Genomic DNA, 72,089 nt, shown 5'->3' with positions numbered 1-72,089 from the left:
GAAGTTGACGCTGTCCCAGATGGACAAGAAAGAGGACGAGAAAGGGAAGCTCCAGCAAGCTGTCATCGTCGCCTTGGAGAAATATCACAGGTTCCAGCAAAGCCTCATCGACGAGCAAAAGTTTTGGAAGGAGGTTGAGGCACATCTAAAGGATGCGCGAGAGGGCATCTCCAAAGAGCATATGAAGAGGGCTCATGTTGAGAATCTCCTCTCCGAGGCTGAGCGGCGTGCTAAGCAGGACGAGGTGGAAGCTATTGAGGTGAAGAAGCAGGTTGCCGAGGTGGAGAGGAAGGCCAAGGATGCAATGAAGCGGGTTGCGAAGACTGGGCAGAGGGTTGTCGACGCCGAGAAGAAGGCCCAAGAGACCAAGAAGCAGGCCAAGGAGCTGGCTGATCTCTCTTCCAGGGCTTACTTGGACGGGATTGAGGATACCAAGAAGACGCTCGCAGTGGCTCTACCTGACTTCGACGCTGAATCTTTGAAGGTGATCCCCGATTCTCTTGAGGAGGCTGCTAACTCCTCTCTTCCCCCTCCCGATGAGGCCTAGGCTAGGTTTTTGTTTTCTTTTGTTTTCTTTTGTTTTTGGTACTGTACAAGTGTCCAGCCTTGGAGGCCATGAATGAATTTTTATAAAGCCCTTTTTTCTAATATAATGGAAATCAGTGGCATTTTGAATCTCCTCTCGAGTACTTGTTTTTTGTTTGCTTCGTTGTCTTATTTTTTCGCCAAGGGGCCCTTGCCCCCCCCCCCCCCCCCCAAGTAGAAAGATCACAACATAAAATAGTTCACTCAGAGGGAAGTTAACCTACACTTTGCCTAGGTTAACTTCCCTCTGAGTGTTCACTTAGGTAAGGCCGAGGTGGTTTGCGATGGGGGGGAGGAGGCTGAGGCGAAGTGGGAGCTTGCCTAGCTCTCTTCCTCCTACGGGTATTTAGGCAAAGGTAAGCTGACCTGTCGAGCTGTGGGCGGGGCTAAGGCTCGCCTGGCTCCCATTTCCCCAAGTGTTGGCTTTGGCGTGGCTAAGGTAGAACTGAGGCTCGCCTAGCTCCCATCTCCCCAAGTGCTCCTTTCAACAAGGTCTCGTTTAACATTCAGAGGGTGTTGTCACCTTTGCTAATAGCACTAAGTGAAAAAGTCCAAGAGGCTAGCCGTTGCCGAGGTGGGGCATTGAGGGATGTAAGGCCTCGACCGTCCTGGTATACTCTGACGCGTCACTTAGCTAAGGTATTTGCTACTTAGTTGTTTATGTCTTAGCATTGGTCTGACGAGAGGGCATGGTCCTCTAGGAGGTCATGCACCCCTGCCAGTCGCGAAGCCGAAGAGTTGTAAGAACTTAGTAGGTATATGCACTGAGCACTGAGCTGAAGGGGAACTTTGCTTCATTCATTCAATCATCCCCAAAAGATATTACAACTACTTGTAGTACATCCGGAGATTCTCCAAGTTCCATGTTTGAGGGATGGGTCTTCCGTCTAGATGCTCCAAGTGAAAGGTGGCGGGGCCGACGACTTCTTAATCTTGTAGGGGCCTTCCTAGTTGGGACCCAGCTTTCCCACTCCAGGTTCAGCTAGGTCGTTGGTTTGGGGGTAGCCTACCAAGGTGTACTGTTGCTTGATGCCGAGGGAGGCACACCACTCCCATAACTTGGTGTCATCAAACTACTTCCTGTTGTCGGTGACCAACATGTAGGGTAGGCCGAAGCAGCAGATAATTTTTTCCAAAAGAAGTTCTAGATTGTTCGGGCTGTGATGGTGACCAGGGGCTCGACTTCTACCCACTTGGTGAAATAGTCTACAACGAAGTATTTTCTGCCCCCCATGGCCTATGGGAAAGGGCCAAGGAGGTCCATCCCCCACTTAGCGAAGGGCCAAGGGCTGCTGAGGACCGAGAGAGTGGTGGCCGGTTGGTGGCATAAGTTGGCGTGCCTTTGGCATGGGTCGCACTTTCGCACTAGCTCGGCGGCGTCCTTGTGGAGGGTCTGCCAAAAGTACCTATGCCTTAGTGTTTTTTGGGCTAGGGCCCTTCCACCGAGGTGATTGCCGCAGATACCTTCGTGAATTTCCCGCAATACATACTCGCCCTCCTCTGGACGGAGGCATCAGAGGTAGGGCAGGGTGAAGGATCTTCGGTACAGTTTTCCCTCTAACATGGCATAGTGGGCTGCCTGACATCTGAGTCGCTTTGCCCCATTCATGTCTTCGGGCAGCTGTCCTATCATCTTGGGAACCCAGTGTCTATGAGTAATCTCTTCAGATCCCTCGTTCGTACTTGGTTCCCCTCTTCGTACCCTCGTACTAACTTGACCGTTGGAGTCTTTGCCTTGGGCTTCCACTCGGGGCCTCTGACATCCCCTGTCTTATAGCACTTCGGCTACTAACCTTCGGCTTCTACGGAACTCAACGTACGATCTACCTCGACATACCATATCTGAACCCCCGAAGCCTTCGGCCCGCCTTCAGAGCTCAGGGGCGAAATTACTTTGTTATCCTCGGCCAATCCAAGCACTAACAAGTGCCAATAAGCAAAACATCGAATATTGGAACTGATCTACTACAGATACGGGTTCGCCGGGTTTGGTTGCTTGTTCCCTGAGGCTGTTAGTCAGTATTTGCGGGACTCATTTACGAGCATATCCGTAGGACTTGAGACGACAAGGATTGAGGATCTCGGAGGTGAGATTCCGACGGAAGAGACGCCAGAGTGGGCCATACGTGGCAGAGCTGATGTTGTATTGGTTGCTGGGGATGGAACGGTTGGGATCTAGGGCTAGTGGACGATCAGCAAAGATGGAGACGTGCTGGATGAGAGCTTTATGGGCAAGTTCGTGGTCGGTTATGAAAATGGCTGGGCGAAAGCCGAAGTGGAGCTTGATGATGGAACCATATATACTTAGTGTGTAAATAGCGAAGAATGCATTCAATTCCGGAAAAAGACTTCCGAATCCAGAACAAGTTGTGTATGACGGGCACTGTAAAGGGTCCTGGTGGGAGATTTATTTTATGCTTAACTGAGTTGAGTGGAAGGAGACGCGGAAGGAATAATTTCAGACCTCCACAGATACAGAGAGAAGCCAACAGAATGAACCAGTAGACTTCCAACTCCATTATGGAATGGTGACCAGTACGTACTGATTCTAATTTCTAAGAGTTGGATTAAGGTTAAGGAGGATCTTGTGTTATACATTTGGACAGAACGTTTGCTCCATTTATAGGAAATATGTTGGAGCAACGGAAGTGTGGTGGTAAAAAATCAAAGGAAGAACCAAAAAATCTGTTGTAACACGTTGCCTTTACACACCCGAATTTGAAACTGACGGAAGAAAACCCGCCCCCATCACCCTCACCGATACCAATAGCATGAGAAACCCCTTCACCACTGCCATCTTGCCGTAAAAAACCTGCAACCATCTGTCGTTTTGCCGTTGAAACTTGTCAACTGAGTTGGGTCCCAGAGTAAAAGACGACCCTATAACCCGAGCTCCATCGCCGCTGCCATCTTGCCGTTGAAACTTGTCAACTGAGCCGGGTCCCGGAGTAAAAGACGACCCTACAAATCGAGCTCCATTGTCGCTTCCATATTGCCGATGAAACTTGTAAACTGAGTCGGGTCCCAGAGTAAAAGACGACCCTGCAAACCGAGCTCCACCGCCACTGCCATGAAACTTGTCAACTGAGCCAAGTACCGGAGTAAAAGAAGACCCTGCAACCCGAGCTCCATTGCCTTTGCCATCTTGCCGTTGAAACCCTGCAACTGAGCCGTGCCGCATGCCATAGTTAAAGACAACCCTACAACCGAGCTCCATCGCCTTTGCCATCTTGCCGTTGAGCTACAACTGAGCCTGTTCCCATAGTGAAGCATGACCCTGAAGTTAGTGGAGGTGTTATATGAATCGTTGGTGTGGTGTGGTGCAGTTCAACAAGATAGTTTATTTTGGTTTGGTGTATATGGAGTGGACTTAGTTTTGTCTTCATCCTCTAGAGGTTTTATTCATGTTAATAGTTTATTTAGGTCTTATTTTGATTTGATTATATTGAAACAAGAAACTTGGATAATCAATGAAATCATTCAGTTCAAAACTTGGATTTGACTTTCATTTTCCCATCATCAAACATGTTGCTTGCAGCACCCGGAGGAATGGACAATGAACATGATCTATTGCCTTGAATAATTGGACTAGTCAATTGCCTTGAGTATTTGAATACCGTAATTTCGGATCAGTTAGAAGCCTGATATGTGGGAAATTTGACGAATAGAAATTTTGGATCATTCAATTGTTCAATCAGCTTCTAGATCATTCAATCGTTCAATCTTACTCAAGTAGTAGTAATTCACAACCCATTATATAGTAACAGTAACAAAATAAAGAGACGAAGAGAGGAGTGAGGTAGCTCCATCTCGTACGTTAAGGTCATATTTGGACATCCAAAGGTCAATGACTCCGAGCCTTTACGATGTTAAATTTGTTCGGAGAAGCAGTGACGGAGAAACCTCATACACGGGAATTGTTCAAAGTGAGGATAACCTCATACTGTCATAGAAGGGAATTGTTCAAAGTGAGGATAGCGCTCATGGTTTTTTGCTCTAAATGATGTGCTTCATCATCATCATCGTCATCATGACCAAGATGCACTAGATAAATTAGAGCTGATGAAATTTTCCAAAGTTTTGAAGGAGTCCAACAGTACCAGTCATAATAATAAAGTCAATAGAACATTTATAAAGTCTCAAAAAAGAGTGAAATCCCTTAAAAGAAGAGAACACGGTCTGAGCCAATCATAAATCTTTGTAACTAAATTATACAATGATGCAAGAAAAGCATGATTTCCCTAAATTCAAGTAACTAAACCGTTAGTAGTTTTCAAAATAATGGTTCAGTTACTTGAATTTTTAGGATTTTGGAATAAACATAGTTCATGGCCTCATGTTCCAAATCTTGTAAAAAAAGTAGCTGCTTTGGTAGGCATTAACAATGGAGCTTTTAGTTAGGTAGCTTAAAAATTGAATCCGTTGAGTTTCAAATCACAGATATACCAGTTCAAATTTCAGCTTTAATATATTAAAAGTAATGGAGTCCGGAGTCTTTAACTACGGCATGCGGTTTAGTTACAGGGTTTCAACGGCAATATGGCAGCGATAATGGAGCTTGGTTTGCAGGGTCGTCTTTTACTCCGAGACTCGGCTCAGTTGACAAGTTTCAACGGCAAGATGACAGCGGCGATGGAGCTCAGTTTGCAGTGTCGTCTTTTACTCTGGGACTCGACTCAGTTGACAAGTTTCAACGGCAAGATGGCAGCGGCGGTGAAGCTCAGGTTACAGGGTTCTTTTACTCTGGGACCCAGCTCAGTTGAAAAGTTCCAACCGCAATATGGCAGATGGTTGTAGGGTTTTTACGGCAAGATGGCAGTGGTGAAGGGGTTTCTCATGCTATTGATGCCGGTGAGGGTGTTCGGGGGCGGTGGGAGGGAGGGGAAGAGAATAGGAGGGAGGGAAAGAGAGCACCTCGCAGTGGAGAGGATATTGGCTTTACATTGCCGTTAGAGGGTTTTCTTCCATTAGTTTCAAATTTGGGCGGTAAAGGCGATGTGTTCCAATTAGATTGGTCGGGACAGAAAATTTTCTGTTCCTAGGGGACACGATGTGAGTTCTTCAGCTACCAACTCCCAAGACAACTACCAACTAGACCTGTTCATGGGTCGGGCCGGGCCGGGCTCGGGTCGGGCATTTACTCTTCATTAATGAAAATTTGTTAGGCCCGAGCCTGGCCCGATCAACGGGCCTACAACTTGGGCCCGAGACCAACCCTAATAAAAAGCCCGAAGCCCGATTGTGTTTGCCGATGAATGTGTTCGCCGGAACTGAGTTCGCGGTGACTGTGGTCTATGAGCTAGGAGCCTGCGACCTGCGATTTTAAGTTTAACAGTGATCAGTTCGCGTCTGAGAAAAAGAGAGAGAGAGAGAGAGAGAGAGAGAAAGAGAGAGAGAACTCTCCGCCGCAGCCGGTGCCTATATTCGCCACCTCGTCGTCGCTAGTGTCTGAGATTTGAAAGAGAAGTGAGATTTGAGAAGAGGAATGAGAGTCAGAGAGAAAAAGAAAGAGAGAGAGAGAGAGAGAGAGAGAGAGAGAGAGAGAAGGAGAGGAGTGAGGACTCACCGCCGGAGTTGTTGCGCCGGTGAACGTTCGCCGCCTCGCCGGTTGTGTGGCTGCCTGAGAGTGTGAGGCTGAGAAGTTGAGAACTGTGGAGGATGTGGAGACTGGAGAAGAATAGTTCGGCTGGAAAAAGAAAGGAAAGAGGCAAAGAGGTGAAAAAAAGAGGGGGTCTTCAACTCGGGTTTTTAGGTTTAGTTATAGGTCGGGCCGGGCCGGGCTATTTTGGCAAATCTCGAGCCTGACTTGAATTTATTGCGGGCCGGGCTTTTTGGCCCGAGGTTAAGCCCGCGGGCCCACATGCGTGTTCAAGCCCGTCTAGGGGCCGGGCCAGGCCAGCCCATCGGGCCACCCGGCCCATGAACAGGACTACTACCAACTCTCAATACAACCCATTTAATATAAAAGACAAAACATAAAGTAAAATTACAAAATTACCACTCTTACTTTTCAGCACCCCCTCTTAATTTGTAATTTTCATTAGAGATCTAAAATGCATAAACTTTTCAGAAGCTAGAAGCTTGGTAAAGACATCAGCAAGTTGAACTTCAGTCTTGATGAACTTCAGTCTTGATGAACTTCAATTCGATCTCTCCTTTCTCAGTTGACTCTCTGATGAAATGGTGTTTCAGCTCAATGTGCTTTGTTCTTCCATGAAAAACTAGATTTTTAGTAATTGCAATAGCTGAAGTGTCATCACACTAGATTGTAGTTGGGCCATCTTGCACACATTGAAGGTCTTTCAAAAGTCTTCTAAGCCAAATTGCTTCACAAGATGCACTAGTGGCTGAAATGTATTCTGCTTCAACTGAAGATAGTGCCACAGTATTTTGCTTCTTTGATGACAAAGAGATCATTTTACTTCTCAAAGAGAAAACATATCCAATTGTGCTTTTTCGGTCATCTATGGAACCAACCCAAACACTATCTGAAAATCCAACCAGCTTGCAATCATTTTCACTTTCATATTTTAACCCAAAATTCTTGATTCCTTTCACATATCTAAGTATTCTCTTTACTGCTCCAAAATGAACTTTACTTGGCTTATTCATGTATCTTGAAATAATGCTGACAGCATGAACAATATTTGGCCTTGTGTTGATGAGATAAATCAAGGAACCAACAAGGCTTCTGTAAGTTGATGCATCTACCAATTATGCTTCATCTTCCTTTGATAGCTTTTCATTGACAATAATTGGAGTAGCTAGGGGTTTACATGTTGACATATGAAACCTTTTTAAAAAATCATCAGCATACTTATCTTGGGACATAAAAATTTTACATTTTCTTTGTTTCACTTGAATCCCAAGAAAGTATCTCATTAATCCCAAATTAGTCATCTTATATTTGTTGGTCATTGCTAATATGAACTCATTCAACAATTTTGGGTTGTTACTTGTATAAATCAAATCATCAACATAAAGACAAACAAGGATAAAATCATGCATACCTTCCTTCTTGACATAGAGTGATGGCTCATTTGGACTTTTTTCAAATCCGTTTTTATAGAAATATTTATCAATCTTGATATTCCACATCCGAGGTGCTTGCTTTACGCCATAAAAAGCTTTTCGAAGCTTGTAAACATTCTCTTTGTTTCCTTCTATCACATATCCTTGTGGTTGTTCAACATAAACCTCTTCTAAATCTGCATTTAGGAAGGCTGATTTCATATCAAATTGAAACACTTGCAGTTTTAGTTGAGCAGCAAGTGCAAGCACATTTTTGATTGTTTCCATTCTTGCAATTGGTGCAAAAGTCTCACGGAAATCTACCCCCGATTGTTGGGCATAGCCTTTAGCCACTAACCTTGCTTTGTGTTTTTGGATTGACCCATCTTCATTGAACTTTGTTTTGTAAATCCATTTCAATCCAATCACTTCTTTTTCTTTGGGTTTATTTACCAACTCCCATGTCTTGTTCTTCTCTATCATTTCAATTTCTTCATCCATATCTTTCACCCAAACTTCTTCTTTTGAAGCTTCTTCAAACTTTTGTGGTTCTAATGCAAGAAATACAATATCACAAGAATCAAAGATTTCTTTAAGTGAGTGTACCTTTCTTGGTGGAGTATCCGAATCTACATCACTTGGGCTTATTTTCCATGGATCTAGGTTTCTTGAACTTGAGGGATCCATTCTTGGACTAAAACTTGTTGAACTTGATCTTCTTGAGTTTGTTGGTCTTGCATTTGATGTAGTTGCAACATGCTCATGGTCATTGGGCATCACTTATTCTTCCTCTTCTACAACATGTTTCTTTGTTTGTAGAGAATTTTTTTCAAAGTCCCATGCCCCCTCTTTATCAAATATTATATTTCTTGAAATTACCAACTCATTTGTAGTTGGATTAAGCAATATGTAACCTTTGGATTCATCACTGTAACCAAGGAAGATACATTTCTCACCTTTGCCATCAAACTTCTCTCTCTTCTTTGAGGAAGTGTGAGCATAAGCAATGTAGCCAAACACTTTAAATGAGTTAACAACAGACTTCTTTTTTGTGCCATGCTTCAAAAGGTGTTTTATTTTGCACGGATTTGGTGGGAAAATAATTTAATATGTGAACAGCCGTATAAACTGCTTCAGCCCAAAAATTTTTGGGAAGATTTTTACCTTGCATCATGCTTCTTGCCATTTCTACAATGGTTCTATTTATTCCTTCAACTACCCCATTTTGTCGTGGGGTATGCCTTACTATCAACTCTCTTTTGATGCCTTGTTCTTCACAAAACTTCCCAAATTCTCTCCATGTAAACTCTTTTCCTCTATCAGTCTTCAAAGCTTTTAATTTGTGATCACTTTGCTTCTTAACTAAAACATTGAATTGAATAAAAATAGGCAATGCTTGTGATTTTGCATCTAAGAAATATACACACATCATTCTAGTAAAATCATTAACAAAGAGAAGAAAGTACCTCTTGTTGTTGAAGGAAGGTGTCCTCATGGGGCCACAAATGTCAGCATGAACTAGCTCCAATGGTGCCTTTGAATGCCATGATCTCTCTGAAAATGAAAGCCTATGATGCTTCCCAAAAACGCAGCCTTCACATACTTTATGTTCTCTATCAATTTGAGGAAGTCCAATCACCATACTCTTATGATTTAACAAAGAGAGACTTCTGAAATTCAAGTGTCCATATCTCAAGTGCCATAACATGGACTCATCCAGCTTCTCACTCTTCATCCCATAGTTCACATCATAGGACATGGTTAATGGAAATACTTTGTTTGCAGCATTTTTTACTCTAGCAATGATTTGACCTTTCTTCTTATCAGTTATTACACATTCATCATTGTCAAAATGCATCTCATAACCTTTTTGTATAAGTTGTCTAGCACTAAGAAAATTTTGAGTCAAACCGGGAACATAAAGAACATTTGAGATGAGTTTAGAGTTACCTTGCTTAGTTTGGACTACAACAACTCCCTTTCCTTCAACACTTTGGAGTTTGCCATTTCCAAGCTTCAATTGAGAATTGACATGTTCATTCAGCTCAAGAAAACATTCTTTGTTTCCTTTCATGTGGTTACTACAATCACTATCCAAATACCAAACTTCTTTTAGCTCTTGTTTGATATTCATACAAGAGTAAAATAGATGATTTTCTGAATCATCATTTTCAATATAGTGGGCTTGTTCTTTCTCCTTAAATCTGCAATCTTTTGGGGCATGAACATCATTTTTGCATTTTTTACATATGAAAAAACAATCTCGGGAAAAATGTTTGTCTTTCTTGCAAATAAAACAACCATTGTTTTGTTTTCACCTCTTCCTCTTCCATATGATCTACCTCATCCTCGTCCTCTTCCATTATTTTGGCATTCTCTTACTTTGCCTTCATATGACTATTCTCTTGGAGTTTCTTTTTCACCATCATTCTTTTTTTTTTTTTTTTTTGCAATGGTGAGTTTGGACTAAAAAGCTTGCTCTAGTGAAGAAGATGAGAAGTTTTTTCATTCTATCCTCATGAATTTCAAGTGAGCTCATTAACTCATGCATGGATAGTTTAGTCAAATTTTTGGCTTCTTCAATGGAAGCCACCACATGGTCAAATTTAACTAGTAAACTCCTCAGAACTTTTTTCACAATTTTTTCATCTGAGATAACATCTCCATATGTCCTAATTTGATTTACAATACCAACAACTCTAGAAAAGAACTCTTGAACAAATTCACTTTCTTTTATCATAATATTATCAAAATATCTCCAAAGAGTTTGAAGTTTTATGGATATTACATTTTCGGTGCCCCGAAACTCTTTCTTGAGAATATTGCATGCTTCTTTTGAACTTTTGGCAGCCATGATTCTTGGAAATATTGTTTTACTTACTGCTTGTTGAATATAGTGCAGGGCTCTACCATCATCTTTCTTATTTTCTTTGTATTCCTTTTTGTCTTCAGTCCATGTTGCAAGTTGCTCATGATTTTCTAGTTCTTCGTATCCTTCTTCTACTGGCTCCCAAATCTCCTTGGAGATGAAAAATGTTTTCATTTGTATGCTCCAATAATCATAATTTTCTTCATCAAAAATAGGAAGTGGAAATTTTTTAAAATGATCTAAAACAGAGCTGTTGGAACTTGATGTCATGAAAGGTTTTAGTTTTAGATTTGAATGGCTGAATGGATCTTTGATCTAATACCAAAAGTTTGTTGGAGCAACGGAAGTGTGGTGGTAAAAAATCAAAGGAAGAACCAAAAAAATCTGAAAAAGAGAAGAGTAATATGAAATGGAGAGAATAAGAGAAGATGAAAAAGCTCACATAGAGTTCTGCGTTTACTTGCTCTTAGCTTCTTGAACTATCTTACAAAATGTTTCAGATTACAAGAAATATAAAGGAGTTTTACTTTTAAACTCAAGACCTTTCAACTAACAACTCTCAAGACAACCCAATTAATACAAAAGACAAAATATAAAGGAAAATTATAAAATTACCACTCTTACTTTTCAACAAAATAGTGTATGCATGATGTGTTTCGTTAGCATGAACCATGAAAAGGACTAGCCCATCATGCAAAGTTGTAATGACCGCAGCCTAATAACGTCATACAGTGATATTAGCTTCAGGAAGCTAAATTTTCCATTTATTTATTCATTTGGTTAATTGGATCTCCGTGCCCATTAATTAGTAGGTCGGCAAGATATATTTCAGCCTTATAGATGGAGACTTGTCTTACAAATAGGGTTTGATCAGAATCTTTTACTTTGTGAGTATCGAGAGAAGGCAAATTTCGTATAAAGACCCTCACATGAATGAAAATTTATTAGACATCAGATCCAAATATACACATCATACACTTAGGTGGTGTTTGGAGAGGTTTTTTTGGCAGATATTTCAATCATTTAGTAGACTAGAAAAGATATTAAGCTTTTGGGGTCTTGTATTTAAAGACCAAGAATGTTTGACAAATAGCATGTTGGTCTGTTAAGAACAGTGGTAGAGGTTATTTTCAGCATGGAAACATCAAAAGCCCTAAAGCTTTCCGATTTTCAGCTTTTTCAGTCTTTCCTTGTGCTTGTCTTGAGGTCTATGCAATACCAAAGGCTGCGTTTGTTTGGGGTGGAAAACCAAACGAGGGTAAACTTTACATCCCAGTTTGATTTTTACACATGTTTAGTAAGCATGTAACCACTTCAATTTTTCTTTACACCGATAATCATATAAATTATACATCGAAATTATTGATGTAAAACTCATCGGTTCTATCATCGAGGTAAACTCCTCTCACTCTACCCTAGCTGTCTCATGTGTCTCTCTCCTCCGTTCTTTGTCTACTCCATTAGCTCTCTCGCCAGCACTGCTGCTTCTCTGCCGAACATCCGGTAATCTTACTCACACACTCTCTCTCTCTCTTTAACCCCTCTCAGTTCTCCCTCTCACTCACATTCTCTTGCTCTCTCACCCCCTCTCGGATCTCCCTCTCATTGATCCGCTCTCTGTATTGCAGATCCCAGCCTATATTCAAAGGAAATTGATGTTGCACGATCTATTTGTTCCCTGCTGGAGGTGATCTGGCTTCCAGGCGGACGGCGAACAGTTGATCTACAAGAGGATCAGAGAACCCGGGGTTGCTAGCCCGGTGAAGTCGCTCCGATGCTTAAGTCAGTATACTGGTTGTGAGCTAAAAATAGCTTAAGAATGCAGAGAGCTAGAGAGCATATAAATCACGCGTATCTTGAACCACCGGGGGTGGAGCCTTTATATAATGGAGTCCTCGCGGGTTTTACGGATCGGTTCCGGGATCATCGTCAAGATAGGATCCGTTTCCGTGTAAGTTGGAAGATAATGTTGCCAACTGATAAGGTTCATCAATTCCGCCCTAATCGGGCGGGGAGATAATGCTAGTTGTTACACGGCGTGATCTCATGAGACCCGTGATCCGTTGGAGAGGTTTTCGGGATCACCACGTAGTGACGTGTCGGTATCCCCGAACTAACGTCTTTAAGTCCCGAACTGGGTTGAATGCCGAAGTGCCTTGGCATAAGGTGTTCTTGTTGCGATCTGATGCCGAATCGATCTCGTCTCGAGGTGAGCTTGTCCCGAGGTCAATTTAGCTCGGGATAGTTGGGTACCCGAGCTCGATCTACTACAGACTGATTATGTTAAGCTGAATTATCATCTTTTGGTCAAATCGTATCCACGTATCCCCTCTTTACTAGGTCGGGCCAAATCACCATTGATCAGAAATCAATCCCAACTCTCTCACCCCCTCTCCTACATCTTGCAGTGCAGGTATTGTCTTCATTGGAAGAACCAAAAAGATATTAATATTAATATTATTTTATTTTCTTCTCCCTCCCTGTTGATTTCTATGTTCTATCATTCCTAGGGTGGATCTGATGCTCGATCTGCGTGTAATCTTTGTTGGATTTGTAGTGTGTTATTATTGTTGTTGTTGTATTATTTTTATCGTTGTTGTTATTGTTTATTCATTTTATTATTTTGTATGTATATAGCGCTACTCTGCAGGTTTTCCTAGTTCTGGAGTGAAGTTTATTTAATATGTTGGGGAGTTGAATGATGTTGCATAGTTTGGATATATAGATTTCTGCACTAGCTCCGTAGATTCCATTTTAATATGTTGGATTTTTTATTCCAAGGCTTCGGGAGAATAGGGTTGTTCTTGAGTGACAGGACTTAGTAGAAAATAGACCTAATTTCTCCTTCAACTAGAGCCTACCAAACTCACTTCCTAATTGTTCAATTTCTGCCTGAATCTGGGCTACTCACACCAGCTGTGTGATTAAGGGGTTTTTGCAACAAATGCTTAGGGGCTAGAGTTCTTTTGATTCTTGGTTGGTGAAGTCATCTAGTGGCATGTGAACATCTCTTGTTTCTTCTTGTTTTGCATTTTTTTTTTCATTTTCTACTCAATCGTATCATCCTTTACAGGACCTTTTAGCTATTTATAGCACTATGGATTCATTATATACACAGAGAATAGCAAAATCAACCTTTAAACAAATGAATTACATCACATCAACAGATATTGTTTACAGCCTTTTGAAGTATATAAATTTCTTAATTCGTTGTAGGTTTACATAATGCATGTTAATGGATTGAATTGAATGTTTGAATGATAGGGCTGTTTACCCTCCCTTTTGAAGGAGATTCACTTGCCTCTTGGCTAGACTAATTGAATGTTGGATAGATGCTATTTAAATCATCCTTAATGCCAATCTTCATCACCTTTTGGTCAAAATGTGAATTGAAATGGGGTATTAAGTAATTGTAGGAATCTTGAAATATATTGATTGTGTTTGCAAATAAAGCTAATGTTATTGGTGAAAATTTCATAAAAAATTATTATATTGATTTAGGTTAAGACTTATGGTACATTTGATTGGTGGTTGGCTTCTTTTTCTGTTTGGCTTTGGAACATGAAGCCACAATTTGGAATTATTTGACATGGGTTTATGGATTTGGAACCACAAATCTCATTGTTGTAGGGCCATAGATAAGGGTTCTTTGAACACTAGGAATTCTACTTTTCTTACACTACAAGAAAATGGATTTATAGTTACTGCAATGTAGCTATGGACACAATAAACCGTAGCTAAAACATAGGATCTTGCCACGGATGTGAAATGTCCGTAGCTAAAAGTTGACTTGTAGCTACAGTCATTTTATTCGTGACTATATATCATCTTGTCCGTTGCTAAAAACTATTTATAGCCACGGACTGTAGTTATCGGTAGTTATAAGTTGTATATAAATAAAATTAACATTTTAGCTTTGAACATATTATCCATGGCTAAAAGTTATTTATAGTTATGGCTAAAGACTTTAGTTGTCCGTGGCTATGGCTATAGATTTTAGTTATCCGCTTATTGTCTAGCGCTTTTCATCTTAAATCGGTCATGATCCGAGCTTAAACCAACTAAAGGAAATGAAACCATTTCCAATGGACAATCTGTTCAAAATGAGGGAAACACTCTTTAGTTTCATTTTTTACACGAACACCTTGTTCCCCACCTTTTCTAGAGCACCGAGCTTTATTCAATCGATTGGAGCTGAAGGGATGAAAAATCTATCATATGGATGGCCGAACCCTGCAGGAAGATTAGGCGAAATTTCAAAATTTTCTCTCTCTCCCATGTGGGAATCACATTCCCTATTTTGGAAAACTGCATTTTCAAGGATCAATCTTGAATCTAAACCATACCAAATCTAAAACCAAAAGGGAGTGGAGGGATATACCTGCTACGAAGTAGTAATAACCTCCAATGAAGGTGTTCACGCCCAAGGATGGATCCAAAAATTGCTTCCACCGAAGATGGCACAGTGTAGGATGAAGCAGAATCAGCAAGATAGTTCTTTAGCAAAAACCGAATTCTTCAACAAGAATCTGATGGAGGGCTAGTGAGCACGATTTCAGATTACCTTTTCTGCCAAAAGGTAATATCAAGAACTCTTCTTGATCGCTCCCACAAGTGGAGATCGAACTGGTATGGCGGTAAGAGCATGAGAGAAGGAGACAGTGCAGTCAAATTGTCTCTCTCTGGAAATCAGTAGTCACTTAGATGATTTCTGTTGTGTTCTGAGGGTTCGCCCTGCTCTCCTATTTATAGCCTTAAAGAGAGGTTCTCCTAATCCCATTAGGAGTTTCCTAATCCAAATCTTGTATTTGGATCTAGACTCTCTTTAACAGATAAGGATAATCCCTTATCTTATCTGCAGATAAAGATCAGCCCTTCTAATCTAAGTTGGAGTTTCCTGATCTAGATTCTTAACACCATAACGGAGCACAAGATACCATTTGAAGGAATGGGATGCACATCAACCTGAGCACCCTAAAGAGTTATTCAACCTCTGTCATGTTTCACTGCAAAATGCAGTTGAGCGAATTTTTGGGGTTCTCAAGAAGCGGTTTCCACTATTGGTTTCTGAGTAGCATTACCCATTCAAAACACAAGTGAAGATTGTCTTTGCATGTTGCAAATTACATAATCATGTCATGGGTGTGGATCTGTATGACCGAATCATGTCTCAATACGATCATGATGTTGCTAAAGGTGCAGAGGTTGATGCAAATGACGGAGAAGTGGTAGATGATGTGGTTGATGATATTCAGGTATCTCAATCATCTCAACACATTAGTAGAAATGAGTCTGTTAGAGAAGGATACCGTCTTAGAGAGGAGATAGCAAATCAAATATGGGTAGACTATCAATTGGCTTGGTCCAAGCATCGGCGTTAAATTTCTTTGATTAATCTTCACATGTATTTCTATGTTTGACTTCACAATGTACATGTACTTCTTATTTAACTATTAGCATTTTTTATTATCTTTCCTTTGATTGGTTTATGTTAAGGACACAACTATCTTGTGTTGGACATTATTGTTTTTAGTTGTACTATGTGTGTGTGTGTGTGTTTTATTATGGATGATTGGAATGATGGAACTTGGTGTAAATTTGGTTGATACTGGTTGAAATACCGATATGAACTAGTTGGGGTGGCACGCTAGATGTATGAATTTTATTATGTTCACTGTATAACTTGACTTATTGTTACTTGGTTAGAGTTAGACATGGATACTCGGTCCAACAAAACTGATAGTAGAGCTAATAAGTTGAACATGAGCTAGACAAGTGAGATGGATAACACACTGATTGAAACTCTAGTGGAGCAAGTCACCCTTGAACATAAGGTTGGCAAGAGCTTTAAGACTCTAGCATACACTACAGCTACAAGAGCCATAAGTCTGAAATATGAAGTGGAGTGCACACAGAACCACATTAGGAATCGAATGAAGACAATAAAGAAGAACCTCTCTACGATAACGAACATCATCAAATCTAGTGGTTTTTCCTAGAATGACATGACTAAAACCATTGATTAGAGCCCCGTGTGTGGAATGAATACATCCAAGTAAACTTCAATATGATATTCATCCTAAATATTACAATGCACAAGTAAGATATGAACTTGTAGCAATTGATCTATTACAACTGAACAGGGACAGCCAGAAGCAAAGAAATTTAGGAGAAAATCCATCCACAACTATGACCAACTGGCTATAGTATGTGGAAATGATCAAGTAACTAGCGCTGGTGCATTCACTGCTAGGGAACTAAACAGGCGTGAGGCAGCATCAGTGAATGAAACCACTAGCATGCCGACAATGCAGGAGCCTGTATTGGATGAGGTTGAAGGAGACAATGTTGGTGACTCAACTCTTCAAGCTAGGCCACCTGAGGAGGGTAACTCAGCTGAGTGGAGAGGTCTTGGGAAGAGAAAGTTGTATGCAACTGTAGTTGCTGAAGAAGTACATGAGATTGCATCTAGCATTAAGTCATTAGCTTCTGGAGTTGAGAAGGGAATCGGGTTGCTGAAGAAGGAAAAGATTTATGATGATGTGCTAAACTTAGGGGATCACAACCCCTCCTTCCTCATAAGGGCCATTGATTATCTGACTGAATCTAAAAATCGAGCAATAGCATTTTATGCCTGGACTCCGAATTGAGGAAGGTATGGTTAAATTTGAAGTTGGGCCCACTTAACTGAAGTTACTTTGGTAACACCCCTTTTTTGGAGACACTAATGAATATGGTTCACTAACACCCCACTTTTTTGTTATGCTTTATGGGTTGTTTCTTGGCTACATATTTATGTTTTGGAAAACTTGAACATTACTTAGATTGATATATGAATCAAGCATGTCTTGACTAGTCCATAGAGAATCCTTTTTTGTGAAAGACTTAACATTACCCAAGTGGATGATTAAATGAAGATACTGATGGTTCATGAATGATGGTTGAATATTTAGTTTGAATATGTACTAATCTATTTGTTAAATACAAGTCTTCACTCAATATATGGGATTCGCAAGTTCTCATGGGAATGATGATTTGGCATAATTGGGTTGATGAATTTATACAGGGTTTTCCAACTTAAGATGAATGCATATTCTGACTCTTTGTTTGATAGGTTTTAATTGAATACATGGGATTCAGAGGTTCCCATATAATTGATTTCATTGAATTGATGACATTAAACAGGTTCATTACTTGAGTTTATGAACTTAAATAGGTTGCTCGACTATTTGATTGAATGATTACTCAAATAGGTTTTCTTCGTTGAAATTAGCATGGATGGATCTCTTCAAATTAGTACAAATGGAACTTAAATATGTTTGATTTCATATTGGATTTGGTGGTTGATTTATTTGCAAGTTCAATTATAGGTTAATAATATAGGGTTTGATGGAATACGTGCTTATGTGGTTATAGGTCTAAAATGGCAAAATATTATGTTGTGTTCAAAGGGCGCCAACCAGGAATTCATTTCACATGGGCAGAGTGCACAAATTTAGCATAGCAATTTTTTGTCCGTATATCACATATGAAGAGGCCATATATCAATTGCAGCGATACCAACGTAATATGCATCCACCACCCAAACAACCTACAATTGGTAACACCTCTAGGACCTACATAGAGGATACTGACATGGAGGGGAGGCGTTGAAAGAACCCCATTCACAATTAATAGTCGTTTTTGTTTTGATAGTCAATTTGGTGGTTATGACAATTTTATATTTGCTTAAATGATGCCATAGGTATTTGCTAGCTTTGAAATGATCTTGGGAGTTACTTTTAATAGTACGGTATGTTGTATTAAAAATACACATGTTTTCAATATATCCATGTCAGCTTGCCATGTGGCAAGATACAAACAATATTAGGCCATGTCATCCTGTAAATAGGATAGGGCTGTGTTGTGGAATTGGATATCATTTCAAACATCTGCAAAATTTTCACATCAACCAAATATTGGAAAGCAAATTCTATGGGATAATAGGTTTTGGCAAACAAACACAGGCACCCTAATTGAAAAAATAAAATTTTCCTTTCTCATCACATCCCTTCTCGGCAATCAAACGGACCATAAATTAATCAGCCATTGAGTGAGATATTAAAAGACACAAAAGTCCTTCGGATGCGCGGTTATGCTTTTTGACAATTCTTCCATCTGCAATGGATAATGCACGATGTGAAATTGGCAATTGCTGAGTGATGAATTGGTCTCCAGCACTTGCCAAGAGTATCTTGGCACTAAGGACAAGTCAGAACGCTGACAATGTTTATGTTTGAACTCCTCAGGCTTTATAGTTCAGTTACAAAAACAAGTTTTATAAGGAACGACTAATTTTAGCTAGATTGTAGATCGTGTAGCATTCTTCATGTATTAGAAGTTAGAACGAAACCCTTAAAAAACCAAATATCTCTACCAAATGAATTCTTCAATAATCAGAGGACCAAATCGGCATAGATCACAGAATGGGCCGAGATACTCATGAAAATTAAAAAAAAAAGAAATGAATTACATTCACCGCAAACTAATAAGAAGAAAGGGAGAAAGATGGTTCAGTCCAGGGTCAGAATTTATAAGCTCAAAGTACTGTTGGGATAGGTGCCAACTCGGAATTGATATAAATTTACGGGCAGGCCTTGATGCATAATATGTGAGTTGTTGACATTTTACATGTTGTAGTAGAAATCAAATCTAAGAAGTAGCAATATGCCCTTCCTTTCTGGTTTCAAAAAGTAGGAAAAAAAGAAGACGGAGAAGACGTATTCTAATGGTTCTACATTTCCGCTCTGTATTATGCTTTAATCGAGTGTACACTGAAAAGGGTTGTTTTGTCAATTGCAGTGGCTACGGCTTCCTCTGTCCACTGTTTCGCTCAATTCGAACAGTCAGGGGTCTCGACCCGAACGATCAGCCTATTCTGATAAAAAAATTATAAACTAAAAAAAAATTAAAATTTTGAAAAAGGTCAAAACCGTTCAAACAGTTCGAATGGTTAATCAGCCTATTCAATGATTTGTTGATCAAAATCAACGGTTTTGGAAAAAAAAAAACGGTTTTAGGGGAAAACGGGACCGGTTCCCGGTTTTTCCAATCTGACTGTCCAATTCAGTCCGGTTTTGAAAACCATGCCAAAAAGGATAGTCACTTCTCCAACACTGAATTGATGACTGAATTGATGAAGGATCTTTAGAGCCTGAGGGTATTAGAGACCCATTTTGACATGGATCACCATCATCTTGAGGAATAAGATGATGAATAGTATTTTATTTGAAGGATAATTTTGAGAATTTAAAAATTTTAGGTCATATACGTTGTTTAACGATATATATAATTGATAACTGTTTAACAGTGAGTATTAAATTCACACATTTTTAAAGTTTAAATATTGGATTTATACTTTTAAAACTCAGGGACCAAAATGAGAGTAGGCCCAAAATAAAGGGTATTAATCTATAACTTTCCCTTAAAACCTAGGTGGAGTTGGGCAGTACTGAACCGAAATTTTTGCTTTCCAGCGCTTCAAGGTCATACGGTAGCACCACCAAATTGATCATCCGAACACTGAAAACTGCTTCAAATTCTTCAGATGTAGAGCTACCTCCGAGCGCATTCGGAAGTAGTGGAAAAAAAATGATTTTCCATTCATGCCCTTTCCATCTAATCTTTCTCTTTCTCTCTCTTCTTCTTCTTCTCTTAAACCAGCGACTGACAACCAAAATCACAAATTTAAACCGAAGAAGATGGGGCTTCGATTAGAGATGACTGGCGACCAGCAACTAGCAACCAAAATCACAGATTAAACCGAAGATAATGAGCTTCCATCATAGACGACTGGCACCGGCGATGTCAACCAAAATCACAAATTAGACTGAAACTTAAGGTAAAACTGTGGTTGCATTCCTAATTTCAAGAAATGGAACCTACTATTGAATGGGTTCTAATAAGAAAAATTAGCAGAACTAGTTAATTTTAAGTTTTAGCCAACATAATCGATTCTAGAAGTTATTTTGGACAATGTTTTCAAAATCAGATGATTGAATCAGAAAAATTGGGAATCAATCCATTTACCCCAAAATCGTTTTTTGACCGAAAACATTGATTTGGTTAGTGAACTGCTAACCCGAATGATCAAACCATTTGAACCAAGAATGGTTTCTGGCCATTTTTTGTGTTTTTTAATTTTTTAATTTTTGTCAGAGCAGGTCGTTCATTCAGACTGTTTGATCCGAGAACCGGACCCCATAACGATTTCCGACATACAGATGAATCCTTATCTCAGGCATTTGATTAGAACCATCACATGGGCTATAATTTGGACAGTACAAAACGTTTTCGAAATTCCGAGGAAATTTGTCCTTTTCTTTCATTTCCTTTTTTTTTCGATTGAATAGAATACTTTCCTTCAATGATTTTTGTTTTTTTTTTTATAATTCATTCAATCATCTTTGTTGAGTTACGTCAGTATATCAGTTTATCACAGGTTAATAGAGCCATGATGAGAATCGTACTCGGGTTGTTGAAATGGTGGAGGTAATATGGACTGTTGATGTCATCGGTCGAAGAAGCTTCAGCAGTTCAGTGTTGCTGAGAAAAATCTGACGCCATGATCGAACCTAGAGCAGAAACCGCTTTGATACCATAAAAACTTGAATAGATTATATCTCATTCAATGATCTTTGTTGAGTTACATCAAAATATCAAAATATACATCATAAGAGATCGGCTTCAGTGCTTACAACGTTTGAATAGTCCCTTACAAGCTTGCATTGGGAATATTTTTGTATTTATATATTTTTTAATGGAGAGATATTCCTAATGCAAAACTGCAAGGGACTGCAAACGGTGTGAACATGGTCCTGTGAATACCGAAGCCGATCTCACATCATGAAGTTAGAGAGATGTAAATAGACCTAGCAAAAAGTTGACCCAACCTGTGAACCCGACCCAACCTGACCCGAAAACAGGGTTAGGGTCTCATATTTAACTACCCGAATGTGAAAATGACCTGACCCGACCCGAAAAAAAACTGGGTTGGGTTGGGTTGGGTCATGGGTCAACCCGCTGACCCAATTGTTAAGTCTAATTAGGATTATTTATGTATTGTTAGAAGTTTGCACTCTTACATTTTTTTCTATTTAGTCTTTACTTTTTATTATTTATTCTTTAAATTGTTAAATGTTCAAGTTTTTATTTTATATTTGAAATTTTAAGGTTAATTCTTTTAATTTTGACATTTTTCATGTAATTTTTCTTTTTTTTTTTAATTTCAATTATTTTTTGGGATGACCCGAATTGACCCATGGGTCAACCCTAACCCGAACATTTAGGGTTAGGGTCTAGCATTTGACAACTCAACCCAAATCCAATCCGACCTGAAATCAACCCGAAGTACCTTGGCCCAACCAGAACCTGACCCACCCAACCCAATTGCCAGGTCTAGATGTAAACTTCAAATAGAGATATAGATATACATGGAAGAGAAAGATAAGAGGGTACTCAGTCCTGTACAAACAAGTTACTGGGTCGGTTAACATTTTGCCTGGAATATGCATGGGCTTGGCCCTGGCGTTTACGTGGTTATACATGCTAATACAAAGAAATAGAAGCAAAAAATAAAAATAAAAATAAAAAAGATCAATGATTGCTATGCCAAATACCCCAGTTGGCTAGCTAGATGAATTTGAGATCAACTCAAGGTTCTAAATATCGATACGCCCGATACCTCGGTAGGGGCATATCGGGCAGTATCAGTACTGTTTTTTATTTTTTATTTTTTTGAACTTTTGTTTTCAAATCCAGTTCAGGGGGGCCAATTTAAGGTTCCTCCACCCCCTGAACCAATCAAAACCCCGATACACCCTCTTTAGGGGCGTATCGGGGTATTTCCGATACAATACGTATCGGCCGATATGAACTGATATATAACAATTTTTTGAACATTGAATCAACTTTTAAGGGCTGCATGGTTAGACTGCCCGAAATGTAGAAAGTTCAACTCCGTCTGGCCCATGTTAGGGTTCGTATCCATTCTTAAATTGAGCAATTCAACTCAACCCAAATTGCACTACTAAGCTTTAGTTCACAAGCTTCAACTGCATGACTTTTAAATTCCCTTTGAAAATGGTTAATAAAATTTTATGGTAACTGCCCCTCCACTGGAGTAAAATCTGGGTTAAAAAACCTCAACTGAGATGCTTCTGCTCAGCTTAGAACAGCTCTGTAACAAACTGAGAAATGACAGTGATTTGTATAATTATTTAAGTGGTATTTCTGTTTTAACTGCCCAGCGAGGATTAAAAATTTAGGTGCTTGGTATCAAGGCTCTACATATCGATACGCCGGTAAGGGCATATCGAGCAGCATCGATACTGTTTTTTTTATATTGTTTTTACCTTTTTTTTCAAATCCAATTCAGGGGTCAGTTTAAGGTTTTTTCACCCCTTGAACCGGTCAAAACTCCAATACACCCTTTATAAGAACATATCGAAATACTCCTAATACAATACGTATCAGCCAATACGGATCAATACATAACGATTTTTTAAACCTTATTTGGTATAGTGACATTACATTTTTGAGTTGACCATTACAAATTTGTGTGCAGGAGAATTTTTTATCTGAAACGTTTTGAAAATGTTGAGTTGATCGAAATGACATGCCAGCTACATGGCACAGGCTAAATAGCTCTCCATCCTCCAAATGAACCAAACTCCATCCCCATCTCTTCATCTCCCATAATGTGGGGTGCCAATGTAAACTTAGTGTCAAGGTGGTTACTCTGAATTTGCATAAACGCCCCACAGAACCTCCTGCCAAATATTGCAACATCTTCCTATGACACAAGTATGGGAGATGTTCCCAATGCACGCTGAGATGTCATGGGCGCTTATGGGTATCAATGTCAACTCGATTAAAGATCACATGTGCACCCGTAGAGCACGCCCCACAGCACATCCCAACTCTATTGGGAACACCCGAACATCTCCCAATGCATGCTGAGATGTGCATCTGGGGCACGCTCTGTGGGGCACAGATGTGAGCGCGCCCCAATGGACATCACCCTTCCCCAGAGTCCCAGACTGCGAAAATGCTTCCACAATAACTCCCAAAAAGGATGGTGAGCAACTTAAGTATCCTGTTAACTTTATATATTATGGGATAATAAACCAGAGTCTATATTTAGTTTGTTATAAAACCTATCCAATTGGAATGTTAATTACATTTGCAATGCGGCAGACGAGGACCACCAGGAGAGGAGGGTTTGCCACCGATCTTGACCCAAAACCGAAAAAACTCGCTGGGTTCCAGCGTCGCCAATATGACTAACTTGTACAACATCCCAATGAAAAAAAAAAGTTAAGAATAAATATCAAAACCTCTTCCATTTCATGGACCACCAAGCTTTGGCAATAAAGGATGGACTTGGGGTCTCTTTGTCCACACTAAGTTGAAGGGGGTACCTCATGTTGCTCTTGTGCAACAGGGACACGGGGTCTCCATATCGTTTCTTTGCCAACATCCATAAGAGCAATGCCCTTGACAGCCAAGTCCTCCCTGATCTGGTCACTCTTGCTGAAATCTTTGTTTTTCCTTGCTTGAGTTCTTTCCTCTATCAGACGCAATACGTCTTCCTCTGTCAATCCTGCTCTCTTCAAAGCCTTATCCTTCAATTGTTGTAAAACCTGCCAGTTTAGAAGGCATTTGATGTAAGAAAACCCAAGCAAGATGAGGTTCTGACCATACACACAACATGCATATAATCTTGGTACCTCAGAGTATGTCGAAGATGGCTGCAATCCCAGAATGGTCAGAACCTTTTTTACTTCTTCCACCAATGAAATAAGGGACTGAACTGCTGATGCTTGTTGCTTTTTCTGGCAAAACATACCAAGTTGTAAAAGAGACAAGTTGACGTGCATGTAAAGACACATTCATTGCATCACAAATATATGAAGCAATTTAGGCAATACAAGTGTAGCAAAAGAAACCTCTTTCTTGGTGCATTCCATTAACCGCAAATGGGCAGTTTTAAGTAATTGGTGAATTGATCTAAAAACTTGGACATGCGTCAACAGCAACCATAGGAGGAAACAAGCAAATGGATAAATAAAACTCTAAATGGAAACCATCCCCATCAATTTCAATATCAAATACACTCATCTGACATAAAACATAATCTTAATCTGGGGTTTTGAAGCTCATCCACCATGGATAATATTCCTAGGGATCCATATCTGGCAACTGAACTGGGAAATCAAGTGAAGAAAAAGATAGATGGCAAGTTTATTAGTATAAAAGAAATGTCTGAATTTGTCAGAAATGCACATACCTTTAGTGTGTTCATAGAATTGTTTATGAACCTTAAGGCTTCTTGAAGAGCACCATTCAATATCTCTGGAGTGTGCAGGTCATCAGACATTTTAGTCTGAAAATCACTACGCAACTTGTTAATGCAATCTTGTGTAGCAGATGCAATTCGATCTGGCTTGGCATTCGGTTTTCTTTCATCTTTAAGGCTTCCTTCACGAAATGGAGACAAAGCCTCCTCACAATCATGTAAAGTCTAACAACAGGAAAGCATTCTTTCTCAGTCGGATATATTTGTTATAGGTATGAGTCAACATGTGAAGTGTATGTGGGTGGATAAATCTACACTCGAGGTTAGATAGATAGCATCATGGTAAACTGTTATAAGAGCATGTGGCACATAAGTAGAGGTCAAACATAAGATAACACAAGTAGAGGTCAAACATAGAAAAAAGGAAATTTTCTAGGCCAATGTCCAACTTAATAAGATAACATGAACATCCAATCAGAAGATTTTTTTGACAAATATCCAATCAGCACATTTTCCTTTCCAAACTTGAAATCATCTTTTCTTTCTTTGACCATTTACCCAATGTTGGTCCCAGCTAACTGGGGGTCTTGGAAGGGGTGGACTATTAGACTGGATTTGGAATTTCCTTTTCTTTGACCAACAGAATGGAGATAGTTTATAAGAGATCTCTTAGGTGGAACCAACAAAGACTAGACAACATACACTTTAAAATGTGCAGATGTCACCAATACAGACCATCCACCAGATAGGGGAGGCTCTGAATAGGGAATTTATATTTTCCCAGTCCATTTTGGCCCTAAAACCCTCTACATTGAGCTTTTACTAGGTTATGTTAGCAAATGAAAGCTTTTTACTAACTGATTCCGACGAAAAAGGGCTTGGTTTGGCCACATTGCAGGAGCCCAGGCAAACATGCCTTGTTAAACACTTCACACCTGCATATGTTGGCACTTGCAACATTTATGGATCATCTAAATCCCCTCTCTAAACAATATATGTACGCATGAAACATCCTAATTCCTAAGGATAATATCCAAAAAAGTCCTTAGAAACTTAGAGATGTTATTTACCTGGTAAATGTAGAAAATGGCATCAGATGCTATCTCAAGCTGCAAGATTGAGTAATTGACAGGAGAACGATAGTGTGTGCTCATCAAGAAAATCCGCAAAGCAAGTGGATGGTATTGTTTAGTAATCTACAAGGAAATTAATTGTTACATCATATGCCCTAGAAGAATATTGCAACACCTGAGACTTAAACAAATAAAAAAGAATATCAAATGATGAAAATATACACTACTATTGATCAAAAAAGAAAATATACACTACTTACCTCACGAATGGTAAAAAAATTACCCAATGACTTGGACATTTTCTCATTATTTTCCGTAACAAAACCATTATGCATCCAATGGCTCACATTGCTCTCTGAGCAGGCAGCACAGCTCTGAGCAATCTCATTTTCATGATGTGGAAAAACCAAGTCCATCCCCCCACCATGAATATCAAAGGAGAAAGTCAGATAATGGGCACTCATGGCACTGCATTCAATATGCCAACCTGGTCTTCCAGGTCCCCAAGGGCTTTCCCAACTTGGCTCATCAGGTTTTGCAGCCTGTAACAGTGAAAAATCTATTTGCAAATTAAACAAAAGGACATAGTATATAACATTTAAGGCATTTTAAGATTGCTATATCACCTTCCACAATGCAAAGTCAGCAGGGTTTCGCTTTCTTGAATCAACAGCAACCCTCTCACCAGCTCGATTATCTTCCAGCTTCCGTCCAGATAACCGACCATAATTAGGAAATTTATCAACTGAGAAATACACATCTCCCTCCAAGGTGTAAGCACAGCCATTATCAATAATCTGGCATAAATGCAACTGTTAGAAACAAGGCTTCACAATAAAAGACACAATGGAAGCTTTCAAATTTCTTGGGAAGGACCAGAACTGAGAGGGCTAGCTCAGTATGGTGTATAAAGAATAGGACCAACCCAGGCTCAAACCAGAGCGAGAACCAGGACCTACAGTAATGGCCCAGACTGGTCCACTTAACCTGTGAACCTTAAGCATATTCTACCATATATCTACATGTGTACCCATCATTGGTTTATGTATTTTAAATTTACATATATCAGTATTTATATTTACATAAAATTGTTACCAAATAAAACCAATAAGATAGAAATCCCATTAAATAAAATAGAATACAAGATCCCATTCCACTGCCACCAAAATTATACAAATACTTAAAATTAAAATATACAATATAGTTACACATATAGCACTGGGTCTGACCAAGGTTTTGAGGTATCCACCACACTACAAGCTTCGACCATCCCTGACCATTCTAAAAGCAGACAAAGACACCTCTCTGAGGGGTGAACTTACCTAGTCTTGGTAGACAATTGACTTTCCAAGAACCTAGTCCCTTTACAGACCTTTCCACTATTGGATCTCAAATCAGCTTTCAAACTAAGATATCTGGATTATCTGTACAGCAGTGATGGATCATATCAGATGCTTCAATTTTAGTGTGAATACCATATCTGACAGTGTGATATCCTTTCGATATCTGGGTAACAGTGCTCCCTGTCTAAACCACTGAAATAACAGTTAGTGGAATTATACCCCAAGTTCGTTACCCTTTTGCTTATCTTTTCAATATGTGATCGCTCAAGCACTCTATGGACAAACTGAGGGAAAGACCACCATATTCCAAAAATCTCAAAGATATGTGACCAGATAACAATCTATTTACAATGGAAAGACAAAAAAAGCTACTGAATTTAGCTGCTTCTTGATAAAGCATACAATTAAGGGACTTCATATCCGTTCCACTGGCCAACAGCTTTGCTTTGGTCAAAAACTTGTCTAAGGCAGTAACCCACAGCATAAATGTAATTTCAGAAGGGGCCTTACTGTACCATATTTGAACATTAGAGACTTCTGTTACTTCCAGGATGTGTAGCCGTCTAAAAAAGGATCTAACTCTGAAATTTTCAGATGGGTCCCAGAGCAAAATCACCATAATCAGATCTTGGCAGGTGGCCTTCAACATAAATGCTCCCATACATAACTTCCCAGTCATTTAGGTTTCTTCTTAGCACCAATACCCAATTTACTCGATAAGGGCTCTGCACAGTAGTCACTTGCTAGAGTTCAATTGCTTTGGGATAAAACAAAGCAGGTCTTACATTGGATGGGATCACTAGTGTTCATCTTCACAAGACCCACAGTGTTGGATTGACTCTCCTAAATAGACAAATGTCCTGCCCATGTCAGAGTGTCAGACATGTGTTGAACCCCAACACTCCACGGATTCTTGAAGGACACTTTACAGGCAATACACAAGACATATTTTTCTCCTTTCTTATTCAATATTAATGAACAGCTAATGTGCACAATGAATGTCTTTTTTTCCAATAAAATGGTATTAAAGAATAAAGATGATCTTTTAGACCTTTTTCTATAGGATTAAGAAGTTAAGGTTCAACAACATATGGACTATTTTAATAGTTTACACTTTCCTTTAGACTTGTCTGCAAATCCACATTTCTTAGTATCAGTGCGTCAGACTTCCCGACATGTGTCAGAATCTGGTTCCCATGTCCATGTAACACCAATGACCCATTTTTTGTGGAAAAGATATACTTTAGGCAGAACAAGGTTTTTTTCCAAGCAACTTGTAGGAGTTCGGATGGAAACTAAAAATTTTATCAGGTGAGTTGAAAAAGTAGACACACATACCCTATGAATCCAATCTGTAGTCTTTCTTACCCAAGATGGGTCCGAAAAACATCCCGAAGATCATTAAGAATTATCAGATTTTTTTATCAATAATGATCAGATGTTATACACCATTTCCCCATTCAGATAAGGTACATAAAATGAACTTTCCTTTTTTGGTAGATATAAGTTAAATTTGAAAAATTACATGTACATAAAGCCATGCTTAACTGATGTAGGACAGACAGGGGATCCTACAACTTCCATATTTGCAGTGGGTTTTACAGGGTGAAGAAAAGTGATTTAAGCAAATTATGGACGAAAATATAACTAGAGAAGCACACAGACAGTTTGCTGATCACTAATGAAAGAGAAAGAGACTAGAAAGAAAGAGAAACTCCTGTTGTTAGAATATACAACAAGGAGTAAGATCACTTAGAAGGAATAAGTAAGAACTAAGAAGAAAGGGAGAAAAAAGAGGAAAAAACATGGTTACAACCAGAATTCACTAACCAAGCTTTTATTCATCAAATCTACTTTCCTTTTTTCAACTACTCTTTTTCTTTTTTTACTTTTTTTTCGAAAGGTCATTGTATTCCCTTAAGGGACAAACCCCAAAAAATATGTTGTACACAACTCCTCAATGTGAGGAGCACCCATGACCAGCATCACAGATATGTACAGATTACATGATTACAAAGGTGTAAACACTTCTTCATCTGAGTTAATGATATGATTCCAGCAGCTTGAAAAGTGTTGGATTTTAAGAACAGCCAGGTCTCTCTGGAGGCTTGACCATCTGATTATGGTTCCTCTCTGTCCAGATAGACCAACACAGGGCGAAGGGAACCAAATACCAAGGTAATTTCCTCTCTTTCTGAAGCTCTTTCTGGGCCAAGCACAGAATAGGCTATTAAGGACTCCAGGAACCATGTTCCATGTACCTTCACTGTTCACTGCCACAAAACTGACAAACCACTTTTATAGGTAGTCAACAGGTGATTGATAGTTAGGATCTATCTTTGGTTGCCATCCAAAAAAGAGGATCACCTTGGAGGGGAGGCTCCAATCTTCCAAATCCACTTCCAACTGACATCTAGTGCTGCAGAAGACACCAGAACCTTATAGAGAGATTTCACTCAGAATATATCAACACAGCTCCCACTCCACCACCTCTTATCCCCCGTGTCTGGCCTAGGGGGCCACTGGTTAATCTGGTCCAACAAAGAGATCAGCTCTTCAGTCTCTCAATCAAATAAGTTTGTTCTCAATCCGGGTCACCCAAGTCACCTGGCCTCTTAGGACTTCATAACAGTCCTTAACTGTTTTTTGATCAGCAATCAAAGGCATTTTCATTTCATCAAGAGAAAAATGATTACAAATTCATAAAGATTCCTAACAGTCCTTAACTGTTGCTTGCTGGTTTTCTGCTATCTCATATATGATAGGATGGGAGATACACAGTGGTGAAGAAACACATCAGATATCTTCCCAAACCAAACACTCTCTCCATTACCCACCCTAAATTAGATAACTGGTTGATGATATCTCTTTGCTTCATAATACCTCTCCACAAACTTGATCCACATGGGCCAATAGTATGGTTAGCCTCCCATCCCAATCCACTACTATCCCCATATTTACATTAATCATTTTTCTCTTCCATGTATCTCAAGATCCACTTACCAAGCAGATCTTTATTCAGTGTATCCAAGGGTCAAAGGGTCAAAGAAGAATGCCCCCTTTGCATATCAGTAAGCAAACTTGAGACAAGACCACCAAATGAAACTTCCTCTCTTACTGCACAACCTCCCACAAGAAATCCTTCCTTAATCTTTCCAATTTTTGGATCACAGAAGCTAGAGCTGAGAATAGTACAAAGTAACAGACTGGCAGGCTTGACAAGGCACTGTGTAAAAGTGCAACCTTTCCTCCTCCGAATAAATATCCTCTCTCCAATCCTGCAAGTTTCCTTTTAAAGCATATTTCCCTCAACCTGTTGCCAGATCCAAATGGCAACCCCAAGAATCTAGCTGGTAGAGAGCCATACCTACAAGCCAAGACAGCCACCAGTTTACCTCTGTTGGGCACCTCCCAAACAGATAAGTTCACTCTTTTGGATGTTTATCTTTAGCTCTAATACTGCTTCAAAACAGATCAATAGGCACCTCAAGAATAGTAGGTTCGCTTGCCTAGCTCTCAAAAAGACAACAGAGGGGCTCGAATAAGAACAATAACTCCTAAATGGCTCTGATAACTCATTATTATTTCTGTTAAACGGGAATTACTTTAAATATTAACACCGTAAGTTACCATGCAATCTTGATTTTTACTAAGAATAGTACTTTTTTGATGGATAACTAAGAACCATACATTTCTAGAAGACTTAAAAACCTTTTCCTAAAAACCAACAAACTAAAAATGAATTTAAAAAAAAAAAAAAACTCAGAAATACTAATATTCCTATCACCTAAAAATTCTAAAATTGGTTTAGGAATGGGAAGAAAGCTGCTTTAGTTCTCCATGGATTATTTGCTCACTTCCATTTCTGCATCATCATCAATCCAACAACAAACTCCTAAATTAGTTACTAAAGAAACTACCCACCATCAACATTAAATCAAAATTTTGTCATCTACTATCACCTTGCTAAAAGCATCAGCAAGTCAGTCCCATGGTCTAGAGAAGAATGTATAAATTTCTTAACCTGCCATGCTCTCACTAAGGGCCAGGCAACTTCAATGACAATGCGTTTCACTCTATCATGAATGTCCAAGCCAAAATACGAAATAATTTTTTTTTGATAAATAAGAGTAGTTTTATTAATTCAAAAAATAGTAGTACATTCAGCCTAGGAAGAGGCACGAGGTGTTACCTCCCCCTAGGACTGAGTCATAAACACTAAACAAACACAAGCCTGAGACACAGTTACAAAGTGGCCCAAAACAGATCTCCCCTTGACACCCCTTGCTTGGCCAAAGAATCAGCAGCCATTGCATTTGCTGATCTGCTGACCCACTGAAACCTGACTGACATATTCCTTGTCAGCCATTTAACTTTCTTTAACAGATCCTTGTAGCCCCAACAAGCTGTCTCTGGACTTGTCAACCAGCCCACTACTACCTTGGAATCCCCTTCTACTATCAAATTATTCACTCCAAGTTGACTGGCCATCTGTATACCTTGTACCGCTGCTAGTATCTCTGCCCTTACAGAATCACCAACACCCACTGGACAGTCTCTTAGAATCCCTCCTATTTCAGATGGCCCTGGGTTACCTTGGCAGCTACCATCAAAATTCAGCTTTACCACTCCATCCGGTGGGGATTCCCATTCAGCTTGTGATTTGTTCTTAGTGGAGACTGTAGAAGCCACTGCTGTCCAGTTTCTCCTTAAGTCATCAAATGAGTAATCTGCCAACAAGTGTGAAGATTTTAGCCACGAGACTGTCCTTGTCATTATGCATTCCTTAATTTCAGCAAGACTTCTTTCATTTTCTTGAAATATTCTAGCATTTTTCTCATCCCATAAAGTCCACAAGGTAGCGGCTCTGATACATTTCCACATTAGCTTCCCTCTTTTTGTCAATCTCCCAAAGGCAGCCGGAATGAACAGTATCTTTACTTCGGAGGGCAAGTTCCACCTGCACCCAAATAGTGCAACAACCCAGTTCCAAATATTGGCAACAAAAGAGCACGATATCAGTAAATGGTTACAGTCCTCACCCTTCACTTTACACAAGAAGCACCAATATGGGACAAACACAAGTAAGGTTTCTTCTTTTGCGAGTTTTCCACCGTATTGATCTTACCCAAGTAGGCTACCCAAAAGAACACTGCTATTTTAGGAGGAATTGGCCTTGACCAGACCTCTTTAACAAGGAACACCTGAGAGGAGGGATGGAGCAGAGGGCTTTAAAGAAAGAAGCACAAGTGAAGGGGCCAACCGAGGTTAGAGACCAAACCCTTTTGTCCAGGTTAGGGGGGTCCAGGCACACCGAGTCTAGAAGCAAAAAGAGTTCTGAAACACAAAGAAGTTCTTCATCCCTTAACCCTCCTTTGAAACCCAAAATTCCAGTTTAAATCCAAAGGACGAACCAGGGGGAAAGAAACCCTCTTTAAAATTGGTTTCTTTTTAAAGAGGGAGATGGAATAGAGAGAAGGAAAGCAGTCTTTTAGGGGTTGAGTGCTCACCCAAATATCTTCCCAAAAAAGAACGGAGTTTCCAGAACAAGCACCATACCTTACAAATCTGTGGAACTTTGGGAGAATGCCATAAATAGCCTTCCAAGGTGTTGTGAGCGAAGCCCTTCAGGATACCTCCGCGTTCCAACCTGATTCAGAACAGCCATGGATACTCTTCACTACTTCATGCTACAACCTCTCCCTCTCCAAGGGCCACCACCAAAGCCACTTACCTAAAAGAGCTTCATTCTTACTCACCACATTCCCTAAGCCTAGGCCTCCTTCATTTTTGCTTCTACTCACCACCTCCCACCGAATCAAGTGATCTTTTTACTCTTCCCCAAGTTCCCATAAGAAGTCCCCATCAGTTTTTCCAACCTCTTTGCCTCCCTTTTGAGTTAGGAGCATCTGGTCAACAAGAAATTTGAGTTGGGCCTTTGCACAATCATGGGGAGCTTCAGGGGGAATTATTACTTTGTGGAGAAATGAAGACTGGAGTGTGAAGAATAATTAATTGGGAACTTCTCGGTGTCAATAAAATTGAAGAGAAAGGAAGAAGGGTGGACTTGGGTGCTAACTAATGTCTATGGTCCCACCTCTTATAGGGAAAAGGGAAGGTTTCTAGGAAGAACTAGCAGCCGTTAGGGGTTTGTGGGATGGACCTTAGTGTTTGGGTGGGGATTTCAACGTAATAAGATTCTTGAATGAATCCAATAACCCCAGTCATCGGATTACATCTAGCATGAGAAAGTTTAATCTCTTTGTGGAGAATTTTGCATTGCAGGACCTCCCTCTTCAGCAAGCAAATTTTACCTGGTCAAACTTCCAAGAAAACCCTACCTGTTGTCGATTTGATAGGTTCCTCTTTACAGTGGCTTGGGAAGCTGAATGGGGGATTTTAGGTGTTACAGCATTGCCGAGACCTATTTCATATCATTGCCCAATCAGGTTGTCTCAAGAAAGACTAGATGGAGGCTCGTGCCCTTTTAGGTTTGAAAACATGTGGTTACTTCATCCAAAGTTTCTAGCTAAGGTAGAAGAATGGTGGGAAGTGGACCAAGTGGAATTCCGATGGAAGGGGTATAGGATTTACAAGAAACTACAACTCTTGAAAGCTAGACTCAAGATTTGGAACAAAGAGGTTTTTGGTAGATTAGAGCAAAAGAAAGTGGAAATCAATCAGAGAGTGCAAGAGCTAGATGGGCTAGAAGCTGAAAGAAGGCTGGGGGAAGAGGGTAGGGTGGAAAGATGGAATTTGAAACATGAATTGAAAATGGCTAAAGGAAGGGGACATCAATACAAGATTTTTTCATTCGTTGGCAAATGGGAGGAGAAGGAAGAATTCTATTTCAAAATTGGAGTGGGATGGGCAATTGCTGACAAGGGAAGATGATATAGCTCAAACTTTGGTTAATCACTTCAAACTAGTGTATGACAAACCAGGGAGACCTAGCGAGAGCTTAGAGGACTTGGAGTGGAGGGTGGAAGATAGTGCCTTATTGGAATCTTTGGAAAAAATATTTGAGGCCCAAGAAGTGAGAAATGCAATCTTCTCCATGGATCAATCTAAAGCTCCTGGGCTTGATAGTTTTTCGATGGCCTTCTACCAAGATTGTTGGGAGATAATTAAAGAGGATTTGTTGGAGGTTTTTGAAAAGTTCTATGAGAGGCAAATTTAACTCGGGAGCAAATGCAACTTTTACTGCCTTGGTTCCTAAAAAAAAGGATGCTCTCCAACCAAAGGATTTCAAACCTATAAGCCTGGTGGGAAGCATGTATAAGATCATCTCTAAGGTCCTAGTGCTAAGATTAAAAAAGACCTCCCGTCTCTAATCTCACCGTATCAAGGGGCCTTTGTAAAAGGAAGACAAATTGTAGATCAAATACTTATTGCCAATGAATATGTAGAGGTGAAGAGGAGAAAGGAAAAGGGGTTGGTTTGCAAATTGGATCTTGAAAAGGCATATGACATGGTGGACTGGGATTTTTTACTAGAGGTTCTCAAGCAGAGAGGGTTTGGGGAGAGATGGTGCAGTTGGGTAAAGGGATGCATTTCTTCATGTCATTTCTCAGTATTGGTGAATGGTGTGGTGTAGCTAGGGGTTTCTTTCCTGCAAAGAGGGGTATTAGGCAAGGAGATCCATTATCCCATTCCTCTTTACCCTAGTAGCTGATGTGTTGAGTGCCATGATTTCGAGGGCCGATGCTAACAATTTGATAAGAGGTTGGAAGATTGGTAGGGAGGAGGTGGTGGTCACACACTTACAATTTGCAGATGACATCACCTTGCTTTGTGATGGGGAGGAAGGGGAATTACGAAACTTAAAGAGTTTGGTGCCTCAATTTGAAAGGAAGTCCAATCTTAAAGTGAATTGGGGAAAAAGTTGTGTGGCAGGGCTCAATTTAGGGGGAGAGGAGGTGGATTCCCTAGCTAGGATTTTGGGGTGTGAAGTGGGGGGCTGGCCTTTACAATATTTGGGGCTACCACTGGGAGGGAATCCAATGGTTGAGAGTTTTTGGTACCCTGTAATTGAAAGATTCTCCAAGAGGTTAGCAAATTGGAAGAGGAATTACATCACTTTAGGGGGTAGGATAACCTTAATCAAGTCAACCTTAGCCAACCTACCAATTTATTTCTTATATACCTTTAGAGTACCAATGAAAGTAACTAACCAATTAGAGAAGATAATGAGGGATTTCTTGTGGGAACCAGGGGATACTAAGAAGGATCACTTAGTGAAGTGGGAGGTAGTTTCTAGGAGTAGGGATGATGGAGGCCTTGGGTTAGGAAATATAAGATTAAGAAACACGGCTTTGCTAGGGAAATGGATTTGGAGACTCCAATAGAACAAGACTGACTTTGGTCTAGAGTGATTGTTATTCATGGATTGGCAGATAACGACTGGGATGCAATACTCGACCCTGGGGCTTCTCAGTGTTCTCCTTGGAAAGCTATTCAAGGTATTTTGCCTCTTATGCTTCCTTATTTCAAATATGATGTCTGTGTTGGAAATAAAGTCTTGTTTTGGGAAGATGTTTGGGTTGGTGAAAACTCCCTTGGAGATAGATTTCCTTTTATTTACTCCTTGTCTGAAAACAAAAGAAAAGCGACATCTTTAGTGTTTGTTGATAACTCATGGGATTTGGGCTTGAGAAGAGGTCTAAGGGATTCTGAAATGGGGATGGTTGATGATTTGATCACCTAGTTTGGGGAAGTGTTTCTTGATCAGTCCTGTAGAGATAGCAGAATTTGGAAACCTTCCCCTTCTGGTTTTTTCAATTGCTCTTCTTTCTATAACATTTTGCTTCAAACCTCAAACCTTGTAGGGAACTTTCCTTCAAAGGAGGTGTGGGGTAGCCCTGTACCCCCTAAAATTCAAGCCTTTTGTTGGGAAGTGGTACTCCAAAAAATCAACACCTTGGATTTATTGCAGAAAAAGAGGCCAAATATGTGCCTCTCCCCCCATGTTTGTTGCCTCTGTTTGGGTTCTGGTGAGACAATTTCACATTTACTAATCTCATGTCCCTTTGTGTTCTTTACTTGGTCTTGGTTCTCTTCTCTCTTTGGTTGCAGGTGGACTCCCTCCTCGAGCGTGGTGAACCTCTTCGATCCAACTTTTTACAAGCAACCAACGGTTCGTGGAAGGATTCTGTGGAGAGCCACTAGAGCTGTTGTATTGTGGTCAGTGTGGGAGGAAAGAAACAATAGGATCTTCAAAGGCAATTGTAGATCCAAGAGGTTGTGGAAGGAATACTACTAAGGTTATCCATTGGTTGAAATCTTGTGATTTTTTTAAGGATTTCTCAGTTGAAGACATTTATAGAAGTTGGGGTATTGTGGCATCTACTACTACTTCCCAAGCTATGATACAGGAAGTTTGGTCCCCGCCAGCACAACAAAGGGTGAAACTGAACTTTGATGAAAGCTCTATAGGTAATCCAGGCCCATCTGGTATAGGAGGTGTTTTCAAAGATAATGAAGGCAAGATAATGGCTTTGTTTTCAGGTCCAATAGGAGTTGGAGATTCCTTAAGAACGAAAATCTTGGCACTACATCAAGGTATAAAACTGGCCAAACAATTGGGGCCATAGCAGATTGAGATAGAGGGAAACTCCAAGTTGGTAATTGGGTGGATGCAATCAAGGCAGCTGGGAATTTGGCAATATAGACAGCTGATAAGGGAAATTCTTAGCATAACAAGGGAGGTGGGTAAGGAGATCAGCAAATGGTTTTGTTGGCGCCCTAGCAAAACAAGGGACTGTAAGGGAGAGTCTTTATTGGGCAGTGCTGTAATGTTTGATGTTTGTTGGATCAACCTTTTCTAACAAGGATTGAATTCTGTATTTCAGTTTAACTTATCTCTAATGAAAGTTTTTTTTTTTTGGAAAAGGTAATGTAAATTTATTCAGCATAGAGAAACAAAAGCAAACTGCAAATCAGACCCTAAAAGGCAATCTGAAAAACAGCCAGGATTACAACCTCCACCAGGAGCAAGACTGAAAACAAAACGGGCATGCTAAGATCTCTGAGTTCCCCAGAAATGGAAATCCAAGAGATCAACTTGCCCACAGCTCTCTGAGTTACATCATCAAGACCCTTAGACCCTTAGGCATGCTAAGATCTCTGAGTTCCCCAGAAATGGAAATCCAAGAGATCAACTTGCCCACAGCTCTCTGAATTACATCATCAAGACCCTTAGACCTATTACAGAAGATTCTACTATTCCTTTCAGCCCAAATGGACCACAGGACAGCAGCTGGGATTGTCTTCCACATTAGCTTCCCTCTCTTGCTTAGGCCCTTCAACTTCCAGCAACAAAGGTGATCCTTTACTGATTTCAGCAAGACCCACTTAGCACCCAAAGCTTTAAGAAAATGCATCCAAATCTGAGAGGAAAACGGACAATGAAGACATAAATGCTCTGTAGTTTCTGCAGCAGTCCCGCATAGAACACAATTTGAATCCAGAATTGGAATACCTCTTCTCAACAAATTAGACCTGGAGAGACATTTGTCAAGTGCCATCGTCCAAACCAGAAAGTTGGATTTTGAAGGACTCAAAGGATTCCAGATCTGCCCAGCTGGGAACTCAGAAAGCCCCACGCTACATAATTTATCAGCCATGGACTTCACAGAAAAAGCCCCATCCGGCTTCCATTTCCAGAACCACCTATCCTCCCCAAGCACATCAATCTTCTGATTAAGCATAAGTGACATCAGCTCCAAGAATTCTTCCAGCTCCCAATCAAATAAATTTCTCCTTAAAAGAGGAGACCAAGTAACTGAATTCTCAATCAAAGATAAGTAACCAGCCACAGTAGCCTCCTGATTAACTACACATCTAAAAAGTTGAGGGAAGGAACCTGCAAGGGGGCTTTCCAAATACCAATTATCTTTCCAGAATTTAGTTCTATCACCTTTACCCACAATCACAGAAATCCCTTCCCCGAAAACAGGAAAGTTCCTCATAATACCTTTCCACAGAGAATTGCCCCAATTAGGAGGGGGATCTCTAGTTCTCCAGTTTCCCCAATCAACCCCATATTTTTCAGCAATGAGAGATCTCCAAAAAGCCAAGCATTTCTCTCAGCCGAGAATCTCCAAATCCATTTGCACAAAAGAGCGGTATTGAAATTCTTCAATTTCCTTATTCCTATCCCACCTTCAGCTTTAGGGAGACAGACTTGGTCCCAATTAACTAGATGAACCTTATTATCCTCCTCCCAGCCCCTCCAAAGGAAATTTCAAAAAAAAAAAAAAAAAAACTTTGAAACCTACCACTAAATAAGATGATTTCATTACGTGGTATTTTCCTTAACCATAACTCGAAAATGGTGTAAAACAAGAGATCAAAACAACTTGATATTGAAATTTTTGTAAAAGACATCATATGCAATAACGAGCTCATAGTTACCATCCTCAATAGCTCTGTGTGCTTGTATACATGTATAGATAGATACAGTGATAGTGTATTTTCATCTGTAGCTGCTTAATAAATATTCAAATAAAAACTAAAGAGTAAAGAAGCACCTTAGAAATCAAATCTCTGATCTGATCCATATGATCAGAAACACGAGGCTGATGAGTAGGAGGTTCACACTGAAGATCATTCATATCAACAAGAAACTCATCACAAAACCGACTACTTAAATGTAATGGATCTTCGCCAAGTTCATTTGCTCTGCGGATTATCTGTTTAAGGTCAAAACATTGTTACTCGCCATAGAGAACAAGCATCAAAAAAATTACATGTCCAAGGCAACAACCAATAGTTGAAATATTAAGCATACTTTAGTAAAAATTTTAGCAAGGATGAAGAAAGAACAAAGACTTACGAGCCACTATCTCTTGATTGTTTACTAAAATACAGACCTTTTTTAACTCTGTAATTTTTCTTGATTAATGAAAAGAGTAGTATATGTACAAGCAATCACGAGTAGGAAATCTTTTGTTGTTAGACTAGCAGCTGCTACGTAATTCCCATCAACAAAAAACCAATCCTCATTCCAGGTTTACCCCCCAGAACATTTGTTCTCTGTTCACCCCTTCCTTGACCAATGCATCAGCCAAGCTGTTTAGTTGATCTGTAAACCCATTTAAAACTAGTCCCAACCTCTCTTATCATCTGTTTGGCACTTTGGTTACCCTCATAATGTATCTATTATGCCACAAAACTTGGATATAGTAGACCTGTTCATGGGCCGGGCTCGGGCTTGGCTTTTGCCAAAATTTGAATGGACCTGCCTGAAGCCTGAGCTTGACGTAGTGTAAAGTCAGACCTGAAGCCCGGCCCGTGAACAGCTCTATTGGCTAGTAATCTTTAGTCAACCCACCACTATCCTGGAGTCTCCTTCCTCCATTATATTTTTGAAAACAAGCTAGCTGCTCAGTCTTAGGCCTTGTAGGACGGATAATAATTCAGCCCTCCAAGTTCCTATTGGTCCAGAGAAGATGGCTATTATTGCTCCATGGTTGTTCCTAAATACTCCTATACCAAACAAACACACATTATTTACTAAAAGAAGTTAATAACAAAAAATGAATGTTTCAAGAAGACTGAAAATCAAGAAAGTTCTTCCATTCCTAAAACATCTGGAAATCAATTATTATGTTTTCAAGCATTTACTAAACTGTATATGTGTGTATGTGCTATCAAACACACATATATATTTGTATGCATTGTGTTTACCTAAGTAGGATCATTTAATATACTAAGAAAGCTAACACCTAACAGTCTACATCAACATACAAACCTTGTCATCAACATCGGTGAAGTTGCGTACATAGGTCACTTCATATCCCAAGTGTCGTAGGTATCTGCCCATATCAAGAAAGAAAAACCAGATTAAGATCCACAAATTAGAGTCTCTTATACTTAGGATTCACTCAACGATCTTTTTATTTTTCTTGGGAGATGTTAGAGCTAACAATTCTTTTTGTTTTTTTTGATAGATAAGCCAGCAATTATTTTCAGTTGATATAATGAATTTTCAAAACACTAGTCAAGAGGCACTATGCCTTACTCAATAGATAGTATAAAATGATTGTTTAATGAAGTGAGTTAACAACAATACTAGCGAAATAACGTACATCTTTCCACCAGATGGTAAAACACTCCCCTTTTAAATTATTAAGATTTAATAATCTTATAACCAGTTAGATAGACAACAAGCAACAGCTTCAATGAAAGAACTTAATATGGACATTCCTAATAAAAAATGCCTATGAAAAACATAAAGAGTTTGTAAATACTATATAAAAACTGGACATAGTTATCAGTAGGATGGAAAGTATAAGAATCTAAAAGCATAGCTTTCAACAAAGCTGCCATAGCACAGCTATAGTATCATAGAGGATCACTCTTAATCAACTAATTGTATTGACATTCAGTGATAATTATTTTCTTTTCTAACAAAATATTTTTTCCACAGTGCATTGTAGTCAATATTTCAACACAGTCTGTCCTTTCTTCTGCTTCCTTGATGAAGCAAAATGTGACAGGTATTAAAAGGGCAAGTAGCAAAAAAAATAGGCTACTAGATATAACTTGGTTAATTAACAGCATAATCACCATGAGGTTGTGCCTAGAGTTCTTCACATTTATGGCATTAACAAAAGTTGTATCACCTTTTTTGTGCTTATAGATGTCTCTACAAGATTTTATTGAGTAAACATTAGAGAGGGGGCTGGGGGCAAAATCCAATTCCACTTGAAAAAGCAAAACCAGCAGACACCAAGGAGGGTTCTCTTAAATCTTAATAATAGTTCCATAAGTGTGAGTCCTATAAGAAGAAACTTATTATCTTTCTAACATGCCAACTATTCATCATTTAAATCTCAACTCTATAGGTAATAACAGCTAACAAGAACAAACGAAAAAAAATTCCCTAATCATCATAGAAAAAACACTTGTACAAAAGTAGCATTTCTCTTTCCCTCTTTGTCCTACAGAAAACAGCATAGTCTACAAATTATTGCAAATCAAAAGACAATTGGCAACTATAGAAGCCACAAGGCTAAACTAGGAAGATAAATAAAAAAGCGAGTAAAAGGATGAACATAATTTCACCTATAGAGAACATCGAAAGCAACGTAAGCCCGGGCATGGCCAATGTGGCTGAAATCATAAGAGGTAACACCACAGACATACATGCCCACCTTTCCAGGCTCTTTGGGCTTGAAGACTTCTTTTTGCTTGGTCATTGTGTTGTAGATTTGAAACTCGTTGTCCATTGCAACCTAATTTCTGCAACAAAAGAAAGGGAAATTTTGAGAAACAAACCAATAGAACTTCCAAGAGGAAATGGGCACAAAGTGAAAAGTTTCAAGAAACTGAACTCTACATGCATTAATCGAAAGCTAGTTTTAGAGGGAGATGGAGGTTATAGGTCTTAGTTTTTTACAACACAGAATACTCTGCCACGGGCATGATACAGAAATTAAGGCCCTATTTGGCATCACACCAGAAAATTCTGATCTTCAGAATCCTTTCAAAAAAGAATGGGTTCTAGAAATTCTCATCCAGAGAATTTTGCAGGTTACATTCATCTGTTTCCTATTTCTTAGAATCAGAATAACATTTGGCATGCACCCTGTTTCCTCATATTAATTCTCCAAATGAGAAATATATAAAACCTCATAAATATAAGTCTACTTCAAAATATTGCACCAAATGTCTATAACCTATGTTACAGATTTAAATTACACAACCAGGGAGGACAAACCAGTGATAAGATACTCTTTTTGGAATATAATATCAAAAAAGTAACAGAGTCACCACATGTGCCTCCTCAAAGTTCTAATCTTTTGAAGACCCATAATTTTCAGTGGACAAGGTTTTGGGTTGATGCCTCATCAATACAACCAAGCTTTTTTAACTTAAGCCATGCCTATATTACAGGTTTTAACTAAAAAGTAGAGAATCAAGCCGAATAGATTGGCAACATGATACGTTTTGTGGATGTAAATATCAGAAAAATGACGGAATCTTATATATGACTTCAGAAAAACTGCTGTTACATCAAATTTGATAACACCGTTGGGTGTTAACAAACTATACGAAGCAAAGTTCTTTTTAAATAGACAGATGTGCTAGCTACAATCGGATCCTTACTACACTTTCAAAATATTAAGGCAGCTTAGAAAGGAACAGGACACATATCAAGTTAGTCCAAAAACAACATCACATCTAGGGTTTAATTCTCAACCCGCAACGGCCGATCATTCGATCAAAAAATCTGAGGCTTTCCCAAATCCCTCAACCTCTAAAATCAAGAGCAATAGATGGAAATTCAGAAAGAATGGGTAATTCAAAGTATACCTGTGGATCGTTGCTTCTGCGACCTTGGAAGCGGCAGAACGAAGAAGAACAGATCTGAATCATGAGAAGAGAGTGAGGAAAGCCCAAAAACAAACTCGGTTTGTAGGATAAAATGAAGAAGAAATAAACTAGGATTACCTGGAACTTGCGCCTGTGAGAAGAGAGTCTGAGAGTGAGCAGAGGGAGAGTGCCGTTGTAGAAGGAGAGCCCAAAAACGGAAACGGTCGATCTAGGGCATTTTCTCAACCAGTCAACCTCCAAAGTGTTTAAACCGCGAAATAACGTAATTGCCCACGTTCGCACGAAGAACATAACACACGCGTTGCATAAAATCTAATATCCAATTTGATGACAAAAAAAATGTATCTGAAATGGTATTACTATTTTTTCAGAAAAAAAAAGCATGGTAATTACCCATTCGAATAATTACTTTTCAACATTTTCAATAATTAAATTTCAAACCTTTGAAATTACTGAAAATATCAATTAATGTTTGTAAATTAATATTTTAATAAATATTAAAATTAATTCATATTACTGAAAACTTTTAATAAATATATAAACTGAAAATTTTAAATTATTACCTTTCAGTAAATATATTGAAAAGCATACAACAATTCAGCAATTTATCAATACGAATTAAATAATTTTAATTATTTTTTAGTAATTACTGACTAGAATAATTAATTTTCAACGTTTTTAAATAATTAAGTTTTAGAAAAACAAAATTACCAAAAATATCAATAATTATTTGTAAATTGATATTTTGAAAAATATCAATAACTAATTACTAAAAATATTAAAATAAATTGAAAGGCTTTGGAGCCCAATGCCCGTTAAGTCTGGACTCTGTTACCCTTAAAACCCATAGGTACATGGTGACCATGAGCTGAGCTTCTCATGAGCTATTCGAGTTTGGCTCATGAAAAGCTTGGCTCAACTCGATTTAAACCAAGCTTCGAGCCAAGCTCAAGCCCAGTGAAGCTTGGCTCATGAGGCTCGCGAGCCTATTACAATGAATAAATAATTTTTTTTATTATATACATACATATATACATGTATGTATATATACACATATAAATATATATAATAAATAATTTTTATTATATATGATAATAATTTATATATAATATTTTTATTTTTTATGTATAATAGTAAAAAAAAATTTATTCTTATTTTTTGTATGTAAAATAAAAACATTTTTTATATGTATACATTTTTATTTTTATGTGTAATAATAAATAATTTTTATAATTCTTAATTTTTTGTATGTAAAATAAAAAAAAATATTTTTATATATATAATTTTTATTTTTTAGAAAAAACTTGGCTTGCAATCGAGCTCGAGCTAGCCAAGCCAAACTCGAACTTGCAAACTTTAAATCGAACTGAGCTCGAGCTCAAGTCTCTAGCTTATATCAAGCTCAAGCTCAAACTCGAACCTAACACAGTTTCAATGAACTGAGCTCGAATAGGTAAGTATTTAACTCGGCACAACTCGAATCCACCCCTAAAGAAAAGAGATGAGAAAAGCATAAAGAGAGGTTGGAAATCTTTTGTCATTTCACCATTGTATCCAATCTATGGTTAACCTTTTGTCATTTTCACTATTTGAAACAAACCCTACAGCACCCTAGTCAAACACCCCATCCTCATTTGATCGGTTTCACTCCAATAACGTTTTCAAAGGTCAACTCCAATTCAGATACGACCATTTTTTGAGAAACATTATCCCATTAATCAAGAGCTACAAAGATGCAAGCTTACTCATTGGGGCCAATATCACTAAAATACTCAAATTACATTCATCTTTACCATGTTCACATGGTTGACTCAGGGGGCATTCTACGATGTGAATTGTTTTTCTTATTGTCGGTTCCAAAAGAAAGATCAAAATGATATTATTTAAAAATATATTGTCGGTTTCAAAAGAAAGATCAAAATGATATTATTTAAAAATAGGTTGTTTCTTAAAATAAAAACACAAGAAACATGTTTTTGGTTGTATATATGTTTTTTGTTTTCAAAATTAAAACCAAAAACATTTTCTATACTAAAAAAATTGTTTTTATTTTAAAAACCAGTATTTTATTTGTTCTAAAAACATGTATTGTTTTTCAAAACAAATTCAACTTATTTTTTACTTTGAAAACAAAAGTGAGTTCAAAAACATGTTTTTGTTCTTTTTCCGATGTAACAATTCCAAAAACAAATAAAAATAAAAATATTCATATTTTAGAACGCCCCCTCAAAATGAAAACAAAAACATTCATATTGAAAAGGGGAGATTTATTAAGAGAAGATTCAAAAGGAAAACGTGGATAGTTCGATCCAGTCAATTTTCGATGACATCAAAGCCTAAAAGAAGGCTGGAATGAAGCTAAGGTTTTGATTACCGACTGCTTTGATAGTTAAGGACAAGAAGGTCAATCTTAGGCCCCAACAGATGAAGAATTAAAAGATGCAGGGCGTTTAGAAGGTCTGTGACATCAGAGGCTGGAAAGAGAAGGGATCCGAGGACAATTGGGTTTGGGTGATCGCCAGGTATGATAAACGTGGCAAGAAGAATTTGGTCGGAGGAACAGGGGTTAGGGTCGTTGATGATCGGGCCTCTTTCATAGATAGTGGAGTCAGTTGCTGCTCACAGGTTGATAGTGTGCCTCTGGCGATTTGCTCCCCTTTCTACACCAGGACTGCAGATGCGATTTCCGAAGATTTTGTTTGTGAAATCCAAATCCCAACTTTTTTGGGTACCGTGGAGGTTGGTCCTAAGGGGTTGGTAGGGGTGTTTATCTTATTCGAAATTTCGATTTCGAATTTAATATTTCACATAATCGAATCGAATTTGGATAACTCAAATATCTAATCTATCGAATTTGGATATCCTATTCATACAAAATAGTTAATTGGATTTGAATTCGAATATGACCTAATTCGATTCGATAAATATCCGAATTCGACCGATTATTTAATTCTTATATAATATAAAATTTTTTATATAATTAAAATATATAATAATTAAGTTATATAAATAATTTATATATTTATATACTTTATATCAATAAAATATTTATTTTCTATATTTGTTAATTATCTAAAATAATTAATTAATCGAATCGAATATTTGAATACTTAATCGGATTCGAATTCGGGTATTAATTTTTAATATTTGTCGGATATCGAATCAGATTCGGATATCGGATTTTCTAATCAAATTCGAAGTCGAATATTGCCTAATCCGATTCAAAATCGATCCATTTATACCCCTAGGGGCTGGGGAAATCAAAGGGGGTTTTGAAAGAGGATGGGAATGGATTCACTAGTTCAGATGTTGATTATAAGATTGGTGGATAGGAGATTATAGATGGTGGCGCCATTGTTGGCAGTGAGGAGAGCTGTTTAGAAGACAATTATTGCCTTAGGGAAGTGAAGGTTGGAAGGTTGGGGGCTTGTTCGTTTGCTCTGAAATCTAACATCTAAAAGTGCAATAATTACATTAAGAGGTACATTGATATTGGTGAACTTTTCTTTCCTTTGAACTTTGATTGCAGAGAATGTTGTTCTAAATTTTGAATTCTGAATTATGAAAATTATCAAATATACATTTTGACCCCATGTATGAGAGTTTTTGTTTGTCTTTTTGGGGGTATCATTAGAAAACAAAGAGTTTATTATTACACTTTAAGAGATACGAGATAAGAGGAAACGAACAAGCCCTATATGTAAATCTAGGTTGAAGAAGCAACTTTGAGGAGGAGGAGGAGGATGATAAAGCACCTTATGAGGTGATTGTCAAAAAACCACATAATTTAAGAAATCATAATGCCGTGCATGTAACGGAAATCTTTTCAAGGTTACAACTTGATCTTGTTGGTGAAGGGATGAGATATCCATCATATGAACGCCCGAATCTTGCTGAATAGAATGGGCGAATTTCAAAAATTTCTCTCCATCCTACTAAGAATCGTATTCCCTATCTTAGAAAAGTCATATTTTTCCATGATCAATCTTGAACCAAGAACCGAACCAGATCTGAACAAAAACAGTAGGAAGGGATATCCTGATACGGAGAAATAGTATCTCCCAATGGAGGTGTTCACGCCCAATGAAGGAACCAAAAACTGCTCCCACTGAAAATGGCATAGTGCAGGATGGAGCAGAATCAACAGTGTTCTTCCCAAAAACCGGATCATTCGCAATAATCAACAAGACGGCACGTGAGCACAACTTCCTATCAATCCCTTCACAAGAAACTGATATCAAGATCTGATCTTGATCACTCCCACTGAGAACAGGAGATCGAACTAGCAGATATGGCGGCAGCAGGAAGGAGGCAACAAGAGAGATTTAGCGCAGTGAAGCTGAATTCTCTCTTTTATAATTTCAACTCTGAAGATAGGATGTGAAGTGTGTCAAAAGGCTGCCGCCCCCTCCTCCATTTTTATAACCTTAAAGGGACTTGCTCCTAATCCTATTAGGAGTTGCTGATCCAAATCATATTTGGATCATAATTCCCTTTAAGTGATAAGGGTTAACCATTATCTTATCTGTAGATTGGATCAACAATCTCATAATCTCATTAGGAGGTTTCTAGATCTGAATCACATTTAGATCTGGACTCTTTGAGTGGATAGGGTTAAGGCCCAATCCTATCTGCTAATCCAATCTCAGAATTCGCCCCTTATTTAACTGATCAAATCAGCCCAGTTCAAAATGGGCTTTAGGCGCAATAAGGTTATGCGCTCACTTAGCCTTCCAAACTGCTGTCCAGTTAGGCTTTCTTGTTGGGCGTGAGACCCAAACATTGATGTACACATTAGCCACAACGGTTCAACCCAGCCTTTGTTATAAGGCCTGGCCGAATACACTATTATGGGCAGTGCACCCCTTGAAACCCATCACATGAGCTCTATGGGCCCAACACTTACCCTAAGTGGTTCCTATGCCAAGCCACCTTGTAACACCTAGGGATTGTGGGCAGATGCAAGATTAACTCATCAGGTATTATTCTTAATGGTCTTACACTTAACTTCTCAGCCCATAATGATCATACACTGCCCGACAAGAGATGACATCTCCCTCGGCTGCAAGGAACAGTATTGTACTCTCTACTCACATGGATCCCGAGAATTAAAACATTTTGCAAACGTTTAGAAACTGTAATATATATACTTTTATATCTCATATAAAATATATTTTGCAAAACAAATTTCAACGATTGAAATCGGCTGCCGACAGTCTTGGTTTCCATCAGAGAGAGTGCACCCCCGATCATTACCTTTGTTCGACAAAGGGACTGATCCTATCACTACGATCACCCACTCGGATGAATTTTCAGACTGTCTCAACATACCCAGGTTTTGACCCCGCTAAGGATCTCACTGATTGGCATATCAAAGACAATCCAATCCGACACCTAGTGTAGTATCATAATTGAGTCTAGGGGTCAAGTGTAACTTTCCAGTTTTGCTCATCAATCTTCAAGGTCCAAGGCAATGCTGAAAATCTGGTCTGATTCAAAGGTTCAATTAATCCTACACTACATGTACCTCAGGTCTCACCCTGGTGGTAGAGGCAGGCCACTCCAACCGACTTGGCGGCACATCAGTGTCAGCTTTGTCAGGATAGGTCTCCCCAGACCGACCCACTGGCTGTGAACGTTCTAAACTAGCATGAGTCTCATAAGTGTCCATTTTAAGGTTATTACACAGAAGCACACCACATGAACATGAATCAAATATGCATTTTATTCATTTACAATAAATGTCATAAGTATATCAAACTGATTGGAGCTAAGGGCATACAAAACTGTTTAACAGTTGGAACAAGACCAATAAAGAATTATAAATGGGTATATACGAGAAAAGATGCGAAAGGGAGTGGGTATATTGAACCTAATCTTAAGGCTCCGTTTGTTTGCGATACAAACGCCAAACCGGGGTATTTATGTACCTTGGTTCGTGTTTGCAAGCGTTTGTTTGAAACTTAAAAAGGTAATGATTATCAGAGCAAAACTGTATTTTCTGATACTTTTGTACTTTGAGAAGAGAGCATTAATGTACCTATTTTTTTTATACAATTTTGTGTTCATTTGATAATTAAGGATCCGTTTAGTTTGTGTTCAGAATCGGAATGGAAATCCCTTGGAATTAGAATCGGAATGGTCTATTCCCCCTACCTGTTTGGTTCAAACAAGAATCGGAATCAAATTCCAATTGATGCTGTTTGGTTCATCAAGAGGCTAGAATCGGAATCAGCCATGCTTTCCAATTTTGCCCCTAATAAAAATAAAAAAGCAAAAAAATGCATTAAAATATCAAAAAATGCAGAAATTGTAGAAATTTTGTAGGAAAATGCAGAAATTACAATAATTTTGTAGCAAATTCAGAAAAATGCATGAAAAATACTCAAAATTTGCAGAAATTGAAAAAAATGTAGACATTTTGCAGGAAACATGTAGAAATTACAACAATTTTGCAGCAAATTCAGAAAATGCATGAAAATATTAGAAATTTTGTAAGAAAATGCATGAAAATACCTGAAAATTTGTAGAAATTTCAGAAAATTGCAAGAAAATCAGAAAATTGCAGAAATTACAATAATTTTGCAAAAAAACGAATGAAAATATCAGGAATTTTGCAGAAAATTACAGAAATTGCAAGAAAATCAGAAAATTGCAGAAATTACAATAATTTTGCAAAAAAAAACCAGAAAAATGAATGAAAATATCAGGAATTTTTCAGAAATTGCAGAAATTACAACAAATTTACAGAAAATTTGCAGAAAATTGCATGAATATCAGAAAATTGCAAGAAAATAAGAAAATTGCAGAAATTACAATAATTTTGCAAATTGAGATGATTAATCTGCAGGGATGTTAAATGATTGTATTTCTTGGAATTTAAGATTTTCTTGAAGTTCCGGTAAATCTGCAAATTACAGGAATTTAAGATTTTACAAATTACAAAATCAGATTGGACAGAAAAATTGTATTTCTTGAAGTTCCTGTAAATCTACAGGGATGTTAAATGAGAAATGAACAAACTCAAAAGTACAACTGAGAAATATAAATGTGTAATGTGTAAGTAAAAATTTAAATGTATAGAAATTTCAGAAAATTGCAAGAAAATCAGATAATTGCAGAAATTACAATAATTTTGCAAAAAAACGAATGAAAATATCAGGAGTTTTGCAGAAAATTACAGAAATTGCAAGAAAATCAGAAAATTGCAGAAATTACAATAATTTTGCAAAAAAAAAACCAGAAAAATGAATGAAAATATCAGGAATTTTTCAGAAATTGCAGAAATTAAAACAAATTTACAGAAAATTTGCAGAAAATTGCATGAAAATCAGAAAATTGCAAGAAAATAAGAAAATTGCAGAAATTACAATAATTTTGCAAATTGAGATGATTAATCTGCAGGGATGTTAAATGATTGTATTTCTTGGAATTTAAGATTTTCTTGAAGTTCCGGTAAATCTGCAAATTACAGGAATTTAAGATTTTACAAATTACAAAATCAGATTGGACAGAAAAATTGTATTTCTTGAAGTTCCTGTAAATCTACAGGGATGTTAAATGAGAAATGAACAAACTCAAAAGTACAACTGAGAAATATAAATGTGTAATGTGTAAGTAAAAATATGAGGCAAAGCTACTTTTTGTCAATCACCAAGAGAATTTTACAAAGAAAGAAATAATAAAGTGCAAGCTCCCCTACCAAAAAAGCAGTAAGGGAAATGAGCCGACGCATATTCCAATTTCCTTTCATCCCAACTTAGTGAAACTTTAAGAGGTACAAACATCTTTATCTCCACTCAAGTGTGGAAAGTAACAAATAAGGGTTAACCAATGTATATCGAGTTGTAAAGATATGACAAAAATACGGTAGAGGAATGGATGGACAAGTTGTTGCATACACAATTTACACAAAAAATCAGAATATCCAACATGACATAACACTCATATACAGGTATCCAGATTTCATAGGTGACAAAATGTTTAACCATTAAAATTAAACCATGCAAGAGACACTTTTCAACTTAACCTGCAAAACAATTGTTTTCAACAAATACCATGTAAAGCATAGAGAAAGCTGCTGACTAGGGCTTCTAAGAAAACCTTGTGCCAGAAAATCAATTTCTGAAGTTGAGAATTGGAAATGGTACATTTTTATTCAACCACTAATATGTGAAGGACAATCACTAAATCAGGATCTTGACCACAAAAGGAATTAAAAAAGGCTAATATCAATGTTGGCAACCCAAGATTTTACTATTATACCAAGTAATGGCCCTTGGCACAAAAAGAATCTCAGGTGGAATATTCACCCTGGATCCCTGGTTTCCATAAATATAACATACTACATATTGAAAGATCCTCTTGGCAGGAGTGTGGCCAATGACATTTTTTTTAATCAATAACCAAATCAAAAGCTTCATGAAAATTTCATGATAGCTAAGAAGTATCCATTCATCAATGGGAAATCCATAAATGACCATACTCTGTACTCTAGTATATCACACTTTCCATCTGGATAACCTTACCAAGGCAGGCACACGCGCACACACACACACACACAATGAACAAGGATCAACCACAGTATAATCAAGGAGCTGAGCTAAAAATAATTCTAACAAAGAGGTTTAAGTTCAAAGTCTCGATCCTGATATTGATTTAAGATCTTGAAAGAAACCATAAAGGAAGACTTATTGGGGTTGGCACCAAAGGACACAAAGAGTCAACATTAAAGGAAACAGAATTAGAAGCAACAGACATTAAAACCAAGAACTTCAAAGTTTTTTTTTTTTATTTATTTATTTCCACTTATTCTAATCAGATATACAGTGATATAGATAGAGAAAAGTAATAGACACACCCTTTGTGAACTGCCCAAAATCATTTGCTATGTGGCATTCTAAAACTTGTTGCCTAAGAAATACCAAATTAATAAACAAAGGTTTTCTAAAATTCCAAAACAATTCAAACCCTTGCGTGGGGATGCTGAACTATACAGATAACCTTCTATATCTCCAAGACTTTCTCTAAGAGATATTCAAGAAATAGCATCTGCAGCCTGTGAGTTGATATGTTAAGGCTGCTGGCTTGATCTTCATAAGTTTGACCTTGACAAGTTGCATCTATGCTTTTAGAGTACACTATATAGTACTAGCCAGTGATAGATAAAACAAACTGTTGCTAAATGGAGCAGTAATATCAAAGCCCATGAATTCTGCAGTAGATTATCATCCTCTTCATCAGAATGAGCATTTTCTTTGTCAAGAAAGATAATTAACCCCAGAAAGCTTATTCTTTTGAGCTTCCTTTGATCTGATCCTGAACAAGTTAACAGTGCTGAAATAAACAGAAAAAGTAGGAGACTTAGAGACTGGACAGAAAATGAACTGGATGCTTTTTCTGTTCTTTTGAGTATTTAGAACGAAGATTTTTAATTTATTTTAGAGGGGCCAAAGCGTCCATGGTGTCTGACAGCTTTTCAATGTGAAAATTTTTGTCCAGAGTCCCCCACCACCGCCTCCTCCTCCGCCTTGGACGTGGACGGAAGTCCTTGCCCTGAATCCCTGATTAACACTTCACAGTTTGTCACCTTCTCCTCCCTTCCTAATTCTAATTACTATTACCGTTATTGTTATTACTGTTAGGCCAAGCTCAACAGTAGTAAGTCTCTGGAGACAACAACATAAAAAACAAGACAAAGCTAGTTAATAAGGTTCCTTACATATTGGTTTTACAGAGTCATCAGTGATTCAGTACAATATAAATACCACAAAAACAACTAGACAAGAGTAGTTGGTCACATGTAAGACACCTCTTAAAGCCAAAGTTTACAGTTCTCCTTCCGGTGCTGATTTAGACACTTCCCATTTGGTTCTTATTTTTATTATGGAAATTCCTAAAACATATGTATCAGCCAATCTCCCAGAGCTATAATCAAACCAAACAAATGTATGGAAAATCCTAAAACATATGTATCGGCCGATCTCCCAGAACTATAATCAAATCAAACAAAATATATGTCTCACCAGAGTAGGAAGCAGATTAAAACGAACAAGAATAGGGCAGCTCTGTAAAATGAATCACAGCAGGGCAGATCCGAAGAGGAGATGGGGCGGATCTGTAAAATAAACCACCATATTTCACAAGTTATAAAAAAGATGAGGAGGAGCAAGAAGAGTGGTAGCTGATTTGGAGGAAGAAGACGGAGGAGGAGAAAGATGGTTGGCGGTGCTCTTACTTCACCGGAGATGGGGTTGACGGCGGCAACGGCAAGAGATTCTTCCTTTTCACAGCAACTCAATCGCAGGTTGGATTGGAGGGGTTTTTTTTGTCCAAAAAGAAAAAAAAGGAACTAAGGATCTGTTTGGTTCGGGGGAATAGGACCCTGGAATCGGAATCGAAATGGGCTGTTTGGTCGATTCCCATTCCCATTCCCATACTAGGCGGAATGGGAATCCCTCGTATGGTGGAATGGCCATTCCCGACCCCTCCCCTGCGAATGTGATTCCCATTCCTGTTTATAATTTTTTTGGACAAAAATGCCCTCCTCATTTTCGATCTAGGCGAAGAGACGAAACAGGAGATTGGAGATTGGAGTTTCCCATTTTCAATCCAGTCGAAGAGACGAAAGAGAGATTTCTAGAACTCCAAGCCTTCTTCCATCGCCAAACAGAGAGCCGAACCATTTCGTTTTAATTGGTATGTAAACCGCCATTCTACTTCACTTGGTGATGATCGTAGATCTTATTGTCGGATCACCTCGAAACTTCGCTTCATTCTTGTGATTTGTTTATTCATATTGATCTCTTTAATTGTTTCACTTGGTTTTAATTCGTTTGCTTGCTTCACGTTCAAATATAATTCTGATTGGATTTTCTCTTTTACTGGAATTTGATCCATTTCGTTTTTTTTCGATATGCATTTAACTGTTATTTAATCCAGTATCCTTAAAGAGCTACTTTTGTAGTAATTTTTTTGTCAGCTATCTGTTTGTTTTTTGTATTGCATTCTCTCTATTTTGGAGTTTCCCCATTCTTCCTTTTAATCCCCAAAAAGAAAAGATTCTCTCTCTCTCTCTCTCTCTCTCTTCTGTTATTCATAAAATCTCAGATGGAACAGGAAGATTGTTCGTAATTTAATTGTTTCCTCTACTATAGCTGGTCATGCATTGAAACCGACATGGGCGATTGATTTTCCATCAACTCAATGATGATTTTCCATAAGATCAGCGAGTGTGATCTTCCCACAATTGCCTGTGTCTAGCCCGTCAAACTGGATGCAGATTTGCAGGATATCTTTCTCTGCTATTTTCCCCATTTCCTTAAGCTTGTAGATAACGTACTCAAATTTGCTGGATGTACACAAGAAAGAATAGAGTACAAAGTTAGAAAGGATAAGAAACCAAAATGTAAGAAAGAAATGGTCCTTGGTCAAAGCAAAATGGATGCAACAACCAAAGAAAATAGCTTGCTCTCTCCTCCTGGTCAAATTCAGAAAGCAATAGTTTTCAAAATACATGCAAGAGAACCCGTCTGAATGAAGATCATGTTCTTCCATTCCTGTATTTTTTCTGTTTTTAATCAGCTATAGACTAGATGGTAAGTTTCAGAGATTTCATACGGTTTGGATGATACAAGGATTGCACTTGTAGAATCAACAAACCACAAATATTCTTGTAGTTTATATTGGAAGACTATGCCCATTGTATTTACATCTATATTTGGCAGAAACTATCTCAATGGTCTCACTATTGCTCATAATATGCTGTTACATTCAAAAAATATATATTTTTTGAAAAACTGTGACTTAAACACCACACATTGGTAAGTTTGCTTTGGAGTTTAGGTATTTCTTTGGAGGTGTACTACTGTAGCTCATTATTTTTATAATGGACACTAGTATGTCAAGCTAGAATATGTGCCATTACTAAATATTGTGAATCTGTCATTTGAAGTGCGGATAGGATACCTTGGATTATTCCTTTTAGTTGAATAGTCATGTTTTAATATTCCCTCTAATGGAACAAGAAATAATGATCTTGAGTGCACATTTTACAATTGTGCTTCATTTCAGTTATTTCATCATAAAATGGTATGCCTATGAACATATTGCAATTTAGTGATGTAGTTAATTTATTTCCTCAAATTGCTTATTAAAATTCTGCAAACATAATTGTTGATTCTCAGCCTCTGAAGCGGAAGAGTGAAACAGAAGATTGTGAGGGCTTCCATGAGTGTACTACCAGTCCTGGATACACTAAAGTGGTTAACAGCCCCCTTCGTACACCAATATCAGGAAAAGGGGGCAGGGTATACAGCAAGCCAAAGGTTCCAAAGCATAGCAAATCAGGGCCTCAAACCCCTGTGCCAAATGCAGGTGAGAAGTGTCTCTACAATGGTTTCTCTTTTGGCATTAATTCTCACCGTGGTTTGTTTTTTGGCATTAAGTTGATTCAGTCCTTCCTATGGTACTTTGGATTGCTCAAAGAAAATTGAAATCGAATGTTTTTTTAATTTCTCACCTTTCAAAACCTCCTTGTCAAATAAAGCACTAAACTGGATGTGCATGTTTCTAACACTTTTTTTCCACTATATCTTTGGTTGGTATTTGAGATATTGTTGCTGTAGACATTACCGATGAATTATATGATCAAATTTCTTGCTAGTAGCCTCAAGATACTTAAAGAATTAACTAAAATATAACTAATAAACTAATATTGTCATTAGGTGCTAGCAACAAGTAGGGAAATGGCAAAATGTTGCAACCAGTGATATCATCTGTCATAACTAAATAGCTAATAAACATAACTGAGTGTTATATAGTTCAATGATGATTAATTATTTCTTATTTTTATTTTCACCTGTGCATTTGTGAATTTTATTTGGATATGGAACATGATTTACATCTTTCTTTATATGTGCTTGATTTCAATAATGGTTTTGATGCCATAATATTGGTCCAGATGATTAACCCATTGAACAGAGGGTTGGTCTTAGAATGATGTTTAATTTAAAGCAACTATTTTTCTTATGCAGGAATATGTTGATGCTAAGATAAGTTCAATTGAGAGGAAGCCCCATGACTCTGGTTGTGCATGCCGGTTTTATGTAATATGCTATAGATCCCAAGAACCTCACACCATGCTGAAGATGACACTTGGGGAAGAAATCAGAGAAGTAAAACTTGAAAATATTGGTATCTTACAAAAACTTCAGAGAAAACCTTCAGAAGATGTCTACTATCGTTGGAGCTATTCTGAAGACTGCTCCTTCACGCGCAGAGCTATACTACATTGCGGTCAGTTCTCTTCTGATATATCATGGCTACTGGTTGCATCCATTTGGAAAGGACTTGGATTTGATGTTAAAACAGTGCAAAATAAAATGATCTATCAACTTCTTGATAGTGATCATGACATGTGTCCTCCAAGTTACTTGAACAATGTAAAGACCATAAACTTCCAAATAGATAATGAAGTTATGGAACCCAGTAATATGAACTTTTCCCCTGTGGTTCCTGTAAATACATTTGTTTTAAATGATCCTAAGGATGTGGATCTTGTTCATGATATGAAAGAAGATAAGCATTTTCTCCATATATGCACTCGGTAGCAGGTTGCCAATGTGTGTATATGTTGAAAATATATAATTAGTGGATGTTTTTGAGGTTTTTTTAACAGGGCAGAATTGGAAATTTTGGCTGATTCCGATTCCACCTTCTAGGTGAACCAAACAGCAGGAATCGGAATCCAATTCTGATTCCTGACTGAACCAAACAGATGCCAGGAATAGATGATTCCGATTCCGGTTCCTGGGGATTCTGATTCTGATTCCGGTCTTATCCGCGAACCAAACGCACCCTAATATCGGAATGGGAATCACATTCCGGGGGAGGGGGTCGAGAATGGCATTCTGCCTACTCATTCCTATTCCGGTCTTCCAAACATCCGGAAACGGAATGATCCATTCCGATTTCGCTTCCAGGGTCCTATTCCCTCGAACCAAACAGACCCTAACTTTTTGACCAAAGTTAAGGCATTGAAGCATAAGATAGTTGGAGCATTTAATGATGGGCCCACACTTTGCACCGATTTCAAACAAACAAGATGAATACAAAAACGGTTTAAAATGTAAACCGTATTTGCATTTATGAACTAAAAAATGAGTAAATATGTAGTGTACATATTTGCATTTGCATTGCAACCAAACGCAACCAAGGAGTAAATGATGCAAGCTAAATCATTGGGTTCCCATTTGAGAAAGGAACAATAAGAAGACAAGATGAGTGTTGACGATCCTATTGCTGAAGAGATTTTGTTGTCACAATCCGATGCGGATAAGGATGGTGTCACTGGTTGTGTGCCTCTCTAAAAATTAGTGGAAAGAGAGGTCACAATTGGTGGGGACAAGAATATATAGATAGATAGATAGATAGATAGATATATATATATATATAGAGAGAGAGAGAGAGAGAGAGAGAGAGAGCATAGCGGATACAAAAGGACTAAGAAGTCAAGGAAATAATTCAAAATGGGAAGGTGAATATTAATAAATTGGTGGAGAAGGAAGTGGAGATAGGAAATCCTCTCGGTTTAGTTTTTTGGGGAGGGGAAGGATTCATGAAATTAGAATTTGATAAATATGAAAAAAAAGAAAGAAAAGGGAAGAATGCCTAGAAAAAAAATTAAGAGGTGGGATGAAGAAGGGGGAAAAGAGTAGACAAAATTGAGTGAACTCTAGGTTGGTGGGAAGTAGGGGTGGCAACGAGCCAAACTTTTCATGAGTTGCTTGAGCTTGGCTTGGCTCGGTTTCAATCGAGCTCGAGCTCAATTCACTAGCTCGATTATTAAACGAGCCGAGCTCAAGCCTACTAGAGCTTGGCTCGTGAGGCTCGCGGGCAGGCTCAAATATATATATATATATATATATATATATATATATATATATATATATATATATATATATATATATATAATAAAATTATAGAAAATAATATATATAATAAAAATATTATAACTATTAATTATTATAATTCTTATTTTTTTAAATATCAAATAAAAAATATTTTTATATATAATTTTTTATTTTTATAAAATATTTTTTTCTCAAAATCGAGCTCGAGCCTTGTAGAGTAGTCTCGAGCCGAGCTCGAGCCTCGTACTATTCGGCTCGGCTCGGCTCGAATCCACCCCTAGTGGGAAGATAGGGAGAGGGGGAGGAAGATGAGGTTTCTAGATGGATTGTGAGGGGTTTGAGAGAAGGTAGGAGGGAGTAGAATGGGTGGAGCATTGATATTTTGATTGCAGGAATGGGCATTTTGATGGTAGTTTGGGATCTCTGTCTTCCAGAGTTTGTTCAAGTGAATGAGTCTGATCTGTTTGAGAATTTTATGGAGGGCTTTGGAGTTAAATCCTTGTAATTTGATTCTCTTTGGTGTCATTTTTGTTTTCTAGTTGGTTTGTTAACTAAACAACCATCTTCTTGAGATGTTCAGACTTTTTTCAATTTAATGAGGGCCCGTTTGGCGTGTCTTTTTGGGAAGATTTTCTGGTAGCTCTGACATGCAAAAGACGCATTGAACTTTTGCATGAAGATCTGAACAGCCTGAAGCACGTTTGGTAGATGTGCATCTTTTTGCACGTCTTTCCATGCGAGATTAAAATGCGAAAGATGCGGAAAGCTTCATTTGAAGCTTCCCGAAATCAGTCCAAAATGGACTTCTCGCATCTTTTTGACGCTCCATCTTTTGGCAGTTAGATATTCTGCGAGCCAAACAAGAATAGATCGAAAATCAGTCTTTGTAAACAGCTGAAAGGCCACACAAAAAGATGCTCCAAACAGGCCCTGAATTTTTCTTTGATCTTTCAAAAAAAGAGATTACAATTTTTCATTTATTATATAGAAAAATTTGTCATAAACTCATGACAATGGGTTGGGTTAGTGTTTCGGAAACCCAAAATCTCTTAAGCGCTGATTTATAGGTTAAAAATTAAATTCTTAAACAGAAGATAATGATATAGTATAACCAAGACCAATTAATTGTCTGTGGAACCCAACTAATAGAAAATTCATGCCTAAATTCAAGCATTATCACACATAAGTAAAGTGAGAGTTTTGCCAAATGAAACTTCTTGTTCGACAAGTGATCTTAGCTACATTACTCTCTCTATGATAAGCTAATGAGCCTCTGTGAGTAATTAAGTGTTATTTTATTTTCTACTAAAATTTCAAAAATCAATTAAAAACGCATGTCCAAGATTAATTAGGATAAGTTGAAAAAACCTATTTCACATGTTGTGCATAAGGGGTAATTGTATCCGAAAGAATATTTTTTATTATAAATCTATAATAATTAATTCATAACTAAAAATCTAATAAGACTCCTAAGGTTGTTTGATAACATCTTAAATACAAAGTCCATGTTACGTTTTATGAAAAATGCTTAACATAAACAAACCAATGATAAATCCATAAGTTGCAATGATGTCTTCATCATTGTTAAAGCATTTATAGAGTATAGGTTGGAAAATGCAAACCAATAAAAAATAAGTAAATTATGTGATTGTCTTGATTGAAATTTGATATAAAATGTTGTAAAAATTTTGAAATAGATTGTAGTTGGAGTTCAATCATCTTAAATGGTTGAGCAAAATGATTTGTAATTTTGATTTTTGTCGATAAAACATTTAAATAATGAAAATATTTGAAGGTATAATAAACCAACCTATATTTAGCTTTTTGTTTGGTAGATAACCAATATCCACTTATGTCATTAAAGAGTTTGCAACTTCTTGAATAACTTATTCTCTATAGCACAAAGTGCCCATTTGGGAGGGCCGAATTGGTTCAGCAACTTCATTTTCTTTGAGTCGTATCATGTCCTTAGATTTTCCTATATTAATATGCATGATTTTGTTTTTTCAAATAAAAAATTAATTATTACATTAATAAGATTTTGTTGCTTTAGTAGTTCTTTTTCTTTTCTTTGCTGATTCGGTAGTTGAGTTTTTTGAAAAATAAAATTATACATATAGTGATATAAAAACAACCCAAAATACCCATTTAAATCCCACTTAGGTGGGGTTTGATAAAACTTTTCATATCTCTAAAGTCTGAAAATTTTGCTTTTCAGACGCCACCTATGTTTGGGTTGAGCATGAAAATTTAGATCTGAAATGCATTTTTAGATCTGAATTTGTAAGAGGCAGGCCATTGATTTAATGTGTTAAGACGTTTTTCAGACTGTATTAAAAGACAAAAATGTCCATCATCGATTTCCCTCACCCTTTCCTCTCTCTCCCCTTGTCTTCCATCCACCACCGCTACAACTCTTAGTAGTGGCATTTCCCTCTCCCTCTCCTTCTCCTTCTCTGACTCTCTCTCTCTCTCTCTCTCTCTCTCTCTCTCTCTCTCTGTTTTCTTGCCACGACCGTTGCAAAGAGTTGTAGCGAGATTCGATTTCCCTTTCCCTCTCTCTCCCATGTCTTCCTGTCACCGTTGCTGCAACTCTCAGCAGCAGCGTTTGGGTTCCCTCTCCCTCTTTCTCTCTTTCTTTCTCTCTCTCTCTCTTTCTCTCTCTCTCTCTCTCTCTCTCTCTCCCCTATGTTCCCACCACCGCTGCTGCAACTCTCAACAATGACATTCGAATTTTATTCTTAATAATTTATTGTAATTTTTAATAATTTATTTTTAATTTATAAATTCATATGTATTTCCAATTTTATTCTTATTTTAATAAATTAATTTTTATAATTTTTTATAAATTATAAATTATTTGATATTTTAATTATTAAATAGTTTAATAGTTTTAGCTTAATAATTTGATAATTATTAAATATTTTTTTTCATTGCTTCGTGAACTTTATTACTATTTTCATTATTATTTTAACTTTTAATAATTTATTTTTAATTTATAAATTTATATATATTTTCAACTTTATTCTTATTTTAATATTTTTTTATTTTCGTTATTATTCTTATTTTAATATTCAACTTTGTTCACATTTTTCAATATTATTTTGAATTTAATAAATTATATTTTATGAAATAGTACAAATTGAACTTAAAATTACCAAATAGTATGTTCTAAGGGTAAAATAATAAAATTAAGGAATTTTAGAAGCTGAAGGTTTGATCCAACACAAACAACCTTCTATGTTCAGAGTCTCTAAAAAGTCGAAAAGCATATATGTCTCTTTTTAGATTTTAGACGCCATTAATATCTTTTTAACTTTTCAGATTTCAGATTTCAAATTTATCAAACACCACCTTAGATTTTGCTCCCTCACTATGCTTACTAACTAGCCTTTGGCCCCACAAATAAAGAATAATAGCTGTTACCCTGCTTTCACAGTTGATCATAATTCTTCTAAATGAGAAACTAGAGCTGACTTGGCAGTCTCCATGCGAACGGCTAAGAGCCATGAAAGTAGCATGGTTTTGATAGATGATGAAACTAAAACTGACATTGCACAAAGAAAAGGAATTGGGATCTGTTCCTTATAGAGCAAATCTCACACCAATCTCACAACCACATCCCACCGTGTATTGGGAACATCTCCCCATAAATAATAAATACAAATAAGGGAGATGCTCCTTATGTATGATTAGGACATTCTGTGAGGTCAGTGTGAGGCATGCTTTGTAAGGAACAGATCTGGTCTCAAAGAAAAGGCAAGGGGTTTGAACCAAACAAAGCATTTCGGACCGAAGGGATCTTCGTTGTTTCGTCCACTTCTTTTGTATTCTACTCCATTTGCTACTTCAAATGTGACAGCTTGTGGTTTACCATCCAATGCTTGGCTAACAAAGCCTTTTTCATGGCTCGTAATTAGTATCCAACCTTTCATTGACCTTGGTGAACATCTCTTCCGTTGTTTTAACATCTTCTCTAGTGTTATATAGCAAATGGTCTTCCATAATTTGGCAACAATATTTGGTTAATACAAGGAAACCCAAAGTTTTCAAACTTTAACAAGAGTCTAATTTGCAAAAAAGATCTCTTATCTTTCATTAAATCTAATGTAGGCGCTTTCGGAAGGCTTATGGCATGACGACACTTGGCACAACGTGGAGCCAATCAGTGCATCTAGCAAGGCGGAGGTCGGCACCCAACGCAGGACCAATGGCGCGACCACACGCGGTGAGCTCAAATGACCGCCCTGTCAGGGCTGGATCGCATCCTAACTGTCCGCATGCGTCTGCTGTCAAGCGACCTCAAGTATAAATAGGGCATGCCACCCCCAAGGTAAGGGGTCTCTCTCTCTGGCGACCTCGTCTAAGCTCCTTGGACCTTGTCCGCCCTCTCGGCTACCCCCTTGCTAACTTGACCGTTGGAGTCCCCACCTCGGGTTATCACCCGAGGCCTCTGACGTTCCCTTCCTTGCAAGTACTTGGCCTCAGCCGACCTCAAGCAAACTCCACCTGTCCTCGGCCACAACGCACTTCGGTCTCTCCCAGCCCTTGCCCTCGGCATCCCTTGGATTCAACTAGTCCTTGGCCTCGGTGCCCCTTGGGTCCACCCACTAGCCATCTCGTACAGGAAGCAGAACAGATTTACTATGTTGCCCTAAACCAAATCCGAGCATCAACAATTGGAGCCGTTTGTGGGAACGATTGTAAAGCCTTCCCCCCAGCACTACAACTCGACTTCCAACAGAATGGCTAGAAACAAGGGAACTATGCCGAACTTGGTCACCAGGGACCAACTCCAAATAGTCCCCGACCAGCTTGATGACTTCACGTAGAAGCTGGACGAGGTGGGGCGACCAATAGGAGGCCACCCCAGTGAAAACCTAGGGCATCCCCATAGACGCCCTTCGCAAGCTCCGCCGGCTAAGCGCCTTATCGGGCCTTATTGAGCTAACCCCTCAACGTCCGACGGAAGAGGTCGAAGTGTGAATCAGCCGCCAAGAGCCCTCCAACCTCCAAGTCGAAAGGAGAACGAACCAGCATGGTCTTGCAACCAATGCTTTAGCCAAGGACACCGCCACCAACAAGAAATGCCACCTTCACCTTGCATCTCAGACCTCCGAGATTACCTTGACAACTGACGGGGCAATAGGAACCGAGGCCCGACCAGCCCACCCCATTGCCAAGGAAACCAGGACGAAGTCGAGGTACCCATTGGCCGAAAGATCGCCGACCTACAAGCACAACTCGACGCGGTGAAGGATGAACTTCGGCAAGTCAAGGAGAGCTGATGTGACACCTTGGCAAGTTAGTAACCCTCCACCATGATGGATGCCTACACCGCCACCATCACCTCGGAACCTCTTCCACAACATTTTAAAGCTCCCACACTGGAGACTTACGATGGAACCTCGGACCCAGACAAACACCTGGAGAGCTTTCAGACACTCATGCTTCTGTATGGGTATTCCGACGCATTGATGTGCCAAGCTTTCCAAGTGACCTTCAGGGGGTAGCTCGGCGCTGGTTCTCCAGGCTCCCGCCTTACTCCATCAGCTCCTGGGAGTAGTCGGCGATGCTAGAGGAGCGTCGTCTCACTCATGGCCATTCGATAGCGACATAGTGAGAGCTTGTGGTCCTATATCAATTGCTTCAAGAAAGAATTTGAGGTTCGTGGCCTCAACCACACGGTCTCCATGCATGCAGCGATCCAAAACCTCCTCCCCGGGTTGGCCGTTAAGTGCTATGTCACCAAGACGCCGTCCAGAACCAAGGCAGAATTTTTTAAAAAGGCATAGAAGTACATTGCCTTCGAGGAAGCCTCGACCGGTGGACACTAAGGTGGAGAGGTCGACTATGACCATGGCGACCATCGACATTAAGACGGTCGTGGCGATGACAGTAGCAAGAAGCCATCTGCCTCATCCTACGACCAGTATACACCACTCAACTCCATCTGAGCACACATCCTCATGCAAGTAGGAAGGGAGGAGTATGTGAAGTGGCCTAGGAAGAGAAAGAGGAACTCCAAGGGGGGTGACCCAACAAAATACTGCACGTTTCACCACGGTGCCGGCCACGACACTGAAGATTGTTATGACCTCTAGGACGAGATCGAGTCCCTCATCCATCGCGGTTATCTAAGGTAGTACGTTGACATCGACCTCATCATCTCGCCCTAGCAGTAATGGCTGTAACAAGCCACTCATTAGTAACACCTTGGCCTCGGGCATGCCCGCAGGTCGGACCATGTAACTACAAGAGCTCGGCCTTAGCTGACCATGTAATACATTTTGTAATAAAACAAGTCTCTTACCTCGCCTCAAACCCCCAGTGTATACGTTCTCGTCTTGACGAAGCGCCCTTCTGCAGCATACAACCTTTGCCAAGGTTATACACGGATTGGACCTCGGTCCAAGGCACACGACCCTTGGAGGTCATACGCCTAGTTGCCAGGTCCCGCACCTCGATCGACCGCCTGGCTGCGGCATACACTTCACCAAGGTTATATGCCCAGACTGAATGTCAACCCAAGGCATATGACCCTCTGGAGGCCATACACCCTTAGACGATCAACTAGCCGTGGCATACAACCTTCACCAAGGTTACACGCCTGGACCAGATGTTGGCCCAAGACATACAACCCGTTGGAGGTCACACGCCTGCTCATCCCTTCCAACAGGGAATCTAACGGACCTCAGCCACAGCTGACATGTCGGCCTTTGATTTTGGCCTCGGCCTTGGAGAGACCCTCCAAGCGAGCGAGTCCTCATCCAGGCTCGAGAGCTAGCATTAGCCCTCCGCTAAGCTCAATTCATGGCAAAACAAACATGCTGAAGGGAACAACACCACCTCATTGAGACTAGGGCAGTCCGAGGCGCCGGTTGAGCTCCGCGCAGCCTCAGCTGCACACAAGTTCATGCACCCTGTCCCCCATGGGATGGGTAGCCAAGACAGCTATGGTGTGCACCTCCCTTTCCTTCTCGCTAAGGGGGCCCCGTATTTTCCACGATGAAGCTACGTCTCGACCTTACCCACCTGAGTGAATGAACAGATGGGTTATTCAGCGATGGATTTTTGCAACTTGCAACCTCTCGGAAGGGGGCACTGACCCCTACACAGAAGAAATGCAAATGCAGCAAAGGCACAAGATACGCAAAAATCCACGCCGGGCAACTCAGAGTGAGCCTTGGACCTTGGTGACCTCTTCGGCAACTTGGCTCGTCAAAACTCTTCAGGCTCACCTCGCTTCGTCACCACGGCGGTTGTTCACACCTTGATCAATGCACGCCATCACCTCGGTGACCTCACCTACTCAACTCGGGGCACCATCACCTTGGATGACGTCCACACCTCAATTGACGCGTGACCTCGCCCCCTCACATCGGGACTTCGTCACCTCGGGTGACAGCCGCACCTTAGCAGCCCCTTCTCGCTGGTGACATCGCCTCATCTCGGGACATCCTCACAATGGACATCGGCCTGTCACGGGGGTACTTCTACAACGGAAGAAACCCATGGGGTGTCTAGGCCAAGGGAGGCCAGGACAAGCCTGATGTGTGCACAAGGGGCCAAGTGTAGGCCTGATGATGGCTCCACCAAGGTCAGTGGCTTTGGATCATGACCTCGCGGTGCATGGTCGAGGCTCTTTGCTGGCTCTTGCCGGTCCATGGGAGGCGCCTCTTACATTCCAAAGGGGGAATGCCAAGATGAGGGGCGATTGTGGCACCGATGATGCTGGGCACATGTTGTGCCAATGATGATAGGCAATCGCTGGGCCAAAACACACCAATGCGCTATGGGCAATGGGGTAGCTCAATCAACTTAGCGTAGTAAAGGGACATGCTTAGGCCAAGCCCCCATGCAAAGCCTCCCTTTCAGTGATGGAGGCGCAGTGCTGGTCCATGCACTATCCCCATGAGCATATGTGCACCCATGAGGAACCCTGGTAGTCATGCTAGTCATTAAACTAGGACCCGCAAGGGAAGTTGGTCTAGGAGTGCCAAGGTCAGGCCCCCAAGATAGTCGACCACCCCTCCTCAAATAGTACGTTAAGCTTTTGGTGGTCTACTAGTAGAAAACATGACTTCTCCCAATAATCATATTGGAAAATTTACGATAGTGCAACTTTAACGTAAGCCTGCAAGCTTAGGCAAAGCTAAGCGTATGTCAGACCGTGATAGGCTCCCCCGCTTAATCCATTGTCGTCATCGATAATGGCTCCTTAGTGAATGGGCGTCTGTGTCCCGCACCATCCACGTGCTCTAGTTTTGGGCCCGCTTGGTCAACCTAGGTCTTGCCTATGTTGGTGTCCATTTATGGGGATAGAACCATTTCACCATGTCGGCCTGCCTAGACTTCACCAACTATGTTGAGATTATTCAAACTACGCAATGTCTATGCCACCGAAATGTGTGTAAGAAGGGCCCTTGAAGAAATTGAATGTGTGTAGTTTCGCGGAGGTTCGCTCCATGTATTCTTTACCTCAAGGCTCAACCGTCTTCTTGGTAGCTTTTTGGTGGTGCTATCAAACACACAGTGATAGGTCTTCTCCTACTATTGGCATAGTGTGTCGAGTACCCTTTCACCATGCTGGCTTGCATACTTCACATCGCTGTGCTCGGGTTACTCAAACTTAGCCTTGGCTTATGCTCTTTTGGCCCTCAAAACTATACTTGACCTCACCGACTCGGGCTATCTCTTTGCTTCGAGGGGGCCCCAATGTGCTGCCTCAAGGATCCAACCGCAATGTACGCGAGTGTGGCAACTTTTACCCATGATGTTGCCGAACATGCACTCGCATGTGTGATGTGTGATAGCTACTGCAAATGTTCTGCCTGTGTGTTAAACTGAGCATGTCCTCCGATGCATTGCCGATGTAGGGCCGCCATGCTCCAATGGCCTGTGTACCCACATTCCTATCATTCCAATATTGCGGTTTCAACCGAGGACCCATTTTGTGCTAAACTGCCACTTCAATGATATTCCTTGATCAAGTGTCGACACCAACCAATTTCAAACTTTTGTCCCTGCCTTAGTAGTGCCTTTGACAAGCTACGGAACAATGACTCATCCGTCCTGAAACCAAGATGTAGGCGCACCACCCACAACTCAACAAAATGAACAACGACTAATGTCCATGTGGAAGCATGGCACTCCCCCACTCAAACCACAACAATATGCCTTCCATGAAATGGCCCATGCGTCTACCCCCGCATGAGCGCTGCTTCGGGGTCATTGGAATGGGGACACGATGAATGGCCTCTTGCCAGACCAAATATGCTTGTTTGCTTGAACCTAAGTGGAAGTGCCAAGGGACCGCACCCCACGATGTGCTGCTTGTCAAGATGACCGCTTCAACTGGCTTTGTTTACATTTACTCTTCTACCAACTGTAGCAACAGTTGGCTATTGGATCTGATACCAATTGCAACAATAGTTGGCTAGCTCGCTCTGATACCAACTGTCACGGGGGTAGTTCTACAATGGAAAAACCCGTGCGGCGTCCAGGCTAAGGGAGGTTAGGACAAGCCTGATGTGTGCATAAGGGGCCAAGTGTAGGCCTGATGTTGGCTCTACCAAGGTTAGCGGCTCTGGATCATGACCTCATGGCACATGGACAAGGCTCTTTGTTGGCTCTTATCGATCCATGGAAGGCGCCTCTTACATGCCAAAGGGGGAAGGCCAAGATGAGGGGCAACTGTGGCGCCGATGATGCTGGGCACATGTTGTGCCAATGATGATAGGCAACCACTGAGCCAGAACACACCCGTGCGCTATGGGAAACTAGGTAGCTCAATCAGCTTAGACATGGGGCTGGGGTGGTAAAGGGACAAGCTTAGGCCAAGCCCCCATGCAAAGCCACCCTTTTAGTAATGGAGGAGCAGTGCCGGTCCATGCATTGTCCCCATGAGCATGTGTGCGCCCATGAGGAACCCTAGTAGCCATGCTAGGCATTAACCAGGGCCACCCCATAAGGGAAGTTGGTGTAGGAGTGCCAAGGTTAGGCACCCAAGGAGGTCGACCACCCCTCATCAAAGAGTACATTAAGCTTTTGGTGGTCTACTAGTAGAAAACATGACTTTTCTCAATAATTATACTAGAAAAGCTAAGTTTGCGTCAGATTGTAACAGGCCGCACCTCTTCTCCTTGCCAATGTACCCTCCTGGTCGGCCTGGCTGAGGGGCCCTCTTGACTTGTCTACCAAACGGGCCCTCGCCCAACGCCCTCTCTAGTAGCAAAGTCCCTAGCGTTCAGCGACATCCCTATGCAAACATGTGAAAGCGAGCCAATGTGTCGGGCCGACAATAGGAATCCTCCTACCTAGGCGAGCGCAGCCAAGGCTAGCCTAGGGTTCAGCTCATCTCCCCACCAAGCGGACCTGAACGACCAACCCTCTGCACTAGATACAAGAGAACATCGCACCGTCTCGCGTACGATCATGACCCGGTGCCCACCCCGGGCATGGTTCAGATCTTCAACGTCGAGATTGGCCTTGCGCGAACAACACCCAATGTCGAAATTCGTCTCGAGCATGGCCACGACACTCCCACTTGCCGACTGCACCTTGCACAGTGGCGACTGGCTAGAAGCCGATGCCTAGCCCATGCACGGACTTATCGGCTCATCCGTAGCACATGACAAGGGGCCACATGCATCTTGTACCCGTAGAAAACACGATACCGAGCTCCCTAGAGTCGAGGACGACGACTCCGTACTCTTCGGCCCCCTACGACCTCCTTAAGGAGCAAAATCATCATGACAGCTAACAGAAGCTCCTCGAAGCCGATAATGTGGTCTACACGCTCATAGGTCGGGCTATGCTCGATGAGGCTTTGGCCATAGTAGACATCTCCACGCTCCCAATCTGGGCTATCCTTAGCAACTCCAGAATTGGGACCAGCCTCTCTGCACCCTAAGACCGCACTCTCCAGCTTGGCTATAGTCGAGGTCCTTGCCATGGAAGGCCACTCAGCGCCTCCCAGTGAGAACGACACTCTCTTCGTCCGAAGCTGAGGTCCTTAGCTATGACCTCCATCACGGCCTCGAGAGTGGGTGGCAAATGATGTAGGTGCTTTCGGTAGGCCTACGACATGACGACACATGGCACAATGCGGAGCCAATTAGCGCATTTAGCAGGGTAGAGGTCGGTGCCCACCGCTGGACCAATGGTGCGACCACACACGGCGAGCTCGGATGATTGCCCTATCAGGGCCAGATTGCATCCTGACCATCCACATGCATTCGCTATCAGGCGGTCTCAAGTGTAAATTGGGCATGCCACCCCCAAGGTAAGGGGTCTCTCTCTCTGGCCACCAGACTTCCATTCTCTCTTTCTCTCCAGCTTTCTGGCGACCTAATCCGAGTTCTTCGGACCTTGTCCGCCCTCTTAGCTACCCCCTCGCTAACTTGACAGTCGGAGTCCCCGCCTCGGGTTATCACCTGAGGCCTTTGACGTTCCCTTCCTTGTAGGTACTCGGCCTCAGATGACCTCACCTGACCTCGAGCAGACTCCACTAGTCATTGCCCACAACGCACTTCGGTCTCTCCCAACCCTTGGCCTCGACACCCCTCGGATTCAACTAGTCCTTGGCCTCGGCGCCCCTTGGATCTATCCACTAGCCTTCTCATAGAAGAAGCAGAACAGATTTACTGTGTTGCACGCCCTATTGTGATGGTTCAGCCACCATCAGCGCCATCCGCACGCCATCAGCACGCCATCTAAGTGTCTTGGGTTGGGTCCTTGTACTCTTTTTGTAAGGGGGGTATGCCAATGGCAATTATGTAAATAGTAGTATGCATGTACAGTATTTTGATGTATCCTTTTGTCACTCCCCCAAAAGCTTAACGTACTCTTTGAGGGGAGGTAGGTAGTCGAGTGAGCTCATAAGCGTGTAAATGTTAAGCATGAGATCCCCTCGACACTGTACTGTGTGCTTGTGCTTACCACTGATTAATGCAATACAAGTTGCCTTTTGTCTAATTTGTGTGCACTCTTGTTTCCTTTTGTGTGTTGTTGCTTGCATTTGTAGGCTTTCTCGACCCCAATCGAGCGCCACACGGGGCCCCGTCGATTAGTCCCGTGATAGTTGGTATCAGAGCCACATTGACACTAGCGGTTGTCAAGAGCAACGAGTCCCTTTCGTGCCCCGCAATAACACCAGCCCGATGAAGAATCATGACATGCGAGAGGAGATCCAGGAAGGGATCTCATGGGTTTATGATGAGGACGAGCCTAGAGGTAGCTCTCCCAAAGACAAAGGCGTCAGCTCAAAGCATAGCAAGCGTGACAAGTCAGTTGACAAACTTGTGACCATGGAAAAGCGCATCATGCGCTGTGAAGCAGTGGTTGGCGAAACTCGTGACTGTGTGGACGAGCTTCAACTCAACCTTGAGACCGTAGCATCGGTCGTGGAAAGATTGGAGGACCAGTCCGGTGACAGCTCCAACAGGCTAGACAACCCACTAGAAGACCTGGTGAAGTGCCTACAGATCCAGCTCGAAGACTTGAAGGGCGAAGTGACCCTTCTGAAGAGGCTGATGGCCAGTACAGCCAGCACACCTGCTGCTCCAGCCCCTCCAAAGATCAAAGTCCGCGAGCCTACCTCATATGCAAGGACCCACGATGCCCGGGAGCTTGACAACTTCCTGTGGCAAATGGAACAATATTTCACCGCCGCCGAACTCGTCGAGGAGGCGGCCAAGGTGCGTACTGTTGTTATGTATCTTACTGATCTTGCTATGTTATGGTGGCGTAGGAGATGTGCCGATGCGGAGCGAGGATTATGCTCCATTAATACCTGGTCCGTGTTCAAGAGCGAGATAAAGCGCCAGTTCTATCAAGAGAACGTGGAGTACCAAGCCCGTCGGAAGCTCAAGAACCTAAAACACACGGGCTCATTGCATGAGTACGTGAAGGAGTTCTCCGCACTATCACTCGAGATCACGGACATGTCAGACAAGGACCTGCTCTTCAACTTTATGGACAGCCTACAACAATGGGCCGAGCTTAAACTCCAGAGACGAGGTGTGAAGGACCTCGCCACAGCCATGGCCGTTGCTGAACAACTGGTAGACAACAGGCGACCAAGCAAAGACGGCCCCAAACCCAACTCATATCAGGGCGTAGGCAAGATAGGAGGTGATAGGAAACCTTACTACGCGCCCAAGGGAGACTCTGGGCCAAGTAAACCCAACACTTTCAAGTTCTACAGGAGACCCGAAGGAGACTCTAGATACTGGGGTGGCCAATTTGTGAAGAGAACACCTCCGGCACCATGCTTCATCTGTGAGGGAAAGCATTGGACTAAGGATTGTCCTAGTCGGGGGAAGCTCAATGCCTTGCTTGCAAAGCTTAGTGATGATGAGCACAGTGAGGAGGAGAAGGAACCAGGGGAGACAAGAATGGGGGCTCTATGAAGACTCAATGCAATGAAGAAGAAGACGAGCCCGCAAGGAGCATCGAAGTTCAAGCCGAAGGGACTGATGTATGTAGACATTCGCTTGAATGGTAAGCCCACAAGAGCCATGGTGGATACAGGTGCTACCCACAACTTTATCTCTATGGAGGAGGCATCCCGAGTAGAACTTGCACCTACCAAGGAAGTCGGATGGTTGAAGGCTGTGAACTCTAATGCCAAACCCATACAAGGTGTAGCTCATGGGGTGGTCTTGCAACTTGGTGACTGGGAAGGGATGATAGACCTCTCAATCGTGCCCATGGATGATTTTTAGGTTGTTCTCGGCATGGACTTCTTAACTCAAGTAAAGGCGGTGCCCATGCCCTTCCTCAACAAAGTGTGCATATTCGAAGATCAGGCTCCTTGCATGGTTCCAGTTGTGCCAGAGACCATGTCCACCCCCAAGATGCTCTCAGCATTGCAACTCAAGGATGGAGTGCGGAAAGGAGAGACCACTTACCTAGCCACATTGGTGGACTCCGACCTGCCTGATCTACCAACTGGGCATATCCCGCCAGCGATTATAATGGCACTAGAAGAATTCCAGGATGTCATGCCTCCCACATTGCCGAAGAAGCTTCCCCCAATAAGAGAAGTTGATCGCAAGATTGAGTTGGAGCCTGGAACCAAACCACCGGCACGCCCGCCATACAGAATGTCTCCACCTGAGCTGGCCGAGCTACGAAAACAGTTGAATGAGTTGTTGGATGCTGTATTGATTCAGCCTTCTAAGGCCCCTTTTGGAGCACCAGTCCTGTTTCAAAAGAAGCATGATGGATCTCTTCGGCTCTGTATTGACTACCGAGCTCTCAACAAGCTCACCATCAAGAACAAATATCCCATACCTTTGGTGGCCAACCTCTTTGACCAGCTCAGCAGGGCCAAGTACTTCACCAAGCTAGACCTAAGGTCGGGGTACTATCAAGTGCGTATAGCTGAAGGAGATGAACACAAAACAGCTTGTGTTACCCGTTATGGGTCCTTTGAATTTCGTGTCATGCCCTTTGGGCTCACCAATGCTCCAGCCACCTTTTGTACATTAATGAACAGAATATTTCATCCCTACCTAGACCAATTTGTTGTTGTGTATATTGATGATATTGTAATCTATAGTAAAACCTTGGAGGAACATGTTGACCACCTCCACACTGTTTTCTAGG

The 72,089-nt window shown here is 40.0% G+C and overlaps 2 protein-coding genes across 2 annotated transcripts; one reads left to right on the top strand and one right to left on the bottom strand.

The window, feature by feature from the left end:
• Positions 1-23,614: 23,614 nt before the first annotated feature.
• Positions 23,615-52,939, bottom strand: LOC104611547 (Cysteinyl-tRNA synthetase, class Ia family protein). Its single transcript, XM_010278640.3, has 13 exons — positions 52,799-52,939; positions 52,587-52,678; positions 42,679-42,769; positions 42,541-42,594; positions 41,290-41,466; positions 39,974-40,037; positions 38,751-38,912; positions 26,503-26,673; positions 26,137-26,418; positions 25,874-25,999; positions 24,795-25,028; positions 24,235-24,339; positions 23,615-24,147 (listed from the first exon to the last, which is right to left on the bottom strand). Exons 5-13 carry the CDS (start codon positions 41,451-41,453, stop codon positions 23,908-23,910), a joined length of 1,548 nt encoding a protein of 515 aa, XP_010276942.1. The 5' UTR covers positions 41,454-41,466; positions 42,541-42,594; positions 42,679-42,769; positions 52,587-52,678; positions 52,799-52,939; the 3' UTR covers positions 23,615-23,907.
• A 157-nt stretch (positions 52,940-53,096) lies between these two features.
• LOC148802938 (SNF2 domain-containing protein CLASSY 2-like) lies at positions 53,097-56,432 on the top strand. Its single transcript, XM_088894304.1, has 3 exons — positions 53,097-53,259; positions 54,747-54,936; positions 55,596-56,432. The coding sequence occupies exons 2-3, from the start codon at positions 54,790-54,792 to the stop codon at positions 56,169-56,171; spliced, it is 723 nt and encodes a 240-aa protein (XP_088750430.1). The 5' UTR covers positions 53,097-53,259; positions 54,747-54,789; the 3' UTR covers positions 56,172-56,432.
• Positions 56,433-72,089: the final 15,657 nt, after the last annotated feature.

This window comes from Nelumbo nucifera, chromosome 1, assembly GCF_055504915.1.
Source record: "Nelumbo nucifera cultivar China Antique chromosome 1, China Antique-T2T, whole genome shotgun sequence".
Classification (NCBI taxonomy): Eukaryota; Viridiplantae; Streptophyta; class Magnoliopsida; order Proteales; family Nelumbonaceae; genus Nelumbo; species Nelumbo nucifera.
This window is presented reverse-complemented; position numbering and strand designations above follow the sequence as displayed.

Coding starts and splice junctions, on each gene's coding strand:
- LOC148802938 (XM_088894304.1), top strand. CDS start 54,790: ATGAGTGTACTACCAGTCCTGGATACACTAAAGTGGTTAACAGCCCCC. Junction 54,937..55,595: donor AACCCCTGTGCCAAATGCAG/GTGAGAAGTGTC, acceptor TTTCTTATGCAG/GAATATGTTGATGCTAAGAT.
- LOC104611547 (XM_010278640.3), bottom strand. CDS start 41,453: ATGGACAACGAGTTTCAAATCTACAACACAATGACCAAGCAAAAAGAA. Junction 38,913..39,973: donor TCACCGATGTTGATGACAAG/GTTTGTATGTTG, acceptor GACCTTAAACAG/ATAATCCGCAGAGCAAATGA. Junction 24,148..24,234: donor CATCTTCGACATACTCTGAG/GTACCAAGATTA, acceptor CTAAACTGGCAG/GTTTTACAACAATTGAAGGA.